At 36.7% G+C, this 72,089-nt stretch overlaps 1 long non-coding RNA gene across 1 annotated transcript; it reads left to right on the top strand.

Moving 5' to 3' along the window:
• The first annotated feature begins 18,003 nt into the window (after window positions 1-18,003).
• Window positions 18,004-31,656, top strand: LOC122219115. Its single transcript, XR_006202267.1, has 5 exons — window positions 18,004-18,066; window positions 28,045-28,096; window positions 30,021-30,152; window positions 30,240-30,369; window positions 31,560-31,656. It is a non-coding gene; the product is annotated as an uncharacterized LOC122219115 (long non-coding RNA).
• Window positions 31,657-72,089: the final 40,433 nt, after the last annotated feature.

Below are 72,089 nucleotides of genomic sequence, written 5' to 3'. Positions count from 1 at the left end.
AATTTAAGGGAAAAAAGAAATAATCAGTCTCGATAAGTTAAAGAAGAAAAGAACAAAAGCATAGAGAAGGAATGACAAGAAAAGCTAAAATTCATGGAAATAGAGATGTAAGGTTAATAATTAGTAACCTGACAGCTTAATGGGGAGACTGGTAGAGACCTGGGTTCTGGTGTCAGCTCTGCCTTTGGCTGGAATCAGAACCTCATTAATTTCACTGGACTCTCAGTGAGCTGATAGAAATTTTCTAGGTCTTTCCAGAGTTCAAACTAATTTAGATGGAGGGAGGGAGGAAGGGAGGAAAGAGAGAGAGGGAGAGATAGTGGGTGAGTGGCTCAGGAAAAATGTGCCTATATTCGTCAGAGCCTTTCCCTCTGACATCATTACTATGGACTCTAAAGTATCTCAGATCCCCAAATGGTGCTATGACTTTCTCCAGTGGAAGAATGCACTTTGAGAAGGAAATTATGGAAAAGCCAAAGAAAACTAGGCTGGTATGAAAACAGAAAGTGACTGTTTAAAACAAAGTTCTCTTAAGGGACTAACGTGGTATGAAGGAAAACTAACTACAGAATCATGAATATGATCTTTTTTTTTTTTTTTAAAGCCAAACTGATAGTTCCGAAGACTTAAGGACTTGGCAGACTATTGAAAATTGGGTTTAATAGAAAGTTTCATCAGTTTGTTCTTCTGTACTGACATCTCATTCAATTACACTTCTAATTTAGCTGTTACTGAGATAGTCTTATGCTAGCAAGTTGACAATTTAGTGAGGGTATTAAGGGAAATTCATTTTGGCCATTAACTATTCCCTAAAGGTTTCCATCTGAATGTGCATCTCACTGAAATGGAAACTAAGGTGGTGTAAAAGTTCCCGTAAGCGTAAATTGCAGGATTCTCTGTTTCTCCTTTTCTGTGACAATTTGGTTAAGGTAACATTGGCAATGATAGGGAAACTATTACAATAAAGTAATTTTTACCTAATTACTATCATTACAAGCTTGAAATGAGAGACTTGAGTGATTAAGATATGTGGAAAGCAAGGTTGTGTAAGGTGCTGTCTGAAGACTTCAGGAGAGAAGACTCCTCTCAGGCCAGGGAGGGAGTTCTCTGCAACCACTGGAGTGTGAAGGTCTTCACAGAATCCATAATGCTAATATAAACTGTGGTTAAATAGGATTGTAAATTGCAGGCATGCTATAAATTAAGAATTTCTGGCTTTCTTCATAACATTTGAATTTTTGAGAAAAATTGAATAAGAGATTGAGTAAGAGAAAGCAAGTGTAGGTCAAGGAAATGGAATAGAGAAGTGGAGGGTGTAAAGGGAAGTAACTGAATTTATTTCAAAGAATTTCCAATTATCCTGATTTTTCCTATTTTGTAATTTCTGAGATATTGCTTTAGTTTGTATTTGAATAATGTCAACTACGGTCAGAAGAATCCATTCCCATGGGGGAAAAAATCTTTTAAATGATCAATCTCATAAAAAATAGGATGATTAAGGGGCACCCGGGAGGCCCAGTCAGTTAAGTGGCTGACTTCAGTTCAGGTCATGATCCTACAGATAGTGGGTTCAGGCCCCAAGTTGGGCTCTGTGCCCAACCCTGGAGTCTGCCCCTACCCTGCTTGCACTCTTTCTTTCATAAATAAATAAATCCACATTAAAAAAAAAAAAAGGATGATCAAATAAATAACAAACTAACAATTCACTACAAAATACCCAATACTTGGGTCAAATCTATACCATAAAAACATTTTTAAAGATTTTAATTTTAGCCTTAGGAGCTTTTTTTTTTTCAATCAAGAAGACACAGTGAAACCAGTTGGAGCATCTGTCTTAACCTTCAGTGATTTAGTCAGCAGCTTCTTGAAGCTGCACAATCTCTTACTCTTCTCTCACACAGCCTTTTTACATAGGTGATTGTAGCCCTTTCCTCAAAGCTTAAGTACTGAAAACGGGATTTAGGAATGTAATAGAGGAATCAGCTTCCCCTGTCCCCATCCCCAGCTTTACTGAAGTAGAACTAACAAATAAAATTGTTAGATATTTAAAAAGTACTATGTGATGATTTGATATGTATATTTATTGTGAAAGGATCCCCTCCATCGAATTAATTAACACACCCATCATCTCACATATTGACCTTTTTTTCTTTTTAAGATCTACTGTCTTAGCAAATTTCCATTACACAATACAGTGTTATCAACTGCAGTCACCATGTTACACAGTAAATCCTCAGATTTCATTTGTCTTACAGTTGAAAGTTTATACTCTTTTACCAACCTCACCTTATTTCCCCTACCTCCCAACCCCTGGCAACCACATTTTACCCCCTGTTTCCAAGAATTTGACTTTTTTTTTTAAGATCCCACACGTAAGTGATACCTTTATGCAGGATTTTTTTAGGATTTTGTTTGCCTGATTTATTTCACTTTAGCATAATGCCCTCTGGGATCATCCATGTTGTTGCAATTGACAGTATTTTTTTCTTTATAAAGGCTGAATAATATTCCATATATACCACATCTTCTTTATCCATTCCTCTGCCAAGACACTTATGCTGTTTCCATACCTTGGTGACTGTGAATAATGCTGCTATGAACACTGAAGTACAGATATCTCTTAGAGATCCTAGTGTCTTCTTCATATATATACCCAGAAGTAGGATTGCTAGATCATATATTGATTCCATTTTTAATTTCTTGAAGAACTTCCGTACTGTTTTCCTCAGTGGCTGTAATAATTTACATTCTCATAAAGTGTATAAAGCTTCCTGTTTCTCCACATCCCCACCAGCATTTGTTATCTCTTCCTTTTTAAAATAGACATAGTGGGGCACCTGGTGGCTCATTCGGTTGGGCGTCTGACTTCAGCTCAGGTCATGGTCTTGTGGCTCGTGAGTTCAAGCCCTAAGTTGGGCTCTGTGCTGACAGCTCAGAGCCTGGATCCTGCTTCCGATTCTGTGTCTCCCTCTCTGTCTGCCCTTCCTCTACTCATGCTCTGTCTCTCTCTCTCTCAAAAATAAATAAACATTAAAAAAATTAAAAATATAAAATAGACATACTAACAGGTGTGAGGTAGTACTCATTGTGGTTTTGATTTTCCTGATGATTTGTGACGCTGAGCACCTTTTCACATACCTGTTAGCCACCTGTATGTCTTCTCCAAAAAAAGTGTCTATTAAGGTCCTCAGCCATTTTTTAATTGGGTTATTTTTTTGTTATTAAATCATGAGTCCCTTATATACTTCAGAAATGTGGTTTGAAAATATTTTCTCCCAATCCAAAGGTTGCTTTTTATTTTGTTAATGTTTTCCTTTGCTGTGCAGAAGTTTTTTAATTTGATGTAATCCCACTTGGATATTTTTTCTTGCGTCACCTTTCCTTTTTGTATCAAACACACAAAAAAATTATTGGCAAGATCAGGGTTAAATTGCTAACCTCTATGCTTTCTTCTAGGACTTTTATAGTTTGAGGTCTTACATTTCAGGCTTTGATATATGTTGAGTTAAATTTTCTGTATGATGTAAGATAGTGGTCCAGTCTTTTTCTTATGCATGTAGCTGCCCAATTTTCCCAACACGATTTATTAAAGAAACTATCCTTTCCCTATTGTATATTCTTGGTTCCTTTGTCAAAAATCAATTGTATATATATGAAAGGGTTTATATCTAGGATTTCTATACTGTTCCACTGATCTATGTACCTGTTTTTATGCCAATACCATACTGTTTTATTATAGCTTTGCATTATGGTTTGAAGTCAGAAAGTGTGATGCCTCTAGTTTTGTTCTTTCTCGATATTGCTTTGGCTATTAAGACACAAAACCACAGGGTGGGCCTGGGTGGCTCAGTCAGCTAAGCGTCCAACTTCAGCTCAGGTCATGATCTCACACTCCATGAGTTCGAACCCTGCATCAGGCTCTGTGTTGATAGCTCAGAGCCTGGAGCCTGCTTCAGATTCTGTGTCTCCCTCTCTCTCTGCCCCTCCCCTGCTCATGCTCTGTCTCTCTCTGTCTCAAAAATAAATAAAAACATTAAAAAAAAAGACACAAAACCACAGAGTCTTTTGTGGTTCCAAACAAAAATTAAGATTTTTTTCTATTTCTGTGAAAAACGCCATTAGAATTTTCTTAATGATTGCATTGAATATTATATATAAGTTTAATATTCCTTAGAGTCCTACATCCAATAATATTAGCATGCAAATCAGCAATGATAAACCCTCAATGTACATATCACTGTAGTATGTATGAAAATTTTTCATGTACAATATACTATCTCATCTTCATGGCAAACTTGTGAGATACTGTAATGCTCACTAACTAGTGGCCCATTAATTAGCCATCTCAATTCCTGACAGCATGATCGAATATCTGGAGTGAAGGAAAACAAACAAAACAAAACATTTTAATCAACTCAAATCAAGATCTAGGACAGCCATATAATTAAACGTATCCACTTTAGGGTAACACTTAAGTTTTACTCTGAGCCGACTTTTTTTTTTTTTTTTAATGTTTATTTATTTTTTAAGAGAGAGAGAGACAGAATATGAGCAGGGGAGGTGCAGAGAGAGAGGGAGACACAATCTGAAGCAGGCTACAGGCTCTGAGCTGTCAGCACAGAGCCTGAGATGGGGCTCAAACTCACGGACCATGAGATTATGACCTGAGCCGGAGTCTGAGGCTTAACCGACTGAGCCACTCAGTTGCCCCAGAGCCTGCTTATTCTTACTTTAGGCACAACTCTAAGAAAATTGGACACATCGGATTATAAAACAACTAGAAGAGGTGTGGGGGAAAAAAGAAATGGACACATTAAAGATCGTACAAGGGGTATCTGATCTTTGAAATACTGACATATTGTTTTTATTTGAAAAGTATTTGGGAACTCAAAATGGGATCATTTACTGGAGGCACAGATCCCTCTGAGTTATTTTACCAAGTATAATGTATTAATTATACTTATTCACACATATTGACTAATACTGCTTAAATTACTTTAAATATATTATCATGCAATGCTCACTAAATACTATGATATGGGAACTGTTAATATCCTTGTTTTATAGATGAGAACCCTGAGACACAGAAAATTTAAGTGACTTATCTGAGGTCTCACAGCTAAGCAAGGATTCCAATCAAGGCTGACTAGCTTCAGAGCACAAGTTTTTAATTGTCTTATTCTAATTCATATGATAACCCTGCATAACAAAGGAAAAAATCTACTATAGACAGTGTACATGTTTTTAGAAACTGGGAAAGTGGGTATGTTTTTAAGATACATGTTCTTCAAAAACTTTGTCACAGTTTTTAGTTTGTTTTTAAGTGTATACATTCGTTATATGGAAAAAAAACACAAAAAAATCCACTCCTCAATAATACTAGTACTTTTTGTTGTTTATTTTTGTTTTGCAGTATTTAAATATTCTGACTATCTATAGCCAATTATCTGTCTGGGAAGTTAAATAGCTAGAAGAATCAAAATGAGAGACTTTGACCAACTTCATTAGAAGAAGAAAGGGGAAAAATAATAGGCAGTTCAGATTAATTTGAATGGTCTTCTATATGCCAGGGTTTTACATGTCAGGTTGCAGAGAGGAGAGTTTCCCCAAGCTCACAGAGAGGCTGGAAGGGTGCACGTTCTGCTAAGGGTGGAAAGCCAATCCCAGGGCTTTATGGCACCTGGAGACATGGAGACTTCAGAATTAAGTGGCTGCATTAACATGAGTATGAAGCCCAGCTCTCCTGGGCAGGCCCATTACAGGCCATTTAGGTCAGTATGGACCTTATTTACTCTCCAAATGCATTGTTTTGGATTATAAATTTTGTGTAGCTAGAAAAGCTGAATGCTAGGCACCAAGTTTCAGGCCAGCCAGGTATCTTCAGCAACAGAAGCAAAATACTAGCCTTAAACTTGGAGCATTTCAGTTGCAATCAGGGCAAAGACCAGGAGCCTTCACTGTTTGAAAGACCTCAGATCTCTAAGCTACGAAGCTTAAAAATGTGTACATGTCCATCAGCCTAGTAGAAAGGGATTTGAAGAGTCTTTTTAATTTAAAAAGTAATAACAACATAATGTGAGATTTTCACACTCTATACTTGTGAGCAGGGCTGGCTTCATAAGCATGCAGCTTGGGCAGCTGGACAAGGACTCATGGTCAGAAAGGGATGATGGGGCGCCTGGGTGGCGCAGTCGGTTAAGCGTCCGACTTCAGCCAGGTCACGATCTCGCGGTCCGTTTGTTCGAGCCCCGCGTCAGGCTCTGGGCTGATGGCTCGGAGCCTGGAGCCTGTTTCCGATTCTGTGTCTCCCTCTCTCTCTGCCCCTCCCCCGTTCATGCTCTGTCTCTCTCTGTCCCAAAAATAAATTAAAAACGTTGAAAAAAAAATTTAAAAAAAAAAAAATAAAAAAAAAATAAAAAAAAAGAAAGGGATGAATGGCCTCCTCCTCATTGTTACCTGTTTCTGTCAGCAGAAAACCATGTGCTGGGTTTAACACTCTGCTGTTGCCATATTGAAATTCTTAGTTTTTGTAAAAGAGATCCCGCATTTGTCATTTTGTACCAGGCCCTGCAAATTATATAAGCAGTCCTGTGTATGAATATGCAGAGTTAAACTCACACCTACTATACAGCATTTTGGATGCCTTTCATATCTCCACACCACCTGACTTGAAACTTAGAGTAAGTCCTTAAGTCTTAGGGCTGAGTTAAAATTGCACACCAAATACAAATATACATAAAATCTCACACCAAAGATAATTTTTATTTGTTTCACAATTTAGTAATCTTGTTATCAAATTAAATTTCAGAACACAAAACCTTCCAGGCAAAGTTGGTTAAAAAAATCCTTGTAGAAATGTATATTTTAAAGCCAAGTAATAATTGAATCCCTGCAGACTAAACAATATCACTTAGCAGCCTGCACAATGTGAAAGACTAAAAGCTTTTAATTAGACTTTTACTCAATAGGGGAGGAAAAAATAATTTAAAAGACTCAGGGCTGAAGCTGAATTGTTAGTTTTAACTTTGAACACAATGAAGGAACAATTTGACTAAATTAGTTTAGCTGTGTATTCATTAGCCTTTAATAGAAATGTGAATGCAAACTGACTCCAGGTTATTGTACTTAGAGCCAGCTTTTTAATTAGTGATTGGCAAAATGTTTATCTAGTTTGTTGTTGGAATGTTGAACCGTTTACACAACAGGACTGTTGTAAACCTTTATGTAATCTTAATTGGATCTTTCAAAAGAACAAGATTTCGTGTACATAAAATCACAAACTATAGCAATAAAGTTAGCTAATTTATATCAAACTTGGCACTTAAAAAGAAAAAGTTGTGCTATGTGGCTTAATGAGGTGTAGAAATGGTTAACATCTATTTAAACTTAGTTAAATGTGATGCTCATTTGAACTTGGCCAAACCTTGGATATCACAGGCTTTGAAGTTGGACAGACCTGATTTCCAGATGGTAAGTGGGTTATTAATTCTGTAATATTGGGCACATTCATTAGCTTCTCTGAGCCTCAGTTTCCTTATCTTCAAAATGGGGATTATATAATGAGTGTTAAATAGTCATTGTAAACATTTAAGATAACACATAAAAGCCCGTATCTGAGGAATTCAGTATATGGTGGCTATCATCATCATCATCATCATCATCAGGGTTCTTTTTTTAATATATTTAAGTTAAATACTCTTTTAATAGATACAATTAATTACATATTGCAAAATTCCAGTGCAATAAAATTCAAAATATACAAAATGTCATACAAAGAAAAGTCATCTCCCATTCACCATGAATAACATGGCATTATTTGCAATGTCCAATAGGTTTCTATTTTGTCAAAATAGTAAATGATTACATTATATAACAGTAACTTCTAGAGATCATTCTGTACACATAAAACTTCTTCATCCTTTTTAATGACTATGTGAATATACCATAATTAAATGAAGTAGTGCCTTATTATTGGAAAATTAGCTTATTTCTACCCTTTTTGCTGAAATAAATACCCTTATGTGTAGATTATTTTGCATCTCTGGGTAGCTCTTTAGGATGAATTTCTAGAAGCAATATTGGTGGTAAAAGTCTATGTGTATTTTTTTATTTTGATAGCTATTATAAACCGCCCTCCACAGAACTGTACCAATTTACATTTCCACCAATAACTATGGTGTTTATTTCTGTGCACCTTCACTAACAGTGTATCAACTTTTAAGTATCTCTGCCAGTCTTACACATGAACATTTTGTCCTTATAGTTTCAATTTTCTTATCTTTCATTGTGTGTGAAGTATAGACTTTTTATATATTTAAGAGTAATTTGTATTTTTCCTTCTATATACTATTTCTTCATGGTCTCATCTCACATTAGTCTTTTTCTGAAATTTATTTTTGGGAAAACTGTAAATAATCAGAGCACCCATCCTTTATCAATTGTATTTATTTTCCCCCATTTTATCTTCTCATAATTCTTTTATTTTTATGTAAGTTTCTACATCTTTTGTTTTATAGCTTAAGTGTTTTATATTATCTCTAGAAAAACTTCTCTCTCCAAAAAAATTGTTTTTAAATCTTTCATGATTTCTTCTAGTATATTTATGCTTTCACTTTTTGTATTTAATTCCTTGAATTTTTTTAGTACCCACTTAGCTGTTCCATTCTTATTTGCTGAATAATTCACCTGTTGACCATTAGAATATAATATGATTTTCATATGCCAAAATCCTTTATTAATAAATTTTATCTCTGGACTCTCTATTTAGTTCCACTGATCTTTTTGCCTATCTAAGCAGTTGCTGTTTTAAATTCTGTAGTATTTATACTGGTCCAAAATCTGTAGCATAACCAATTTATCATTACTCTCTTTTTCCACATAAAACTTAGAATCACATTATTTAGTTCTAAAAAATACTTGTTAGTATTTTTATTGAGATTGAATTATATTTTCAGATTAATTTAGAGAAAATCATGTTTTCATGATATTATGTCTTCCCATTCAAGAACAGAAAATGCTTTTTCTTTTTTTTCAGTTATACCTTTGGGTATCTTATTAGCTAGTGCATTAGAACTTTCTTTGTAAATATTTTTCATATTTCTTAAAATATGAAAAATTCCATAATTCTTAAAAGTCTGTTTCTAAATATTATATTTTTTCTGTTATTTCATCTTTTTCTCTCAGTTATATTTTCAAATTGGTTTTAAATTTTTTTAAATTTTTTTTTAACGTTTATTTATTTTTGAGACAGAGAGAGACAGAGCATGAACAGGGAGGGGCAGAGAGAGAGGGAGACACAGAATCTGAAACGGGCTGCAGGCTCTGAGGTGTCAGCACAGAGCCCGACACGGGGCTCGAACTCACGGACCGCGAGATCATGACGTGAGCCGAAGTCGGACGTTTAACCGACCAAGCCACCCAGGCGCCCCTCAAATTGGTTTTTATGTAACTACATAAGAGGACCATTGGTTTTGGTTATTATTTTTCTACAGAACAACACTTGGCAACATTACTGATATTCTTAGATTTGATTATTTGAATTTTTCAGGTATGAGATTACATCGTTTGTCGAGAAAAATAATTTTACCTTTCGCTTTCCAGTTTTCTATCTCTCATTTTTTTTCTCTCTTCTAATTGTCGAGACTGATACTTCCAGACTATGTTAAGTGCTAGTGGTGATAGCGGACGCCACCCTACTAATAGAGTAATTAATTATTTCACTAGTTTGAGGGTTGAGATAAATATATTTTAATAGGTAAGAAATTATCTATCTAATCCTACTTTATTAGAAATATTTAAATAGATACTGAATTTTATCGACGGTATTTTTAACGTCTTCACAAATAATCTTATGATTTCTCTCACTGGAATTATTCATTTAATGAATTTTATTGAGTCATTCTTCTGTCACAATGTTAATAATGGAAATTTTGGTCAAGACCCTAAGGTGAGAGATAGGAACTACCAAAGTCAAGACAGAACACTCAACAAGAACTTGCAAAAGTGGCCTAAAACCAGCTACCATGGAAAGACACTGGCCTCCTCATCATTGCCTACCTGTTTCTGTCATCATTAAGTCCTTTCTTTAAGGAGAGAGGAATATGAGAAAATCAGAACATTGATTCTACTTAAAAGTGGACATTCTGACTGCTAATTAATTAATGCAATGATTTCCTATTTCAGTGTGACCAAGAAAGTTATGGGACTACTCCTTGGACAGAGATTAAAAAACAAAAGAAAAGAAAGGAAAAGAAAAAGAAAACAAAAACAAAAACAAAAACAGGTCCACTAAGCAAATTTCAGAGGATAAAAGGAAACAAGAGAAAACTTGCTTTGTGATTGAACATTCAATCACAACTCTTACTTCCAGGATGAGGAAGAGTTTGCAGCATTAAAAGTATCTTCACTTAGTGGTGCCTGGGTGGCTCAGTCAGTTAAGGAACTGACTCTGGATTTCGGCCTACATCATGATCTCATGGTTTGTGAGTTCAAGCCCTGCATTGGGCTCTGTGCTAACAGCATAGGGTCTGTTTGGGATTCTCTACTCCCTCTTTTTCTGCCCCTCCCTTGCTCATGTGTGGGCTCTCTAAATAAATAAATTAACTAACTAAAAAAAAAAAAAGTATCTTTACTTAATGACCCAATAGAATTCTCATGTGATATATTTTGTACTGATACATTTTGTCATAATGTTCTCCAATAACTTTCTTTCTACTATGGTAATTGGTTTTTTTAGAATTTCTATCTTTCCAATATCATTTTTAATAATTTATGCTCTTAAATTATATTCATATTTTCTTCCATTTATATTTTTATACAGAGTCTCATATTCATTATAGTCTCTTATGATTCTAATTTCCCCCAAAGGTCTGGTTATTTCTTTATTGTCATTTATTGATTGGGTTAGCTAAAATGTTATCTCTTTTATTATCTTTTTTTGTTATTTTTCAGTATTACAAATGAGACACTTTATTAACCCAGCATTTGTTCTACTGCTTCTTGTTGTCTCGCGATTCTGTCCCTGAGGTATCACTTTGTGGCCCCCATATTGGTCCTTTTCCATGATTTTCAGCCCCACTAGGGCTTGCAGGACCCTGTGGGCCATGTTCTTGGAGCCTCTGCTGAAGTGGCTGGGCATGACCCCACTTCTCCAATGGTCCCCACAGGTCCTGGTCCTGGAGGTGACCCCAGGGGTGCCTGGGAGGTACAGGTGCTGTGATGTGTAGAACCAGTTCTTGTCAATGGTAGCAAGCTCTTTAAGTTTGGCTAGCTTGACAGTGTCCAACCATTAGAAACTTTCAGCTTCCCAGACTTTCTGAGGTAGACTTCCAGAGTGCTGATGAACTCCTGCTGGTTCACGTCATTTTTGTTTTTGTTTTTTTTTAACATTTATTTATTTTTGAGAGACAGAGAGAGGCAGAACATGAGCAGGGGAGGGGGAGAGGGAGATACAGAATCTGAAGCAGGCTCAGAGGAGCTGTTTGTTAGCACAGAGCCCGACGTGGGGCTTGAACTCATGAACTGCAATACCATGACCTGAGCTGAAGTCAGAAGCTCAACCGACTGAGCCACCCAGGCACCCCGGTTCATGTCTTTTATAGTAACTCCAGACATCCTTTGGCCTCTGTGCTATCAGCTAGGGGACTCTTTTATTGTCTTCTTATTAATGTTACTGATGTTGTTTTACTAAACATTAACCAATTTTTAGTCTTCAGTCTTTTTTTTTTTTCTTGTCAATTCCTTTCTTCTACTCTCATTTAACCAATTTTTCTTTGTTTTTATAACTGAGGTGTCTATTTTTATCCTTACTGGTTTATTTATACAGGTTCTTAAGTATATGTATTTTTTTCTGAGTACTATTTTAGCTGGATACAATTGGTTCTGTTAGGTAGAGGTATAATTATTAGTTTCTAGATATTCTGAATTTTTGGTTGGGAGTTCCTTCAATCACAAGATTTTTTTAATGAAACTTTTAAATTAATTTTCAATTAATTTTGTCAATTAATTTTCAGGTGACAGGATTTTTACTTTCTAGTTTTAATTACCTTTGAGCAGAAAATATTGCCTTTGTTCCTTTTACTTTTAAAAATTTGTTTAATTTTTGATGTGCATGATACATAACCAGTTTTTAAAAATTTTTTTAACGTTAATTTATTTTTGAGACAGAGAGAGACAGAGCATGAATGGGGGAGGGTCAGAGAGAGGGAGACACAGAATCTGAAATGGGCTCCAGGCTCTGAGCTGTCAGCACAGAGCCCAACGCGGGGCTCAAACTCACAGACCATGAGATCATGACCTGAGCCGAAGTCGGCCGCTTAACCGACTGAGCCACCCAGGTGCCCCCATAACCATTTTTCTAATGAGCACATTAAAAGAAGGTATATGCTGTTTTCTTTAAAGAGTTTGATATTTATTTATGCCCAACCAAATTGTAACATATTAATATTATAACTTTATAATTAATATTTAGTTCTATGTGTCTCCTTACTTTCAACCTTTATAATTTTTTTGAGAAATAAATTAAAATCTCCTTCTACCATTACAATCCTGTCTGTATCATATTGTATCTTCTATATTTTAAATCTTGTATTCAGTGAAATAAAAATAATAAAAGGGAAAATCATAAAACCAAAAGCTGTTTTTTTAAAAAAAAAGATAACATTAATCAACTCTAGGCATATTAAGACATACTGAGAAACATCTAGAGAGAGACAGAGACAGCACAAAGTTATCTATATCAAGCATAAAAAAGGGACTATGACTATAGGTCCTAGAAGTAATCAAAGAATAATAAACAAATATCAGGAGTATGTTTATGTCAATATATTCAGCAATTCCGATCAAGTAGACAAACTACTTGAAAGACAAAAAATTATCTAAAGTAATTCAAGAGAAAAATAGAAAATCTGAGATGTCCTGAAGGTATTAAAGCATTTCAATTTATAATACAATAAAGAAAACTCCAGGCCCCAATATCTTCAATAGTGAGTTCCATCAATCATTTCAGGAAGAAATAATACAAAAACTACATAAACTCCTTCAGGAAGTAGAAGTATGGACACTTCCCCACTTCTTTTTATAAAACTAGCATTGCCTTGATACCAAAATAAGACACAGACATTACAAGAATCTCTTATGAATATAGACACAAAAACCCTCAACAAAATATTACCAAGTCAAATCCAATAATCTCTAAAAAAGATTTTTACACCATGACCATCTACTTTTTTTTTCTCAGGAATCAACAGTTGGTTCAAGATTTGAAAATCAGCCAAATGTAATTCAACATATTAACAGACAAAGGAAGAAAACCACATGATTATCTTAATAGATGTGAAAGAATGCAGTTAACAAAATTTGGCATTCACTTATAAATTAGTAACAGAAATTTCTTCAATCTAATAAATGGTATGCACAAAATACTTACATTTGACATCTTCAATGATAAAATACTTTTTCCCTAAGATTGGAGGAAAAAACAGAAAATTGGTTCACAGCCATTCTTTTCCACCATGCAAAGGAAGTTGTAGCCAGTGCAAGAAAAAAAGGAAAAGAACAAAAAGGCATGGAGAGAACACAGAAATGTCATAAACTCTGGGTCTGGAATTCTTTCTTGTCCAGCAAGAAAGCGGGACACAGCATTAAAATTCGAGAGAAGCTGATGTCCGGGGGAAGACAAGAACCCCTATTAAGGGTCCTTGCTCCGTTTTTATTAGGATCAGAAGGCTTACAAACATGGTGATGGACGTGCACAAATGCACGTATACATTTGTATATGTTTGGGTACATCCTATAGTTTTCTAATTCTTTATGCCTTGTTAACCCATCAGTGCAGGCTCAGGGAATTCCCAACCTTATTCTCCACACAGGAAGATGTGAAAAACTGTCCTTACTCTAAGACAACATAATCATGATCATGTACACTGAAAATCCTAAGGATAAAAAAAAAAACTATTACCCTCCTGGCTCTTCCCGTGTTTGGAACTAGAGAGTGTTATGCTAAGTGAAATAAGCCATACAGAGAAAGACAGATACCATATGTTTTCACTCTTACGTGGATCCTGAGAAACTTAACAGAAACCCATGGGGGAGGGGAAGGAAAAAAGAAAAAGAAAAAAGAAAAAAAAAAGAGGTTAGAGTGGGAGAAAGCCAAAGCAAAAGAGACTCTTAAAAACTGAGAACAAACTGAAGGTTGATGGGGGGTGGGAGAGAGGGGAGGTGGGTGATGGGTATTGAAGAGGGAATCTTTTGGGATGAGCAGTGGGTGTTGTATGGAAACCAATTTGACAATAAATTTCATATATTTAAAAAAAAACTATTACCATTTGTAAGCAAATTAGCAAGTCCAAAGGATACAAGCTGACTATAAAAAAAAATCAATTGCATTTGTACTCTGACTATGAAAAATTAGAACTTGAAATTGTGATTACTACCACTTTAATTGTACTCTAACATGAAATAATCAGGGATAAATTTAATAACATACGTGCCAGATCTGTACATATAAACTGCAACATATTGCTGAGAGAAATTAATGATCTAAATTGATAGAAAGTTGTGTCATATTCATGGATCAAGACATAATATTGTTAAGATGTAGTTTCTACCCAAATTGGTCTATATATTCAACATAAAATCAAATTAAAATCTCAGAAGTAGAACTTGGCAACCTGATTCTAAAATTTGCATTGAAAAGAAAGGACCTTTAAAAGCCAAACAGTGGAGTGTCCTGTCCAAAGTTAACTTTGGTAATGAAGAAGGGGATGGGCTGGAGGTGGCAGGTCTATGCACAAAGAAATATTAATGGGTTATATAACTTAAGTTCAAAGTTGAAGACTTACCTATAAAAGTAGAATAATTAAGACAATGTGGTAGTGGCATAAGAATAAATATATAGAATAATGTAACAGAATACAGAAATACATTCATTAATATAACACCAATGATTTTGAATAAAGGGGGCCAAGGTAATTTAATGGGGACTGGATACTTTTTAACACACAGTAATGGAAAATCATATAACCAAATAGAAAGATAGGAACCTCAACCTTTACGTAACAATACACATGAAAATTAACTAAAATAGCTGTAAACATACAAACTAAGCTTTTAAAAATTCTAGAAGAAAGAGAGGAGAAAATATCTGTGGCCTTGGGTTAGGCAAATATTTCTTAGCTCACAAAACAAAAATCAGTAATTTGACTTCATCAAAATTAAATCTTGGGCTTTTCAAAAAACATTGTTAAGAAAATAAAAATGTTAGCCACAGACTGGCCAACTTAATGCTTTTTAGGTCATTATTTAAATTCCAGTTAGTTAACATACAGTATAATTTCAAGTGTATATTATAGTGAAGATTGGCCAGTTTAAACTCCCACACATCCATGGACTCATATACACACAAATATATATAAAGGTATATACCCATAATATATATCAATAACAACTTGTCAACTAATAAGAAATATATATATTGGTCTCTGCTCCAAGTTCCTGCTAATATTTGGTTTTTGACCACAGTTCCTGACACAGAGCTCCGAAATTCCTTGGAATTTCCTGGGTTATAGGTGCATCTTTTGTTCTAATAAGGTGACTCTTAAGGGACTAGTGGATCAGGGCTGATCACTAAAGGTCACGTCATGACAAGAAGCTTGGAACTTTCAGCTCTACATTCCATTCCCTGGAGGGAGGAAAGGGGATGACAGCTGAGTTAATAATTGATCATGTCTTTGTGATGAAGGCTTTGTAAATATTCCAAAAGTGCAGAGTTCAAAGAGCTTCTGAGTTGGTGAACATATCTATGTGCCAAATACCCCAACTCCACAGAAGCAGAAGCTCCTGCATTCAGGGCATGTGTAGACCTTGCCCTAAGCATCTCTTTATATGGCTGTTCAGGTGTATCTTTTAAAGCATCCTTTGTAATAAATCAGCAACAGTAAGTAAACTATTTCCCTGGGTCCATAGAGTGGGTGAAACACTCTAGCCAATTATCAAACCTAAGGAGGGAGTCATGGGAACTTTAAATTTGCAGCCAAGTTAGACAATAGCTGTGGGTAACCTGGGAACCCACTTCTTGCAATTGGCATCTGAAGTGGGAGGCAGTCTTATGGGATTGAGCCCTTAATCCATAGAGTCTGCACAAACTGGTTAGTGTCAGAATTGGACTGAATTGTTAGTACACCCATTTGGTGTCAGAGGATTTGTCAATGTGGAAAAATATCCACATATCTGGTATAGAAGCGTTGTGAATAAAGGAACTAAGTGTTTTTCTTTTTCTTTTCTTTTTTCTTTTTTCTTTTTTTATGCAACTTAATAAGAAAACAACCTAATTGAAGATAAGTGAATGCCCAGTAAGCACAGTAACCTCATTAATCATCAGGGAAATGCAAATTAAAGCTACATTGAAATCCAATACATACCCACCAGGATGGCTAAAATTAAAAAGACTGACACTACCAATTTTGGGGGAAGATGTGGATTAACTGAAATTCATATATTGTTACTAAAAATGTAAAATGATACAGCCACTTTAGAAAAGATCTGGGCAGTTTCTCATAAAGTTAAACATACCATAAAATAGAAAATTTCCATCCCTAGATATTTGCCCAAGAGAAATGAAAATATATGCCCAGACAAATGCTTGTTCAAGAATATTTGTACAGCTTTATTAATAATAACCAAAATATTGGAATAACCTAAATGTCCATCAATAGGTGAATGAGTAAGCATAATGTGGTATATAACTACAATAGATGTTCTCAGCAAGAAAAAGAAACTAGCTACTGATTACCATGCAAAACATAACTGAATCCTAAAAAAAAAAAAGTATGTTGAGCAAAAAATCCAGGTATAAGATAATATTATATGATTCCATTTATATGAAAGTCTGACTATAGGAAAAATTCATCTATAGTGACAGAAATTAGGTTTGCTGTTGTCTGGGGTCAGGATGGGAGTGGGGATTTCCAGGAGGGGGGCATAACAAAACCTTTTAAGGTGATGAAAATCTTCTATATTGTGGTAATGTTCATATTTGTTGAAATTCATGGAATACTTATAATGGATGTTTTTCACATAAATTATACTTCAATTTTTTTTTAAGTGAAAGCTGAGCCTTTATATTGGAGATGGTGGTGATTCTATATGTGAGTGATGGATTTTATGTAAGTCACTTGGTTTACAATGGGAGATTTTATCAAGAAGATTCTTTAAGGAGATAGAGCTGGACTTTGGATTTGGATGTTTGAGAAGAGTGCTCAGCTGGTCCTTAATGATGCTCATTGACTTCCTCTCTCCACACATCATTGTGAAGTTGAGCATTAGAGGGACTTTCAGCATAGGACAGAGAAAATTGTTCTGAGGCATCCTCTCTCAGGATTTTTAAATGATGGCACATTTCCATATAGAGATTGTGATGGTTAATATTGTGTGTCAACATACAATGATAGGTACCTGATAGGTACATTGTTGAATGTACTATATATACTATATTCTATACTATATTGATTACTATGGTGCTATGTCCAGATATATAAAATACATTAAATTTGGGGGTTCTAATTTCCCCTCATAATACATGATAAATCACCCAGTTGAAAATAGAATATCTTAGGTTATTTCATCACAAGTAGATATGAAGTTTAAATGAAGTTACTGCTAGGCTTCTACTTCTACAGCAAAAAAAAAAAAAAAAAAAAAGCTGAGGTTTGAACGTCTCTTCTAATTTGTTTTCTACAGCTCTTTCCTTATATTTCATGTATGATTAAAGAGTATATCATTTTAAGTAAACCAGATCTAGGTTCAAATTTTAACTTTGTCACATACCCTGGCCCTTGAGTGACAACTCTCTGATTAACTTCTTGACTTTCTCTTCTATTAGTTGGGAATAATATTACTTTTCATGTAGTGAGAGAGCAGCCATAGAGGCTAAGCACATCAATGCAATGAAGTAAGGCTTCATTGAGTCAGTGACATTTAAAATTCCTTTATTCACAGGTAGATTATCAACAGATGGAATGAAGGATGTAGGATTTGAGGCAGAACACTGCTTTCAACAAAGGAATAGAGGTAAGAAATTACAGGGTGTGTTTGGCAGTTATACCAGTTTGTAAATGGAGTGAGAAATTTTTAGGAGAGCTGTGAGAGTTAAAGCTATAGAGGGCCTTGAATGCCAAGACACAGAATTTGGATTTATATAATTACCAGTGGGGATAAACAAAAGTTCTTGACCAAGACATTGATTGATCAGAATTATACTTTAAGAAATATATCCTGGTAATGATAAGAGGAATAACTGGAGTTTGAGAAGTCAATTACCAAAATCAAAGACTGTGGCAATTGGGAGTTTACATAAAGTGGAACATCAAATCTAAGATACCATGAGTTGTAAGATGCATCATTAGTTTATTTACTAAAATGAAATAACAGAAAGCACTCTAATTAAACTATGACACAATCCTAATACATCACTGATTGTAGAACATATTCCAGTTTCAGAGATGTTAACATTTTAACAAATATGTATGTTAGAATTGATGAAATATGGTATAATGGTTATAATGAAAAGGAAGAAGAGATTAAAAATTTCAAAGAATCTGATAACTGAATTACCAAAAATAGAGTGGGAATAGAAGGAATCAAATGTAGATCTGAGACTTTTAGTTTTACTTTTTTTTATTAAGTTTACTTATTTATCTTGAGAGAGACAGAGACAGCATGAGTAAGGGAAGGGCAGAGAGAGAGAGAGGGAGAGAGAGAGAATCCCAAGCAGCCTCCGCACTGCCAGCGCAGAGCCTGATGCGGGGCTCCAACTCACGAAACTGCGAGACCATGATCTGAGTTGAATCTAAGAGTCGGATGCTTAAGCGACTGAGAATTTCTGGGATGTTGTTGATCAAAGAGTTGGAAATGTTAAAGAACTTGAAGACACAGTTGTTACTTGAGAGTGATATTTGAAAATCACGTACATTGAAGTCATGGGAATATGTGAGGTCACGAAAGAACAGAGAATATAGAAGAAGAGAATAGAATTAAGGACAGAAAGGTACATTTTTGCAGAATAAAAAAGGAACAAAGAAAACAGGAAAAAAAAGGAAAGAATATAAAAACAGACATTGTAGGATAGGAAACCCAGGTTAAGGAAGAAAAACATCTCCAGAAGAATGTGTTGGCCATTAGTATTAATGGCTATAGAATGGTAAAGGATGAAGAAAGACAACTACTGGAGAAAAAAAACACAATTCTGTTTCAACCAAAGTTAATTAAGTGAAGTTAAGATTTTACGTGCTGAAAAATATTCTCAAAGAAACATGCTGAACAGATTTTATGTTCTTTTCTTTTTTGAGAACTTTCCAGCATTTAAGAGGGACACATTTTGTTTTAAAAGCTAGTATATAGGTGTTTAGAATCTGCCCCACATTTTTAAAAGCTAATGCATGCAATTTACCAGTAATCTGAACCAAATCTGAAACATAGCTGTCATAATAACTTCTCTAGTTCCCAGTACTGCAGATGGTCATTAGAATTTTCAAAGAGAAAAAATAAATGTAGCATCCAGAAATATAAAAACAGAGAGCAAAACATTTTTCTAAATGAATAAATAAATATTAATATGACTCATATTACAAATACTTTCTAACAGAGGATAAGGATATATGGCAAATATTCTCACAGAGCCATAGGTTCTACTTCATCACACCTTCTCATAGGGAGTATACTTTCACTGGGAAGAAGCACCTCATTTTGGCCCAACTCCTCACTCATCCCCAGCACAACCTATTATGTCACATGGACCTCTCTAATTCCACACCAGTTGTGTTGTATTCATTCATTCATTCATTCTTGCATTCCAGCTTCTATTGTATTTTGCAATAAAAAGAATACTCAGCATCCCAATTCATCTTTAGCTGGACATTATGGCCTCTGAGGAAATTGTCAAACTAAACCCATTTCTAGGACCATGCCTGGGAAAAGGGAAGAAGGCTAGGAAGAAACAAATCACTGTATTCAATGACTTCCACTCTGAACATTTATATACTGGCAAAATCATAGTAAAATGAGCAACAAGGAAAGCCTTGATATAGAAAATGTAGGCTCAAAAATTAGGTCCATAAAATATTTGATGAACATTTAAATATGGACCAAATCCTCTGCTAGATGTTCTAGAGGTATTGCATTTTATTTTATTCTCAAAACTACACTATGTGATGTATCTCATTGGTTCCATTTTCCAGATTCTAATACTGAAGATACAATAGGGTACTTGCCTACTGTGTAACAAACCAGAATTCAAATTCAAGTCTCACTCCAAAATTCATGACTTTCCCCCAACACAGTGTTGTCTTCTTGAATAATGGGTGGAAGTGAGAACAGAGATACAAAGCTATGTTTGGAGCATATTAATAGTCAGCTTTTATGAGCTGATTGTGTATGGATATCTCAGTCTTCTTCTTTCTTCTTATTGCCATCAACTTAAACATATATCACCTTCCCATCACATGCTTCTGTGTCAGAGCTCACCTGTCTGCAGTAGGGAGGCACCAAAGAAGCCATCCTAGGATTTAAACCAAGTATATTTTTGAATATTTTGAATACTTTTGAATATTATAAATGGCTTCTATAAACTAGATAAAGTGGTTTTTTATTAGCTATTTCTATTTTCATGTAAATAATACCCTAAAATCTTTTCAAATTATATATATATATATATATATATATATATATATAATATATAATATATGTATTGTATATTATATATATAACGCTTATTTATTTTTGAGAGAGACAGAGAGACAGAGAGAGACAGAGCACAAGTGGGGGATGGGCAGAGAGGGAGACACAGAATCGGAAGCAGGCTCCAGGCTCCTATCTGTCAGCACAGAGCCAATGTGGGGCCCAAACTCATGAGAGATCATGACCTTAGCTGAAGTCAGATGCTTAACCAACTGAGTCACCCAGGCATCCCTCAAATTATATTTTTAATGGACAAATGTGCCCCACCACCTATTTTTTCTCGCTAGAAAGGTTCTACTTTTTCTATTCTATACGCTATACCTTAACTTCTGACAAAGAACTGTTAAAATACAGCTATCGTATCTCAAATGCCCACCAAAAATAACTGATATGGCAAAGTGGGCCCCTATTCTGTGACCAAAGTATAACCATATGTACCTTCTAATATTGTTGTGAATATTAGAAATGATTTATTTACTCAAAAAAGATTTGTTGAGTACCTGTTATGTGCCAAGAACAGTCTTAGTTATGTAATTCACCCAGCAATGAGCATGGCACATACCTGGTACTAAATAAATAAGGGCATAGACCTCACCTCACAGGATCATAGGAGAAGAGACATGCAGCTACTAAAGGGACTGCTGATGACTTTGGAGGGGTGTCCCTTTCCTTTTCCCGTGGCAGCACAGTGATCATTGAAGGGTAATTGTTATTGCATCAGCGGGTGTGCTTCCATGTTTCCTTTCCTTACAGGTACACCCGGATAGCACACTGTTATATAAATGGACCAATGATGGCCCCTATATATACTGGCTATTATGTTGTTTACTTCTTCACAGCAGGCTAGGATTTTTATGCCAAAGCCCGCCAAACTTAAATTCTTACACATGCAATGGCTTTAAATATAACCCAAACAAACATATTTTTAGCTGGTTAGAGCCTGCCTGCTTTGCTTACCCTGTGAAACTGTACTCAACATCTGCTAATCATAGATAAGTCAAACTAAGTCTGCACAAACAACAAAAAAAACATTTTTAAGAAACTAGGAAGTTGCTGTTCGAGGGGTATAAAGTTTCAATTAAACAAGATGAAAAGGTTTTAGGGTATTATTTACATGCAAGTAGAAATATCTAATAATAAACAAAGTTTATCTAGTTTATAGAAGCAGTCTTTTATATAGTTTTTAGAAGTGTAAACTAGGCTGAGCACCAGGTTTTTTTTTGCCACTTAATAACTGAGAAACTGGCCAAGTTATTTACCTTCTCTAGGCCTCGTGTTTTGATCTAAAAAATAGAGAGATTAACATTTAGGATAACCCTTATAAAATGGCTTATATTTGACAGTTTTTGACCTAGAAAGAGGGCAATTTCATGTGGTTGAATCTAAAAACTAACTCTAATATGTATGCTGAGGGGATTATAGAAATAATATGTGAAGAGCATCTAGCACACTTTCTGGAATATATTCAAACCACAATAATGTTCTCTCATATTTCCCATCAATTCTCCATGGATGATGCTGACCTTTACATATAATCTGGTCTTAATTTTCTGTGTTAGTGAAGATAGCCAGGGGATGGAAAACCAAATACTACGAATGATAATCATAACCTCTAAGAGCTAAATTGGACCTTAGGTGAGAATTACTCCAGTGTACTAATTTTTCAGGTGAAGAATATGAACTTAGCCACTCATTGAGAATCCCTTCACCATCCTAGGTTAGGATCATGATCTATAAACCCCCAATTTTGCTTACAGAGCCAGTCCATCTGGATGTCATAGAATAGCTCTCAACTCAAATTTTAAATGAAAAAAATATCTAAGATGTCCTTTTTGTGGTCATTTTTTAAAGTTCAAAATATAATTTAACATCATTGGCAATTTAGACAGATATGAATATGCTGAACATTCAAATTGCAACCATTTCACAAAGTTTAAGTCACCAAGAGTATTTATTAAAACACTCAGAGGAAAAAATTCCTAAAATAGAACTAAAACATTAAAATAACTCTAATTAAATAATATAGATCTGAATACGTTTTCCATGCTACTTCCTCTAAAGTTCTTTCCCTTATGCCAACTACTTATATACCTTTAAGGCCTCCTAGGTTTACTTATTTTACTTATTCCATGTAAATTTTAATATAATTATATTATATTATTCACAGAATCTTTAAAAAGTACAGGCCACCCTTTTTGATTTTAGGCATGCTGTTGGTTTACACACTGTTACAGTGTAGATACACGCTATATCCAAAATAAGACTACCAGCTGCAGGAAATAGCAGAGTGTCATGACCACTTCAATTAAGAAGTATAGTCATTTGTTAGCTTAATTAAAACTCTAGGCATTGATTCAGAAAAGTGTTGACCAAAATTCAGCCTCGACTAGACTCCAAATTGGCAAAAAGCAAACATGTTTATATATGGTCAGTAATGGCAGGCAGCCTTGGAAAAATCAGGTTGAAAAACAAGAAATTATTTTCTGGGTATGAAATGTAAGCATAACATAATCTATTTTCCTCTTATACCCATCAGTGGCATTATTATATAGCCTATGGAATTCAAATTGCACAGCAATATTTTTTTTTTTTGCTAATGTTGTATTGTGCCAAGTAGCCCAACAACTCAGAAATATAAAACTACAACTATAGTCCATTTTCAATAAAGAGTAACTCATTGGCTAGGTTTTTACCTAGTAGTAGTAGTGTTGGTGCTCATAAACTAGAGGACAAGTAAAGAGAAATAAGAAAAAAGTAAAAGCTTGCCTCACAGATGACTGAAGTTGACAAGGCCACAAAAGATTCAGGAGCACAGTACCACCTTGTCATTTATTTTCCTAAAGTATAGTCTAATGTTGTTCCTAGCTTTTGAGTAAGACCCTAAGCAATCCTGGCAGTATTAATCTTTGCATTCACTATGCTGGACTTACTCCGTAGCCTAACTGGGTATCAATTCCTTTTTTCTGATTAAATTTACAAGAATCATGCAAAAACAATTGCACTGTGAGTTTTGCCTCTGATACCCCAGTCAACCAAATGTAAAAGTGGCATATGGCACAAAAGCAAGCTGCAGATGGCCCAACAGCAGCCGTGCACATCTGGCACATGGCTGTTTGATTCTGTATTTGCCAACTCGCCAGATGACTCTTTCTGGAGAAAAGCCCAATAAGAAAAATTCACTCATCTTCCTTCCTCTATGAGCTCAATGCTTTAGCCACTCTTCTTAGCCTCATCTGTTTAAGCCCAAACAATCAACAGATTCTCAGCCCTTTCAAAAGAAGGGGGGGGGGGAGAAGAAAAGAAAAAGAAAAAGGAAAGACCAACAACTCTAGTTCAGTTTGATCATAAATAGTACCCAGGTTTTCTGATTTTACAGCCTCTGTGTAACCACTTCAGAGCTTTATCTTTGGGAGCTAGTTAGATAGCCTATAAAACGGAAGAACATTTGGTGCAATGATTATGCAGTGGTAGGAATACATTGATACAAATTCAGGAATATCAATCTCCCTCCAAAAGCTTTGTAGCTAGATATTGGAATCAAGCTGTCAAGACATTTAAAATCTAACCCAATTTGACACCAGGGGTCCAATTGGAATAGAATGTGAAGAAATCTTTTTTTTTTTGTTACAAAAATTATTTTATATGGTAGGTAATTTATATGTTCTAGGGGAAGATAGCATGCTCTCTTTAAGTATGAACTATCTGTATTAGATGTCTGCAGTAGTCATTTCTGCTAATCTCCTCATATTTCCAACTCTCAAATAATTTGCATTTACCTAAACATACCATGATGTATCATGTCTTCCTATGTATGCATATGTTTTTCACTCTATCTTAAATGTTCTTCCACTTTTCTACTTAATGCCATCTTATTCATCAATCAAAATTCAAAATGTTATCATTTCCATAAAGATATCTCTTCTTACTCCTTTTCACCAACTCCCCAAAATACCTCCTCTGTGTTTTCATAATTTTTTGAGTATGACTTTTTTTGTAATTAACTCTCCTAGTTTACCTCCTTGATTAGTGTATTGGTTTGGGATGGCTGCCAAAAAAGGTATCACAGACTGGGTGGCTTAAACAATAAAAAAAACAAAAAAAAATTTCTTACAGTTCTGGAGGCTTGAAGTCAGAGATGAAGATGTCAGCAGGGTTGATTTTAATGAGGTCCCTCTCCCTGACTTTTAGATGGTCAGCTTTCCCCTGTGTTTTCACATGGTTTTCCCCCTGTACATATTTAGGTCCTAATTTCTTTTTACAAGTACACTAATCATATTAGATTAGGGCCTACCCTAATTACCTCATTTAAATTTAATTAACTCTTTAAAGACCCTCTCCCCAAATACAGTCACATTCTAAGCTTAGGAGTTCAACATATGATTTTAGGGGAGACACAATTCAGCACATAACATCTAGTTTATAAATGTACTAGATTACTTTAGTCACTTATCCATTTCCAGTTTCTAGCACAGCCTCCAGGGCATACCTTGAGAGCAAGGTCTCAAATAATGTCTTCTAGAAACAGTGGAAGAAATGGAACTTGAAGGTGGGTCCAAATCCATAGGGAAGAGAGGTCATATTAGTACACAAGATTCAATCAATGACCTATTTACTCATGGTGTTATACAGGCAAAGGGTAATCATAAAAGGTAAATGAAAAGAAGTTATTGTCACCAGGGATACAGTGGCTTTAGTCACAAGTACTAGGAAACCAGGACATAAAGTAGCAAATGCTGTTCCTTATGGAAAAAAGAATAAGTCAGGAATCCTAACACTGAAGTGTAACACTATCACTGATGCTAACTTTTTAGCAGTTGTGGTCTGTCTGCATCAGTTAGCTATTGCCATATGATGCTGTGTAACAAACCACTCAAAATTCATTAGTTTATACAGCAATCATTTATTCTTACTCAGGTATTTGTGGTTCAGTTAGGGGGTTGCTGATATACTCTGGCTAAATTGGCCATCTTTGCTTCCAGTTTTTATTTTGTCTGGACTTATTTTCTCATTGTGGGATGGATCAGTTCAGCTCTATATGTGGGGCTCAGGCTGAATAGGCAGCATTTACCCAGTGGGAGTTCTAACGGTGATAGAAAAAGTGTGCAAGAAGGCAAGCTCAATCATTTCAAGATTTTGTTTGCATTTTTGCCAACATCCATTGACCCAGTTGAGCACAAATTCAAGATGGTAAGTTCTCTCTACATTTAGTGTGAAGGACAACAATGTCACATGGAAAAAATACATAGATATGATACTGGTAAACAATTGGGTCCAATAATAAAATCTACCACAAGCCCTTTGAGATCCTGAGGGTAACTTTACAGAAGAAAATGAAGAAGAGATTCTCTCATTTTGTAGATTGTTTTACTCTTTATCTAAATAACCTTCATCTAAAAAAAAAAATAAGAAAAAACATAATTCCTCAAATAATTTATAAAGATATTTACATAGTCATCAGCACAAAATTATACAATGTCTCCTCAATTTTAGTTCCCTCCCAAAACAATACCCTGCATATGGCTAAATCCTACTCTTCACACAGATCCCAGAATATGCACACTGTCTATGTTGGACATGCTACTCTGTGCTCTCACAGCACTCTGAACTTGCCTGGTCTTTGAAAATCCCCTGCGTGATTCACTGCAGAGAAAACCAGGTCTGTGGCTAATATTGTTAACTGCTATAACCTGAACATCTAATAGTATCTGTCACATAGTATGTATCAAGTACATTTGTGTTGAATGAGAAGGAATGATGTCCTTGGCTTAGAGATAGGCTTCTCAGAGTTAAGGAGTACCTAATCCTTGAGAACCAATGTGAAAAACTTAAAGCTGGATTCAGAAATTTTTATGAGAAAGAGTATTTATTACTATATCTTATGAGGGCCCAAGATTGATTCCTACATCTCAATAGAAAGGACTCCTAAAGGGTGGATTACAAGGCCTTTGGATACAAAGTGAATGCAATGACTTTTAAGTTCACATTTTAAGTTCACATTTGGGCTCTTCTGGTCTGCAGAATAAAGCTTTTTTTCATCATTATACATCTTCACTACAGCATGTAAGTGTTCCTTTAGGATGAATTTTTGGATTTGGATTCTTGGGATCAGAACATATAGGTTAATCTCACTTTGAGGAGGTTAGGAGAATGTCTGAAACTGAATTCAGGTATCTTGCTAATAACAAAAATCCTTTTGGCACGAGGGATTAACTCAGGTCTATGTTGGCAACTTGAATGTAAACCCCAGATGATCTGTGTGCATGATGAACCAACAGAGGCAGCAGCAGGTTTCAGAGGTTCAGAGGCTGAGGCATTGGGCCCCTGGGGAGAGATCAACAGGGATTCTAGAAAACCAGTCATGCTCCTAAATTCACTACCTTCCAATGTAGTAGGTTGCTAAAAGTACTAAAATAAAATAATGAAGGTCATACTTTAAAACAACAATGGTATTACTGTTTTTACCCCCAAAATATTGTTGAAGGCTTACTTAAAGATAATTCCTAGTTTGAATTGCTTTTGAGGTGACCAAGAAGCAGTGTTAACTAGGCAATTGAATATCAGCCATCCAAACCTCTATTCACAGCTTTCAGGGCCTTGGTGATCTGCCCTCTCAACTTTACCAGCCCCTTCTGATCCCAGAGGCCTCTGTGTTCTCTGAGGTCTAGATACACCAGTATTGATTCTGAGCTTATGAAATTCAAATTTACCAAACTCTTTCTTACCTCTCTACAATTTTTATTTCTACAGTTTCCTCTACCTGAAATGTTTTCCCAAAATATCTTCCAGTGATGTCTCTACCTTCTCATTCAGATTTGTGTTCAAGTGCTACCCGCTGAGAAAGGCCTTCCCTGACCACACTATCTGGCACAGTCTCCCCACCCCAGCCACCCTTGTTTCCTTCACTTGATTTTTCTTCACAATGCCCATTATCCCCCAAAGTTATCTTGTTTATTGATATATTTCTTATTTATTGCAACATTCCCTAATAGAATAGAAGTCCCTCAAGGGCAGGGAGTCAGTAAATATCTGTTGCATGAATGAACAAAATAACATAAACAGAACCTGCAGTAATACTGATGCTGCACTTGGGACTATTGGTAAAGGTCCCATATCACACAACTGCCATACTTTGTTATAGGATCGATATCAAAATTTGGTGTGAGACTGAATTAGAATAATTATTAATGAATGTCAATCCACATATATAGAACATTTACACAGACCAGGTACTGTATGAAGCACTTTACATATACTAATGTTTAATCTTCAAATAACCCTATGAGATAAGGTACAGTTTGTACCTCTATTTTACAGGTAAAAAACACTGGTGGTTCCAGCAGTGAAAGTCCTTGTGGAAGAAATTCTGGTAAGTAAAGGACACAAAGATAGGATCCAGAGATCTTACTTAATCTATAATCCTGATGCTAGGCTGCCTCACTACCCACATGTAGTCCCTTTTGGCATTTTGCTTTTCTAGCAGTTATTCCACTAGGGTAAATATATAATTACCTCATAGTCCTTTTTGCTTCCTTCTCACTCCTCCTTTCCCTCATGCCACAGAAGACTTGAAATCTAGACTAAATCTCATGTCCACTTTCCCTTTCTGTCCTGGGTCATTGTGACCTTGATGGCCCATGGAGTTTCTGCAGATTTCTCTTCATGGGTCCCTAAATCCTTGCAATATACATTTCCTTTTCTGTCTGTCTATTTTGGTTACTTCTTGGCAGTCATGCTTTCCTTGCCCATTACTCATCTTATGCTGTCACTGACTATTGCATTTCATAGAACATTTTAACTAAATTTATAATCTCTTTAGTACATAAAACTAGCTTGTCCATGTACAAATTGAAAATTCCAATTTACTAGTGGATTTACTTTCTGTTTTGAGGACTTTGATATTCCCAAAAAAGTTAAAGCAGCTCAAACAGAAAGAAACATCACCCAGGTAATCTCTAATGTCCTAATTTTCTGTTTTGGTTCCTATACTTGGCATATACACAGACAAGCATGTTTGTGATTACATATTTGGAGCCCAAGCAGTTTCTTCTTTTCACTGTATCCAGAAAAAAGATAACGATGAACAAAGAAGTAACTGGTGTACCAATTATCTAAACAGAGATACGGATCAGGCTTAGAGTAAATAGTTGCAGTGTTTAGGGACAACATTATAAAACAGCTGTGTGTGGTCAGAGCTAGGTTATATTCCTAAGAATTATGAGTCATGGCCTTGGAAAAAGGTTTGTTTGTTTGTTTGTTTGTTTGTTTGTTTGTTTTTTCAAGAGTTCACTTTCTAATGCAGTGTTCTTTATACTCTTAGTATATCTTAGTTGATGCAATAAAAATATATTGTGTCAGGCAATATAATTGAGATTCAGTTCCATGTTAGTGAGTTGGTTTAGCATTTGGTCATCCATTTTGATAGAAGTTCAAATAAATACTAGCTCCAATCTATGTATTCTTGAATTCACAACTCTAAATGTGTGCCTATTCATTTATTTTTGGCTTAATTTCACATAGTTCCTTTCACCTATATTTTTTACATGAATGATTAAATATAAAGTGGTATGAAAATCAATGTTAAATAAATAATAATCAAAAGGGCAAAGCAACAACAGTCCATATCAACAGGGCTTTGTAAGGAGGTGACTTGTTGGTCATTGATACATGTATTTGAGAATCGCTTCTGCAACCACTACCTCTGGAGACATATTTATATTCTAATTCAGTCGATCTGAATACAAAATGCTATACACAGAATGCCATGTGTAAGAAGGTCTAAGTTTGTGACTTTAGAATTAATCCCATACTAAATCCACACATCAAACTCCACAAACTTCAACTGAAGTTGGGAAAGACAATTTCAGAACCTGGTTGTAGGTGGATAATTTATAATGTAGTGTTAAATAGAAGACTTTCTATACCTGAGCAACACAAAGGGCAAAGTTTACTGTCATCAGTTACTTTTATACAACAGTGGGGTCAACCTCTGCCTCCAATTACTCATGTGCAGGAACATAACTGGTAGTAAGAAAATCAACAGATCCTCAGATGCTATAAAAGCAAACTGGAAGGGGACTAAGCAAAGATGACACTGGTCTCTCTACCCAGGTACCAGGAAAGCTCCGCAACATTAAGAAGCTCATAGTAGGAATTTCAAAAATTTTGATCCTAAAATAGGGCATTGAATTTGATTTTCTTTATAGTATACAGGAGGGTATAGTCTGGGAGGAACTGGAACCTACTTGGAGTATCTCACACCTCTCTTTTTTTTACTTCACCGATGACTAAAGCAAGCTAGGAGAGCTGTCTGAATGCCAGAGAATCTCCTGAATGAAGAAATGCTATGCAGAGGAAAAGTTTCACCTACCAGCTCAACAGGACTTAACTTCTCCCTACACATGGTCCATATCAACTCTACCAAAGTAAGACAAAAGATAGTCATGACTCTGTCAAAGCACAAGCCCAGTCTTTTCTCCATCTTCATGGCCTGTTTTCTATCTTCATTGTAGGAGCATGGGCCTGGATCAGGAGATACTGGCCACATCTTCTAAACCCTAAGCCAGTTGTTTGTAACAGTGCTTCAATATCTAGGGTGTTTCCTACTCCTTGATTCAACCAGGAAATCTCTGGACTTATCAGGTTTGTATAAATGGGATCCCTGGTATGCTTTTATTAGAATAAAGGGTTATGTGGCTTAAGATTTTGAAAATCATTGCAGAAGTGGGAGCTCAAATTTTTCTTTACTCCTTACTTCCATACTTCCATTCTCCTTGAAGAGACGGCCAAATGTAGTGCTAAGGAGACAATGAAGCCAGATTATAGGAAAGTACAGCTTTTACTAAGTGGAATTACACATTGAACCACTCTTTTGGGGGGACTTATTTCTATTTTCTCTGAAGAGCTCACACTATTCACTTCTTTTTAAAATGGAGCTGAGGGGGGCAAGGAGGAAGATGGGTAAGAGTACCTTCCACTGAAGATGCTTTATGGGACCAGGATGGGGTTAAAAGCAGGAGAGAAGTAGGGCACTCTGACCTACGTGAGATGAAGTTCCCCTTGTCTTCTTTCCCATCTTTTTCTTTCTGATTTTATGGTTTTTGTTTGTTTTTTGTTTTTTCTTTTTCTTTTGTTTTGTTTTTGAGAGAGACAGACAGACAAAGCACGGGTGGAGGAGGGAAATAGAAAGAAGGAGACAGAGAATCCAAAGCAGGCTCCAGCCTCCAAGCTCCAAGCTGTCAGCACAGAGCCTGATGCAGATCTCAAATTCACGAACTGCAAGATCATGACCTGAGCTCAAGTCGGATGCTTAACTGACTGAGCCACCAGGCACCCTTCCTGATTTTAGAATGGAAACTAAGGGCAAAACTATATGCATATTTAGTGGAAAGAAAAAGGCTTTTTCTGCCTTCAGTCTGGGCCATTATGTAATGGAGGTAAAAGTGTTCTTGAGGCTCACTTCTGGTTTAGTTCAGCTTTGTTGTATAAAAGATAAGAGAGGGATTAGAGTTCAGTGCTCTAGCTAGTAAAAATGTGAATACATGCTGCTAGAGTGTTTTCTGAACATATATCTCCTGGGTGACAGAAGCTATAAGTTCAAGATTCAGATTGCAATTTCACAACCCCAGGAGTCTTTTCTTATAAGAAATATGAATAATAAAGTGGTCTAAGTGACAGGGATCAAGATTTTACAGAAGTGAGTTACGCTGTTTCTGAAATGCCCACAATGGGCAGAGAGCTCTCCAAGAGACTAACTTGAGATACTAGTCTCAAGTTACTAGTTAGATATTTTCAGGGAGGATGGATATCTAAATATGTTTTCTTGCCTTTAGCAATTTCTTCTGCACCTGGTAAAAGATTTAAATGCATCTGGCTATAGAGCCAAGAAGTCTGCAAGGATTGAAGACTATGGACAACATCTACCATATCCAAATTTTAGGTTGGGCTTTAGGGATCTTTGTTTAGGAGAAGCAGGACCTGGTAGATATCACCTGCCTTAGTCTACTCAGTCTGCCATAACAAAATACCGTAGACTGGATGCTTAAACAACAGAAACTTATTTTCTCACAGTTCTGGAGGCTGAAAGTCTGAGCTCAGTGTGTCAGCATGGTTGAGTTCTGGTGAGAGCTTTCCTCCTGGCTTGCAGGCAGCCACCTTCTCATTGTGTCCTCACAAGGCAGGGGTGGAGAGGTGGGAGGGAGAGAGAGAGAGACAAGAAGGAGTAGGAGTAGAAGAAGGAGAAGCAGCAGCAGCAGCAGTAGTAGGAGGAGTATAGAAGGGAGAGAGAGAGAGAGAGAGAGAGAGAGAGAACTCTCTCTGGTATCTCTTCTTACAAGGATACCAATTTTATCATGAGGATTCTGCCCTCATGACTTCATCAAAACCTAATTGTCTCCCAAAGGCCCACCTCCAATTACCATCATATTGGAGATTAGGGCTTCAACATAAAATTTCGGGAGATACAATTCAGTCTTTAGCAGATGGTTTCTGAGTATAATATTGCTCTGTGTGGATAAGCTCACAAAATACCAAATTTATTATGATGAAGCATTAAGAAGGTATCCTCTGAAACAGGATTAAACCTCTAAGAGATGCAGTATAATTTAGTGAACTGAACATGGGTACTTGAAGCTAGACAGATTTGTCTTGAAATCCTATTCTGGCAATTGTGATCTCTGTAACAGGAGAGCTCTGGACAAAAGTAATACAAGTTCCTTTTTAAAAGAATTATTATGAAGATTAGTTAAATAAAATACAAGACATCTAACACCATAGCCAGCACTTAGCTACCATTCATAAATATTAATTCACCCTTTTACCTTATATCAATGAGAAATGTTTTGAACACAAATAACAGTAACTTTGTCACTAAACACATTGAATTTTCTCTCAAAATTAACATGAAGTCTGGAAGTAAAAAGATCTAAGCTTAGAACAGTACCTCAGCAATTCCCTCAAGGACTCTTTATATTTTCTCCACCAACCTTAGTGTTGTTTTATCAACCAAGAACATCATCAATTGCCACAACAGAAATGCATACATGCTTGTACCCAGATGGCTTGGTATACATGTTTGTCAACTCTTGGTCACAAGACTGCCAGTGCAGCTCCAAGCATCATGCCTATATTCCATAAAAGAAGGAAAACCCTCAGGAGTACGTGTTTATTTTATCAGGAAAGCAAAAGTTTCTCAGTAGCCTTCCAGTGAACTTCCTCTTAATGCTTCCTTGGCCAATTAGTCGCCCTCCTTGGAGCGGAAGCTGAAAAGCAGGATGCAGCTTTCCATCTTCTATATTGGATATGGTATAGAAGAAAGGAATTAAGAGTGGCTGATAAGCTAGCTATCTCTGTGGTGGGCAGAATTCTAAGATGGCCCCCCAAATTCTCAGCCTCTGGTGTACACAAACCTTCTCTCAGCTATACAATCAAACTCTAATATAAGTACTGCTATGAAGGGACTTTTATAGATGAAATTAAGAACCCAAATCAGTTTGACTTTAACAAAGCAAGATTATCTGTGTGTGTTTTGCCCTAATCGCAGCCCTTTAAATATGAATCTAGTTGTCAGAGACAAAGAAACCAAGGAAAATGCAAGGCACCTTTGCTTGCTGGATGATAGAGGAAGCCAATTCAAGGAATGTGGCAACCTCTAGGAGCTTAGAGGGGTCCACAGCTAACAGCAAACAAGAAAATGGGTACCTCAGTCTATAACCTCATGGAAATTAATTCTGCCAGTAACAAACTTGGAAGAATGAGCTTCAATGAGCTTGGAAGAAGATTGTTTTCCCCCCAGAGCCTCTAGGAAAGAACTCAATTCAGCTGATGTCTTAATCTCATCCTTGAGAGACCCTGAACACAGTCATGCTGTGTTGGACTTCTGACCTACAGAACCATGAGCTAATAAATGGATGCTCACTCCAAAGTCACTAAGTTTGTGGTAATTTGTTACACGGCATTGAGAAACAAATACACCATCTAACACTACCTACCATATCTCCTAATTTTACTATTAAAGCATTCTTATAAAACATATAACAAGTTATACTTATTTAATCAGAGTAATTTAGGAAAATAGTATATGGTGGGGAGGTGAGAAATACTTTGAGGAAAAAGATGATTTATTTAAGTCAGCATAATGAAAAGAGGCAGAAGCAAGGAGCAGTAGTGAGTGTTAACCGAAGTCTCTAAATCAGAACAATTTGAGCCTTAAACTTGAAAGTTACAGGAAAATTAGGTATTTAGCAAGTAAACTAAATTTTCCTAATGATAATAAAGTTTTAAAACTTAATCCAAAGGAAGACATAGATTTCTAAAGCAATGACACCATCATTTGTCCCAAGAGATACTTGGGACAAAGATACAAACTTGGCTATTATGGCTTCACTAAAAAGGCTTTCTCCATGCCTGCATCTTGTAAGGCATTTTTATTAATTAAATTTGCTTAGATTCTGAATGAAAAAGAGCTTCAAAAGTCGTATCTGAGTACCTGACACATCCCTTTCCCAATATTAAATCTATAAAAATTAAAATATTGAGTGACAAAATAGTTGAAAAGCCACCAAGATAAACATGCAGTACCTATATCCATGTCAGATAAGCTGATCACCATGGGAGCCTTTGATACTTGTGCAGGATGGAAAATCACTACTTGATTCCATAGGGTGAACAAGAATACTGACCCCATAACACCTGGGGCAGGTGAGAGTTTACTAAACCTTCCCTTTCACTCCAAAAAAAGAAAATAAGCCAGATGTGCCCACCACCCAAAACCTGGCATCTTACAGAAGACATGGTCATTTGTCAGAATGACATCAGGATACTTTGAGGAGAGTGTGAAGCCTAAATATCATCTAGCACATTAGGATTCTGGAAGAGAAAAGTAAAAATCACCCTGTCACTTGGTGGAACTGAAGGCTAGAAAAATTAGACTTTCTCATGATTAATGTTAGTACCTTCAGCTTCCACTCTGTCACATACTTCTATGGAATCTGGGTTTACATCGTGGGCAGGAAGAAGCAGTGAGAGCATGCATCAAGGCAAACACAGAACCAGCTTTTAAAGAAAGATTGCTTTAACTCTTCAAAGAACCTCCCCTTTCACATACATCATGTCTCTTTCTGTGGCTGGCTCTGATCAGCGAGTATAATTAGACTGAATCTCTGGTGGCAGGGCAGGTGGCAGCTGAATGGCTAGAAAATTACACACTTTGCTTCTACGCTGCCAGAAGCTCCCGTTTTCCTGCTTCTGACTTTGTTCTTTGGAAAAAAAAAATTCTTTTTTCTTTTTTTTTTTTTTTTTAAAAATTCTTTTTTCGAAAAACAAATTTAAGTAGAGCTGCATTCAAAATCACTATAAAATAGCTAATATTGTGGGAAGGCAGTCCACAAATATAAAGTCTTGTTGAATATGATCAGTGAGTTAATAGAATGTAATATTAATACCAACCGCACAGGGTGAGAAAGAAAAGTAGTGATATCAATTAAACATGAATTATTTCAAGTTCATTTAAAAGTATAATCACACTTCTTCCTTATATAAGTTGAAGGTAAGATCTTGATTCTTAAGCATCTTTATTTTCATCTTGGAGAACTTTAAGAATTAGCTAAAATTATGAATCCTCTCCCTAAGAAAAATGTGTACACATTTGAATGCTCTCCCTAACAAAAATGTATGCATGTACACACAGGGCATATAGAATTCTAGAAACATTGGTTTCAAATCTTTCTCAATTTGAATTATATGCATTACAGATTAATGAGAAAATATGAGAAAGATATACATAGAAAAGGATAATCCCTTCCTTCAAGAAGTGTATATCCCATGGTGGACAGATGTTCAAATGTGACAGTTCCTTTCTCAGAAGTGGTATCTAAGGTTGGTGAAGGTGTGTTATGAGATTTTAAGGAAGAACGTCTCTTTAAAGCAAGCTATAAATTTAAAAAACGATTGAGAGACCAGTAAATTATTTAGGAAAAGGGTTAGCTAAGTCCTTACTAAGTGAAGTAAACAAATAGAGAGGATGGTTATTTGGATGGAGTCAGGGGAAAGAACAAAGGATATATAAAGATACAAAGAAGGACACTGAAAGGGTATTCTGAAACCAGGAAAGGAATCTGTTGCAAAGAGCAACAGATGGACATGTGAAAACTATAAAGGGTGAGGATCATTTCAAAGTGTTGTTCAAAGTAAAAAGCAGAGGAGTTAGAAGAAATGAAGTTGATGGGAAAGAAATTTTATTACTTGACTAAACAAAATTAAGAAACACAAGGCATAAAATTCAAAAATAAATGACAAAGCTTAAAAATAGTAAGAAGAAATATATGTCAGAGGCCTGAGGGTATGCTAGATTAATAACTATTGTGACCATTTTTACAAGTTAAGTCATTATACTTCTTGACTCGCGGGTACAAGACTGTGGTCCAGACATGACCTGGGGGATGGGGGATGGGGGTTAGAGAGTTCCTTTACTACTTCTTTCTGCTTAGCTGGAAAGCTTACCTTTCAAATAACACTTTCAGGGATTTCCAGAAAATCTGCTTTGCAATAAATATACCTTAATATCTATGAGATATCCTCAGTCTCACAATTCATTCCCCAACAAGGATCCATGTACCACACCAGGGAAGGATTCTTGTCCTCCCTGAACCTCTTAACTTCTCTTCTTAATCTACTGGCTATCTCTGGTTGGAGAGATATGGTCTCAGTGGTCTATGACCTCTCCCAAACACATGTCTCCAGCTCTGTCTCCCTCTGAAATTCTATGCCTATATTTGCAATTGCTTCTGTTTGCCTATAAGAAGTCAAAGAAGACATACAGATGTCTAACATACACATGAAAAGATGTTAAACATCATTCATCATCAGGGAAATACAAATCAAAACCATGATGAGATACCACCTCACACCTGTCAGAATGGCTAAAATTAACAACGCAGGAAACAACTGATGTTGGCAATGATTCAGAGAAAGGGGAACCCTCTTACACTGTTGGTGGGTATGCAAACTGTTTAAGCCATTCTGGAAAACAGTATGGAGGTTTCTCAAAAAAATTAAAAATAGAACTATATCAGAGCACCTGTGTCAGCAAGTTAAGTGTTGAACTCTTGATTTTGGCTAAGGTTGTGATCTCGTGGTTTGTGAGATGGAATCCCACATGGGACTCTGCACTGATATCATGGAGCCTGCTCAGGATTCTCTCTCTGGCTCTTTCTCTGCCCCTCCCCTGCTCATGCTTTCTCTCCCAAAATAAACAATTAAAAAAAATTTAAATAGAACTATCCCTAATCTAGCAATAGCACTACTGGGTATTTATCCAAAGAATACAAAAATACTAATTCAAAAGGATACATGCACCCCTATGTTTATTGGAACATTATTTATAATAGTCAAGACATGGAAGTAGCCCAAATGTCCATGGTTTGATGAATACATAAAGAAGATGTGGTATATATATGTACAATGGAGTATTATTCAGTCATAAAATAATAATAATGAAAGTCATAAAATAATGAAAGCCAATAATGAAGTCATAAAAATAATGAAATCTTGCCATTTGTGATGATGTGGATGGAGCTAGAGTGTACTATGCTAAGCAAAATAAGTCAATCAGAGAAAGACTAACACCATATGATTTCACTCATATGTTGAATTTAAGAAACAAAACAGAAAACATAGGGGAAGAGAAAAAAGAAAAAGAGAGGGAGGCAACCATAAGAAACTCTTAACTATAGAGAACAAACTGAGGGTTGCTGGAGGGGAGGTGGGCAGAAGATGCGCTAAATGGATGATAGGTATTTAGAAGGGCACTTGTTGCATTTGTGATGAGCACAGGGTGTTATATGTAAGTGATGAATCACTAAACTCTACTCCTGAAACAAACAAACAAACAAAAGTCAAGATTCTTCATCAGCATAGGGAAGATCCTTTAGAACCACCTGTTGATTTCTAAACTCTTGCTCTATATTCCACCTATAGTGAAACTAAACTTCCCCAAACAAATGAACGATGTGATCCTTTGGCCTAACGAGGAAAATCCTACCCACTTTTCACAAAATCTCAAATATTATTTCTCAGAAGCCCTTGCCCTCCCCATAAACAGCTATGTATCTGCCTCTCCCATGATACTTTGGGTGCCTAGAGACAAATAAGATGATATTCTCATATCTGCTTCTTGTACAGTGTCTATGTCTTCTAAAAAAGTATATATCTATGTTTCTAAAAAAGTGTATCTCGTGAATTACTACAAATACTGTAACTTTACATTGTTGTTTCAACCTACAGTTTTCCTTAAGAACACTGAATATTTTCTCCAATGTACAGGGCATTTTTATGTCACTAGATAAAAAAAGAGTTAGAATGTAATAAGAAAGAATATTTTTCCAGGGGTTTAGAAGTCTCTAGGGGAGGAATGAAAAGCACACATATAGTTTTGGCCATTTTCAGGGCCAGATAACCAAATGTAATAGTTTGGATATAGCATACTACAAATACAAATCTGTATGTAATCAAATGGGTAATTATTACAGTCATTAAAGAACATGGAGAAAATAAGAACAGCTGGGATATTCTGATAATTAAACTAAGAAAGCAAACACAATAGATATAAAGACACACTCTTTGGCCAGCAAAAAAATGACCATAACCTAATCAATATTATCAATATGACTGAACTAAGAACATGTCATTCAAAGAAAAGACTGTGTGGCTATAAAACAAAAACAAAACAAAACAACAACAACAACAAAAAAAAACTGTCACAGAGGCAAACATTCACAATGATAATACAGACACCACCTAAAAGAGAAGATAACTTTTCCAGGCAGGCATAGGCATAAACCTGATTTGGCTGAAATATGTCTGTTATATAGCTGGATACAGTGAGCTATCAAAGATGATTGCTATTACACATTGAGCACATTTAACTAACACACTTTGTTCTAATTATAGAATCACTAATCCCAAGTAGTTTATCTATATAGAGAGAGGGGCAGGTCAGGCAAAGAGAAATACCTGATCTTTCTAATAGTTACATTTCTCATTATAAATTAATAAATTGCATTCTTGTTTTATATGCTGGTCTTTTGTGAGGTCTATTTGCATGATTCAACATGCCAGCATCTTACCACTCTGGAATGCAGATGAGATTAGATTTCTGACTTTAGAAAGCTGAATGCCATATACACCAGTCATCCCTATGATATACCCTTTTTAATTACGTGATTTCTCTCAACACATATCCCTCCAATACAAACAGGGAAATATAGAAAAATTGGTATCAGTCTTAAGAAAACCATTTCCGAGAAAATGATGGTAATTGAGATAAGTAAAAGCAAAACAAACAAAGAAAAACCAAAAAGCTTGTCACAAAGGTCAAAAGATCCATCTAAAAGAAATAGAATGGAGGGGAGGAACTATACATCTGGATCCTACAGTGTGATTTCAAGGAGGAAAAAGAAAGAGAAGCAATGATGAACTCTGGAAGGATAAGTAATGAGATCATACACTTAGAATTGGTAATAAGGACGTGATTTTAATGGACCAGAAACTAGATTGTTGAGAGTCAAGGAGAAAGCAAGAGAAAGAAGAGTAAAGACAATAATATAAATCTTTACTGCACAAGGAAGGGTGACACAGTAAGATTTACACCGACACAAATCTGAGAGCTCTGGAGTTTTGCTCTCAGACCTACAGCAAACCATTCTAGTCATAGGACTGCAGAAGTGACGGTAAGAAGGATTTCAGAAAGACAGTCACTGAGAAAAGAAGATGGTGATCAATGCTGATTACATAAAATAAAAATGATAATGGCTCTGCAATCTTTGCTTCTCTTACTAAACCAGCCCCAAGAGGAAAAGATCAAAGTTCAGGTGGCAATACAGAAGATGTCACAACCAATCAGATCCCAACATTAGGCTCCTGCTACTATAGAACAAAATCAAGGCTACTGTTGCCCATTCTGTGCTCAAGTACAGACTTTGCCACCAATTTACAGGAAACTGGAGGGAGACTCTCAAACCCAATTTTATAAAGTCAAGAAGCTTTGATTTTACTGTAAATACAAGTGAATTCCTCTGACATCAAGGGATAAATTTAACTATTTTTGAAATGGAAACTTGAAAAATAGAGGATCAGTCACACACACTTGTCAAATGTAATCTAAACCACTGCCTTTTATCAGAATTTATCTAGCCTTTAGTGCTTAGAGTGCTTTATATTTAAATTTGAACCTAGAACTGGGATAAGCCCAAGCAGTTATTTGTTCTCTGAAACTGTCTCCTAAAGCAAGTAGTTCAAGTCCAGTAATTTAAAATTTCTAAAGTTAAACTGAACATTATATACAAGGGCTATTAAGAAGCTAATCCTTTACTGGCACAAGACCACACCACCAAATGGGTCTTTCCATCTTTTCTTTCTGCGTGGAGAGTAAAAATTCTAAAACCTTTCAACTTTCATGGGATTAGACAAACAGGAACAGGTAGCTTTCTCAACATTGATTAACCCCACCCCCCCCCACCCCCCCTTAAAGTAAGGCTCTATGTTCTTACACATTATAGTAGCCAAGCAGAGCTTAAGCTTTGGAGCAAATTGTGTGATACTGAGCAGGATCAGTGTTTTCCTTTATTTCTGCAGGGAGCTGAGTGATGAGAAAGGAAAAGCATGAAATGTATAACAACTATATTGAATTTATTTGAATCATTGCAAATACTAATAAACTGCTCATCTTATATTAAAAGTGTATGTAGAAAAATTGGAAACAATGTTCCCAAGCATCATTTATACACACAACCATTTCCTCCTACAGATTATGGATCACTTTTAGACTTCCATGGCTCTCTCTACAGTAAAAATCACATACACACACACACACACTTATCCATAGACACACATACACATAAATGAATACACCTCACAATACTCCAAAGGTAAAAACTCTAAGAATTTTGCAAGTTTATGAAAAAAAATTGTTTAGTGAAAACTAATGGTATTCCACAATGAGATACCACTTTACACCTATTAAAATAGATAAAATCGAAAATACAATACAAAATGTTAGCAAGGACGTGGGACAACTGCAACTCTCCTACAATGCTGGTGGGATTGTAAAATGCTACAACTTTAGAAAACTTTTAGGCAGCTTCCTGTAACATTAAACATGCAGTTATACTATGACCCAATAAATTCTTTGCTTGGTATTTACTCAAGAGGAATGAAAATAGGGGCACCTGGGTGGCTCAGTCAGTTGAGCATCTGACTTTGGCTCGGGTCATGATCTCACAGTTTGTGGGCTCAGGCCCTGCATCGGGTTCTGTGCTGACAGCTCAGAGCCTGGAGCCTGCTTCCAATTCTGCATCTCCCTCTCTCTGTTCCTCCTCCACTCACACTCTGTCTCTCTCTCTCTCTCAAAAACAAATAAAGATTTAAAAAAAAATTAAAGAGGAATGAAAATATATGTCCACACAGACTTGTGGACATAATAGCTTTATTTTCAATATCCAAAAAGAAAAAACAACCACAAAATTCATTATTTGAAGAATGGAAAAACTAAGTGTGCTATAGTCACAAAATGGAATATTACTCAGCAATAAAAAGAACAGCATGCATCTCTAAAAAAAACTACACTGGGTGAAAGAAGTCAGATACAAAGAATGCATGTCATGTAATTACCTTTATATGAAGAACAGAATAATCTACGTATAAAAATCAGGACAGTGGATATCTCTGAGGAAACAGAGTGACTAGAAAGTGATCCAAGGGAACATCCTCAAATATTGGAAGCATTTTATATCTTGAGTTGGGTATGGTTTAAGTGGGTGCCATCATCTATCAAAATTCATCAAAGCTTATGTATAAGATGTGCTCATTTCATTGTGTACAAATTACACATCAATTTAAAAACTTAAAAAAAAAGATAGACATGAAGTTTATCTCCAAACTAAGAGAAATAGTAGGAAATATGAAGGGCCTAGTAAAATCAGAAGGAAAGTTCTAGAATAAGGATAGCTAGTGATCTTACTACAGGGACATTCTCCGGATAAATATAGTCATAAATCACAGAATCTGCATGTCAAACTCCACCACACATGCCAATCAACCATTACCTCTTTAGTCATAATACTTCCTAGCACTTGCCTCTCTGGAATTTAATTCCTGACTTGGTTCTGCCTCATGATAGTCACAGATTATAACAAGTCCTTTATCTATGTGATAAACTATTTAATGACAGTAAATGCCTTCAGACTTTAGTCTTCTCTCATCCAACCTAAACAGTGCCAGCTTCTTACTTCAGTTCATCCGCATCAAATCTGAGGCCCTCCTCCACTCTGATTGCTCCCTTCTTTTTGTATTAAGATGAAATTTATTGTCAATATTGTTTCCTTACGACTCCCAGTGCTCATCCCAACGGGTGCCCTCCTCAATGCCTATCACCCACCCTGCCCACCCTCCCACTCCCCATCATCCCTCAGTTTATTCTCAGTTTTTAAGAGTCTCTTATGGTTTGGCTCTCTCCCTCTGTAACTTTTTTTTCCTTCCCCTCCCCCATGGTCTTCTGTTAAGCTTCTCAGAATCCACATAAGAGTGAAAACATATGGTATCTGTCTTTCTCTGTATGACTTATTTCACTTAGCATAACACTCTCCAGTTCCATCCACATTGCTACAAAAGGCCATATTTCATTCTTTCTCATTGCCACGTAGTATTCCATTGTGCATATAAACCACAATTTCTTTACCCACTCATCAGTTGATGGACATTTAGGTTCTTTCCATAATTTGGCTGTTGTTGAAAGTGCTGCTATGAACATTGGGGTACAAGTGACCCTATGCATCAGCACTCCTGTATCCCTTGGGTAAATTCCTAGCAGTGCTATTGTTGGGTCATAAGGTAGATCTATTTTTAATTTTTTGAGGAGCCTCCACACTGTTTTCCAGAGTGGTTGCACCAGTTTACATTCCCACCAACAGTGCAAGAGGGTTCCCGTTTCTCCACATCCTTGCCAGCATCTATAGTCTCCTGATTTGTTTATTTTGGCCACTCTGACTGGCGTGAGGTGGTATCTGAGTGTGGTTTTGATTTGTATTTCCCTGATGAGGAGTGACGTTGAGCATCTTTTCATGTGCCTGTTGGCCATCTGGATGTCTTCTTTAGAGATAGAAGTGTTTTCTGCCCATTTCTTCACCGGATTATTTGTTTTATGGGTGTGGAGTTTGGTGAGTTCTTTATAGATTTTGGAGACTAGTCCTTTGTCTGATATGTCATTTGCAAATATCTTTTCCCATTCTGCCGGTTGCTTTTAGTTTTGTTGATTGTTTCCTTTGCAGTGCAGAAGCTTTTTATCTTCATGAGGTCCCAATAGTTCATTTTTGCTTTTAATTCTCTTGCCTTTGGAGATGTGTCAAGTAAGAAATTGCTGGAGCTGAGGCTAGAGAGGTTTTTTTCTGCTTTCTCCTCTAGGGTTTTGATGGTTTCCTGTCTCATATTCAGGTCCTTTATCCATTTTGAGTTTATTTTTGTGAGTGGTGTGAGAAAGTGGTCTAGTTTCATCCTTCTGCATGTTGCTGTCCAGTTCTCTCAGCACCATTTGTTAAAGAGACTGTCTTTTTTACATTGGATATTATTTCCTGCTTTGTCAAAGATTACTTGGCCATATGTTTGTGGGTCCAGTTCTGGAGTCTCTATTCTATTCTATTGGTCTATGTGTCTGTTTTTGTGACAATACCATGCTGTCTTGATGATGACAGCTTTGTAGTAGAGGCTAAAGTCTGGGATTGTGATGCCTCCCACTTTGGTCTTCTTCAAAATTACCTTGGATATTCGGGGTCTTTTGTGGTTCCATGCAAAATTTAGGATTGCTTGTTCTAACTTTGAGAAGAATGCTGGTGCAATTTTGATTGGGATTGCATTAAATGCGTAGATAGCTTTGGGTAGTATTGACATCTTAACAATATTTATTCTTCCAATCCATGAGCATGGAATGTTTTTCCATTTCTTTGTGTCTTCTTCAATTTCCTTCATAAGCTTTCTATAGTTTTCAGCATACAGGTACTTTACATCTTTGGTGAGGTTTACTCCTAGGTATTTTATGATTCTTAGTTGCAATTGTGAATGGGATAAGTTTCTTTATTTTCTTTCTGTTGCTTCATTATTAGTGTATAAGAATGCAACTGATTTCTGTACATTGACTTTGTATCCTGCAACTTTGCTGAATTCATGTATCAGTTCTAGCAGACTTTTGGTGGAGTCTATCGGGTTTTCCATGTATAATATCATGTCATCTGCAAAAAGTGAAAGCTTGACTTCATCTTTGCCAATTTTGATGCCTTTGATTTCCTTTTGTTGTCTGATTGCTGATGCTAGAACTTCCAACACTACGTTAAACAACAGCGGGGAGAGTGGACATCCCTGTTGTGTTCCTGATCTCAGGGGGAAAGCTCTCAGTTTTTCCCCATTGAGGATGATATTAGCTGTGGGCTTTTCATAAATGGCTTTTATGATGTTTAAGTATGTTCCTTCTATCCCAACTTTCTCGAGGGTTTTTATTAAGAAAGGATGCTGAATTTTGTCAAATGCTTTTTCTGCATCGATTGACAGGATCATATGGTTCTTTTCTTTTATTAATGTGATGTATCACATTGATTGATTTGCAAATGTTGAACCAGCCCTGTATCCCAGGAATGAATCCCACTTGATCATGGTGATCTTGTTGAGAATTTTTTCACTCATATTCATCAGGGATATTGGCCTGTAGTTCTCTTTTTTTGCTGGGTCTCTGTCTGGTTTAGGAATCAAAGTGATGCTGGCTTCATAGAATGAATCTGGAAGTTTTCCTTCCCTTTCTATTTTTTGGAACAACTTGAGAAGGATAGGTATTATCTCTGCTTTAAATGTCTGGTAGAATTCCCCAGGGAAGCCATCTGGTCCTGGACTCTTATTTGTTGGGAGATTTTTGATAACTGACTCAATTTCTTTGCTGGTTATAGGTCTGTTCAAGTTTTCTATTTCTTCCTGTTTGAGTTTTGGAAGTGTGTGTGTGCTTAGGAATTTGTCCATTTCTTCCAGGTTGTCCAGTTTTTTGGCACATAATTTTTCATAGTATTCCCTGATAATTGCTTGTATTTCTGAGGGATTGGTTGGAATAATTCCATTTTCATGCATGATTTTATCTGTTTGGGTCATCTCCCTTTTCTTTTTGAGAAGCCTGGCTAGAGGTTTGTCAATTTTGTTTATGTTTTCAAAAAACCAACTCTTGGTTTTGTTGATCTGCTCTACAGTTTTTTAGGTTCTATATTGTTTATTTCTTCTCTGATCTTTATTATTTCTCTTCTTCAGCTGGGTTTGGGGTGTCTTTGCTATTCTGCTTCTATTTCCTTTAGGTGTGATGTTAGATTTTGTATTTGGGATTTTTCTTATTTCTTGAGATAGGCCTGGATGGCAATGCATTTCCTCTCAGGACTGCCTTTGCTGCATCCCAAAGCATTTGGATTGTTGTATTTTCATTTTTGTTTGTTTCCATATATTTTTCAGTTTCTTCTTTAATTTCCTGGTTGACCGGTAAATTATTTAGTAGGGTGTTCTTTTACCTCCATGCTTTTGGAGGTTTTCCAGACTGTTTCCTGTGGTTGACTTCAAGTTTCATAACACTGTGGTCCGAAAGTGTTCAAGGTCTGATCTCAATTCTTTTATATGTATTAAGGGCTGTTTTGTGACCCAGTATGTGATCTGTCTTGGAGAATGTTCCATGTGCACTCGAGAAGAAAGGATATTCTGTTACTTTGGGATGCAGAGCTCTAAGTATATCTGTCAAGTCCATCTGATCCAATGTATCATTCAGGGCCCTTGTTTCTTTATTGATCCTGTGTCTAGATGATCTATCCATTGTTGTAGGTGGAGTATTAAAGTCCCCTACAATTCCCACATTCTTATAAATAAGGTTGCTTATGTTTGTGATTAATTGTTTTATATACTTGGGGGCTCCCATATTCGGCGCATAGACATTTATAATTGTTAGCTCTTCCTGATGGATAGACCCTGTAATTATTATATAATGCCCTTCTTCATCTCTTCTTACAACCCTTAATTTAAAGTCTAGTTTGTCTGATATAAGTATGGCTACTCCAGCTTTCTTTTGACTTCCAGTAGCATGATAGAAAGTTCTCCATCCCCTCACTTTCAATCTGAAGGTGTCCTCAGGTATAAAATGAGTCTCTTGTAGACAGCAAATAGATGGGTCTTGTTTTTTTTTTTTATCCATTCTGATACCCTATGCCTTTTAGTTGGAGCATTTAGTCCATTTACATTCAGTGTTATTATAGAAAGATATGGGTTTGGAGTCATTGTGATGTCTGTAGGTTTCATGCTCGTAGTGATGTCTCTGGTACTTTGTGATCCTTGCAACATTTCACTCACAGAATCCCCCTTAGGATCTCTTGGAGGGCTGGTTTAGTGGTGATTAATTCCTTCAGTTTTTGTTTGTTTGGGAAGACCTTTATCTCTCCTTCTATTCTGAATGGCAGACTTGCTGGATAAAGGATTCTTGCCTGCATGTTTTTTCTGTTCATCACTTGAAGATTTCCTGCCATTCCTTTTTGGCCTGCCAAGTTTCTGGCAGTCTGCCAAGGTCTGCCACCACTCTTAATGGCTCTCCCTTTGTAAGTTAGTGCCTGTTTATCCCTAAATGCTTTCAGAATTTTCTTTTTATCCTCGTATTTTTCCAGTTTCACTATGATATGTCCTGCAGAAGATCGATTCAAGTTATGTCTGAAGGGAGTTCTCTGTTCCTCTTGGATTTCAATGCCTTTTTCCTTCCCCAGATCAGGTAAGTTCTCAGCTAGGATTAGTTCAAGTACACCTTCAGCCCCTTTCTCTCTCTCTTCCTCTTCTGGAATTCCTATGATACGGATATTGTTCCATTTGATTGCATCACTTAGTTCTCTAATTCTCCCCTCATACTACTGGATTTTTTATCTCTCTTTTTCTCAGCTTCCTCTTTTTCCATAATTTATCTTCTAATTCACCTATCCTCTCCTCTGCCTCTTCAATCCATGCTATGGCTGCCTCCATTTTATTTTGCACCTCATTTATAGCATTTTTTAGCTCCTCATGACTATTTCTTAGTCCCTTGATCTCTGTAGCAATAGATTCTCTGCTGTCCTTGTCCTCTATGCTTTTTGGAAACCGAACAATTAATTTTATGACTATAATTCTAAATTCTTGTTCTGTTATATTGCTTAAATCGTTTTTGATCAATTCGTTAGCTGCTGCTACTTCCTGGAGTTTCTTTTGAGGAGAGTTTTTCTGTTTCATCATTTTGATAGTCCCTGCGGTGACTCCAAACTGCAGAGCACTTCCCCTGTGCTGTCTGGAGTAACTTGTGTTGGTGGGCGGGGCCGCAGTCAGAGCTGATGTCTGCCCCCAGCCCACCGCTGGAGCCACAGTGAGACTGGTGTGTACGTTATCTTCCCCTCTCCCAGGGGCAAGACTCACTGTGCAGTGGTGTGGCCCCTGTCTGGGCTACTCGCACACTGCCAGGTTTGTGGTGCTGCTTTGCTGGGTCTGGCGTATTAGCCAGGGTGGATTCACAAGGTGCACAGGGGCAGGAGGGGCAGGCTTAGCTCTCTTTGCCATCGGTGTTCCCCTGCAGGAGGGGCCCTGCAGCACTGGGAGGGAGGCAGACCCGTCGGAGAGATGGATCCACAGAAGCACAGTGTTGGGTGTTTGCACGGTGCAAGCAAGTTTGGTGATGGGAACTGGTTCCCTTTGGGATTTTGGCTGGGGGGATGGGCGAGGGGGATGGCACTTCCCTGTGCCTTTGTTCCCCACCAAGCTGAGCTCTATCTTCCGGGGCTCAATCTCTCCCTCCCGGTGTCCTCTCGCCCTCCCACTCTCCGAGCAGAACTGTTGACTTTTAACATTCCAGATGTTAAGTCCCGCTGGCTGTCAGATCTCATAGGGTCCTGTCTCTTTGCTTTTGCAAGCCAGACTTTGGGGCTCTGCCTTGCCCAGCGGGTTGCCCCTCCACTGCCCCAGGTCCTTCCTGCCAGTCTGTGTAGCATGCACCACCTCTCCGCCCTTCCTACCCTCTTCTGTGGATCTTTCATCTACACTTGGCTCCAGAGAGTCCATTCTGCTAGTCTTCTGACAGTTTTCTGGGTTATTTAGGCAGATGTAGGTGGAATCTAAGCAATCAGTAGGACGAGGTGAGCCCAGCATCCTCCTATGCCACCATCTTCCCTCCTAGTCCTCTGATTGCTCCCTTAACAGATCTTCATTTGCCAGTAGGCTGCTTTTATTAATCAATTGAACTTTACATTAGCATTTTTGGAAGTCATGTCACTTTTTTAATGAACTGCTGTTCAGCCATGTTTCTCCTATCCTGTACATGTGCAGTGGATCAAAATCACAGAATGTTAAAGGTAGATGGCATCTCAAGAATGTCGAGTCAGGAGGCACCTGGGTGGCTCATTCAGTTAAGCATCTGGCTCTTGGTTTTGGCTCAGGTCATGATCTCATGGTTTACATTTGTGGGTTTGAACCCCACATCGGGCTCCACAGCTCCATGCTGACAGTGCAGAGTCTGCTTGGGATTCTCTCTCTCTCTCTCTCTCTCTCTCTCTCCTTTTCTCTCTGCCCCTCCTCCGCTCATGCCTACTCTCTCTCTCTCTCTCATTCAAAATAAATAAATAAACTTTAAAAAGAGAATTGTCTAGTCAGAACTATTCCTTTGATACCTGAAGGAATTGAGATTCAGAGATTGATCAACCCAAATCTTTCAGCAAGTTTATGAGAGAATTAGATAATATCCTGTTCTTGTTCCCCTATGCTAGAACATTTACTACTACCACTTGTGTAGTCTTAGGTCTCTGAGGTCAAAAGGATCTCACAGATCTAATATTCAAATGACAACAAACTGGAACTTCACGTTAAAATTATTAGCGGGAACCAGACACATAGGAACCAAATTACTTAATAAATAATACCTGTTTTTCATCATTAGCATCAGCATCATCACCATAATAATACACTGGGTGGGAAATGTAGCTCAGTGAGTACCTTAGGGCTGGAGAGTCATTAGAATCAAAGCGTTTATATGATTTCTAGCTATGTGCTAAACACTTGATTCATGATTTTATTTCATTCTCCAAAGTGCTTTAATAGGTAGATGTCATTTTATCCCTATATACTGGGTAAATTGAAGAAAAACAAGGCCCAGAGAAAGTTAATTAAATTTTTTTAAAGAACTTAAATGTTCTCACCCAAAAAGGGGGGTGGTGGTAAATATATGAGATAATGGATGTGTTAATTAACTCGATGTGGGGGAGGGGCAAAAGAAAAACAAATTAAGATCACATAAGTGGCAGAACCAGGACTTGTACCCTTCTGAACACATCTACTTAATTCCAAAGTATAAATCATAATCATACTCTTAACCACAAGAACACTGCATGCTTGTTATATCGTTTGAGGAGGAGCAAAGATTACTGTGTTTCCATTCAATAGTGGGCAGATGAATTTCCAAATAACTTATTTTTATTAGTATTATTATTAGTATTAACATTCAAATTAAGCAACTGCCATAAATCTCTACATGCTTATCATTAATAATATGTATCCAAAATAGGATACAGATATTGGTGATCTTCATAAGTCATAAAGACTTGTCTGTTTCCTTCAAGTATATTATAACTTTCCAAAGGTAGAGAGTATATCTTCAACATTCATCACAGTGCCTGTAACCTGTACACAATGCCTGTAGCCTGTAAAGGGTACACAATTAATGTTATATCATATTACATATGCAATTTTTTTTAATTTTAGAGAAAGAGCACAAGCAGGGGAGAGAGGCAGAGGGAGACAGAGACTTAAGCAGGCTCCACATTCAGCACAGAGCCTAATGCAGGGCTCGATCCCACAACCCTGGGATCATGTACATATGTAATTTGTTAAAATATCTCAGGTTACCATCATAATTAAGCACATCTGTTAACCACCAGAACTACCAAATAATTATTGACTTGCTTTACTCTGAACTGTGGTTTGATTTATTGGGTCATGCAAAAGATTGTATTTTATAAGAAGAATTTCTTTCTGCAGTTTATGGTTTATTTAAAGAGCAAAGTACATGGGAAACAGATATTTTAGTTGCTAATTAATGTAACAGGAGGTTAAATATGTGAGATAGGAAATTCAAGAGAGAGAGAAAGGAGAAATCAAGGTGAAGTCTGAGTCAATGGGGAAGATTTCATGCAAGAGCAGTATAATTTCTAAATGGCAGCTGGATCTGGAAAGAGGAGAAAACAAGATTTATTATGTGGGTGGAATAAACTGACTAAAAGCAAAGAAGTTGGAGTAAGTATAGTGAAGGAAATGATGGAAAGAAATGTGAAAGAAATAAATTCAATGCAGAAAACCTTAAAAGCATGGCATTTGATTCTAGAAACCAATAAACATGTTCCTGAACAAAGATCTGATAGCTTAGAAGGGTTGCCTGTGTGGGATAAATAAACAGACCTGACTCAAAAGATCTGCAATGAGGAAGAAAGTGTGACAGGACCACAAAACTAAGATTAAAACCCAGCTGGCCTGGCATCTTGTTAGTTATCAAAACTCAGGTTGATCTGAGTCCTGAGGGTAGCACTGGGCTCAGGAGACTAGATGTCAGGTGACAGGCAAGAGAGGTTGTCAGGTGTGTGCAGATGACAGTCATAGAAGAGACCAAATCTGAAGTGAGGCAACTGAACATTTTGTACAAAGAAGGAAGCAGGACTGGTCTCAGGATTAAGAAGCTCTTTAATAAGACTTAGCAGTGAAATGGTGCTTCTTCATGTCCCAACTAGCTCTTCCCCAGAATAAAGACCTGGACTTAGACAAATTTAAACAAGGATGCCCTTGGAATTGGAATTCATCAATATAGAAGTTTTCTGACTGCAGTGAGAGTCCTATCTGGATTGATATTTTCTGGAGTTTCCACTGGGATAGACTGGGGGAGAAGGGGAAGGAAACTTGGAGAGCAGGCTCACACCTCTTCATCATCATAATTCTCTTTCTTCTGTCCCTTGTCCATGTCAGCATTGCAAGTATCCAAAAAGTAAGGAAACTAGATCTTGACAGTATGGGAGGAAGGTTAGTCTGGCAATTATTTAGCAGGATAAATCACAGAGACTCAGTTGGTAGTCTCCTACAAAATGCTAGCTCTCAGGTGATAGAGCCATGGACCAGAGTGATTAAAGATAAAAAAATAAATAAATAAATAAATTGCAATAAGAGATCAACACAGAAAAAGGAACTCAAAGAAATTTGTATCTACTTAAGGCTAGGTAATGAATACAAGGGGTGATTTAAAGATTATCCCCTTGGTTTGGAAGCTGAGAATATAAAAGGGGGATGATTACAAAAGGACTTGGGTTAGTGAAAGCGTAGTTTTGTTTGGGACATGCTAATGCAGGAAGGAAGACCCTAGGGTGGCAAGTTAAAGATATGAGACTTAACCTCAGGGTTGCCATCAAAGCCAAAGATCTGGATTTAGGAATAAGTATAATGTGGAGGAACCTTGGGGATACAGGAAATACAGACGCCAAATAGAAAGTGGATATGAAATGGAAATGTCCACAAAAACATCATCAGTTAAAGTGGCAGGTACAACTTCCATCTGCTGACAAGTCACCCATTCAAGTAGTATCTCCTCAAGAGCAAAACTGCTGTATCTTATTCCTCTTTATGTGTCAAGCACCGAACACAGTGCCTGGTCTATAGCAGATCATCAAGAAGGGGTATTGTGCTTAATCAACAGAAAAAAAAAATGGGATTTGGGTTGCACTGTGTTCCATCTCACAAAGCTCCTTTTCAGGACTCAACTCTTATCTTAGCACACCAAGCCCTCTTCTCTGGCTTCACCTTCCACTGCTCCCCAAGGCCCATGTTAACTACTGCTACACATAACTATTTACACTCATACCGATAAATCACTTTGTTTGAAAACTGCATTTTATCTATCTGGTGTTTCTGCTAACAGATATCTATGTCCCTGTCTATCCCTTTCTCTAGCTAACTCATATTTTCCCATCAATTTCATCTCAAATGTGGATTCCTTCAGGAAGCCTTCCTTATTGCACCCCTAGTCTGATTTAAAAGTAGTGTTATTCTGGAGCTGCCTCATATGGGCTGTGCCAGCCACTTGTGAATGTTGCTTTCCAAGCCTATGTTCAGTGGCATCAGGCTGATAGCCTGAAATCATGGCAGAAGTATTTATACCATGGGAATAATCAACTGCTACAAATTGAGGGTGGAGAGTTTGGTTTTTTCCTCCATAGAACTAATTGTTAAACATTTATCAGCACATACTGCTTTAAAATTCCTTTTTTGGGGATGTCTGGGTAGCTCAGCTGTTTAAGCAGCCAACTCTTGATCTCGGCTCAAGTCATGATCTCATGATTCTTGAGTTCAAGGCCCACAGAGGGCTCTATCATCACAGTGTGCAGCCTGCTTTGAATCCTCTGCCTCACTCTTTCTGCCTCTCTCTCTCTCTCTCAAAAATTCCTTTTCTTTATTATCTTAACTTCCCATAAATCATCTTATCATAAATATTACCCTGTTGTCCTACAATGATTTGTTTACCTCTCTCCCTTTCTAAATCCTAAGTTTCTCATAGATTTTGTTTCCTTAGCAACTACCACATATGCTAAGTACTCAATGTCTATTAAATAAATAATAAGAATATGATTGGCTCCCTTTTATTGGTTCCTTTGAATTTTTTAGCCCTGACATATACCCTAACTCTGATTAAGCTCACTATAGACCCTTAGGAAAAAGTGACCAAGTCACTTGGTCTATTTCCCTACAGGTAAGACTTAAAACTGTGAGAATAAATGAGTTATTTTTAGAATGAACATATATTGAAAATAGCAAAAGTCCAAGGATTGAACGTTGGAAAACATCCATATCAGGAGGCATTGGTTGGGTGGAGAAAAATAGATAGGGAAAGCAGAAATGAAGAAACAGAAGAGACAATAAAAAGTATATTCAGAGATACCAGGACAAGGCACCCTGGTGGGAGGGAAAAGATTCATGAAGATGGGGTTAGTCAATTATCAGATACTACCAGATGTAATTGATAATCCTCAAAGAGGAATAACTTACTCAAGTTTTGGCACCGACATTGAAAAAATACAGGCTTTAAGGTCACACACAGTGGTTTTCATTATACTATTAAATGGAAATGAAGGGTTTTGTATGAATATTTCTTGAGAGAAGATTTTATTCTCAATAAGTAGCCCAAATATTGGTGGGATTATAAAATAAGTATACCCATACACACACACACACACACACACACACACACACACACACATTCACACACACACACATTCACACACACACACACACACACACACACACACGGGAAAAATTTACTTCATTGGAAAAATCATTTATCTTCATGATATTTTAGTGGTAGAAAGAAATTTTACATTGATACTTAATTAAAAACATTACAAAAGTCAGAGTAATAAACTAATCATTTCATGGATTCTTCTGAATTTTTTTTTCATTTTTAATTGTGGTAATATACACATAACAAATTTACTGTCTTAATTTTTAAGTGTACAGTTTACTAGCATTAAGCATATTTACATTGTTGAGCAAAATTCTTCAGAACTTTTTGATCTTACAAAACTGAAACTCTACCCATTAAATAACAATCCCCATTACCCCTCCCTGCAGCCCCTGGAAACCACCATTCTACTTTCTGTTTCTGAGTTTGACTACTCTCGGTCCCTCATATAAGTGGAATAAGGAATTGGGCTTTTGTGAATGTCTACTTCACTTAGTGTAATGTGCTCCAGGTTCAGCCATGTTATTGTATGTGTCAGAATTTCCTTCCCTATTAAGACTGAATTATTATTCATTATTATTATTATTACCATATTCCATGGTATGTATATTTACCACACTTTGTTTATCTGTTCATCTGTCGATAGGCACTGGGTTTGCTTCCACTTTTTGGCTATCGTGAATAATGCTGCTATGAACCTGGGTAGGCTCAAATTAAAATTTTAAATTATTTTTCTTAGTAGTTATAAATGATAATTATATTATAAGTTAGCAAAACTAGAAACCAACAAATCAAACATTATGCTCTTGGCAACAGACTAATAAAAGTTTCTATATAAAGTAAAAATAGTTTAACAGTCTTTACCAAGTTCAATATGAAAAACTATGTACTTGCCAAATATATAATTAGAAGAAACTTTTAGAAAATGAAAATAATATGCTTCGTTTTTACATACATTATATTTGTAAAGTCTCTAAATTTTGCTAAATTAGTTGAATAATTAAAAGCTAAAAGCCAAAAGCCATCACTTTAAAATTATTCAAGGTAACACAAGGAGATAGTACCTTATAGTACCACTATACTAAACTCCCTCAAAATAAATGACCTGTATTAATAAATAAATATCTTGAGAAACATTCCATAGGTCCATAAGGTGTTTGGACAATAGCAGCTGAAGACCTTTTTTTAACTCTATACATTGAATAAGAGAAATTATTTAAACATATGGCTAGTTCTGCAGCTATAACTTAGCAGATGGTTAATACTAAGTTTGAAAAACTGATATGACATTTCTCAGCATCGTAAGATATCATATGATCTTATTTACCTGTGCAACAACTGCTATGTCTTTCTATAATGTGAAGTGTTTAAGTCATGGCTAGAAGAAGCAAGATTATGGAAAATACTTATTAAATATAAGAAAAGGAAGTGAAACAACTATAACAATTTACCACAAGAATAATAAATACTGGTTTACTCATAAATTCTTTAAATAAAAGTATAGTAAAGCACCAGCCTAATTATCTTATAACAAATCCTATTAAATCATGTCCTTCATGTCCTGGGCATATAATCTTCCTCTAAGGAAGGAGCCTCTAACACTAGTGTTCATTATTCTGGTTCTCCCAACCCCACATGTATGATAGAGTTCTACACCTTTAAAAACAATGAAATATCTAAGAAGATAAACACCCTTCCCAAAGCCAGGCTCATCTGTTTACCAGAAAATTATCCAGCTGGATTTTGATGTGGCTACAGAGAAAAAGTATTTTATTTTTTAAATTATTATTCTTTTAATGCTTATTGACTTTTGAGAGACAGAGAGATACAGCATGAGCAGGGGAGGGGCAGAGAGAGGGAGACACAGAATCCAAAGCAGGCTCCAGGCTCTGAGGTATCAGCACAGAGCCCAACATGGGGCTCAAACTCAGGAACCCTGAGATCATGACTGGAGCCGAAGTCGGATGCCTAACCAACTGAGCCACGCAGGTGCTCCCAGAGAAAAAGTATTTTAAATCTTAACTCCTTATAGTCTGCATATTTTAATTATTCAAGCATAGAGTCCTAAAGCTTCAATTTCTTTCATACATAGAATAGATAAGAGTTGCATAAAAATGAACTGCATTGTTCAGAGAAGTGAATATCTAATAGATCTAATAGTTATAAAAAGGATTGCTCACTGATATAAAGTAGCAAAGAAATTCAGTTTGGTAGAGAAAAAAAATAAGATGATTAAATATGTACAGTTGATTCCCCCTATTTGTAGCAGTTATGTTCTATAAAACTGTTCTGAACTCTGAACTATTGCTCTTAGGATAAACACAAGGCTTCTATGAGCCTCTGGCCACAAAATTGTCATCCATCAAAATGCCACTTGCATTATATAGGTTCATTTCCCAATGTCCTTGTCAAAAAATCCAGCTTCACCAGTATTGATGACATAACTTTTTTCCTGTATAACACTTAGCAGTATTTTTAAAAATTCTTCTGCAGCATCCTGATCTGCAGAACTTGCTTTATCTTCAAGTTTAACATTTTTCACATCATATCTATCACCTTTTGAAATGTGAGAGCCAGCCAGCATTAGCCAAGAATGGTTAAACATTTTCCTGACCCCGAGTAATGTGACCATAAATTTGTTCGGCTTTCAGCCTCACAACAATACTATCCACTACACTCTTAAGATCAGTTGTCATTTCATGAATCCACAAATATAGCCACTTTTCCATAGCTTTATCACACACCATAGATGTTACATTAGCACTTCCTGGAGCAGCCTCACATAAAGATTGGAGAATTTCTTCTTCCTTTTTCTGACTATAAACTGTTGTTGATTCATTAATATTGAACTCATGCCTAAACAAAGATTATCTAACACTCATATTATCTCCATAAGGCACACCGCCATCTACTTGCACTAAGCAGCACTTCAGCACTACATTTGGGCACCATTTTAAACAACAGAATCATCATCAAAAAGTGCAAAATACAAACCCAAAACAAGAGATGGTGTTAAATGGACTACAAGAAGGACACCTGTTTACAGTGAGAACTGGAACAAGAAGGCAGATGATTCTCATATTCAACCTCAGCTGGATGTGTAAGTCATGTGGGCCACTCAAATTTTATGTAGCTCTGCATATGTCTGGGAATGACCATAAAGCATTAGAGTATTCATTTTTGGGTTGCAAACAAATCTTAACAAGTAGGTGAATTCAAAAATACAGAATTAACAACAAGGATAGATTGCATCTATCTCATAAAGAATGCTTATGAACCTGCCTTTGGGAACAGGGCTGACAGAATTGCATCAATTTGGCAGAAAGTTCCAGAGCAAAATAGAGTTCTGAAAGAGTGAGAATATCTAGACATGGTTCTAACACATTATTCACTTACCATAAGGATCTACCTTCTTTAGCATTTTTTAAATTGTTATCATCTATAAGTTAATTTAACATCAATTGGAAAATCAAAGTCAATCACAATGTTCTGATATACATGGACAGCATAATGGCACAGAATTGGTTCATCCCAATTTCAGTTCTCTTGCTGTAGACTTACCTGAAAATAGCGTGATGTAACACTAGTACAGTTTAGCAAAAGGCCTTGAAAATGAACAACCACAAATAGGAAACATAAGACAAGCAGAAAAAGAAAAATGCATGCATTTGTCATGTGTCAGGGCTGAGAATCTAAGAGAAAGGGGAGAGTGGAGCTCTCTTATCGGTCAGTGAAACCCCCTCTTATCTCTCAGTTATTTCAATATTACCATACTACAGAGGAAGAAAGTTAAGGTCAGGGAACAGCATGCTCAAGAATACAGTCCAAAACCATGATTCAAGCTTGTAGTTCCATGATTCAAACACATGGGGAAGTTCTTTCCAAACAATAGCTTTTAGACTGACATAGTTTAAGGGACAAATTAGCTTCTACTAGAGAGTATGGAGAAGTATCTAGGACTATAAGTACGAGTTGGGAAATGGACTTATTCTCTGGCCTCACCCTCATTCCATCCATTCTCTGTCTTTATCTGTTGTGGGCTCTGACCTGTGGAAACTGCATTACCAGGACTCTTGTCCTCTGCCTGCCAGTTGAGTTTAGCAAATGGTAACTACCAGCAGGAGGGGCCAAGGTGACCTTCATAAGTAATAAGTCAGTTAAAGTGTTCATAGTTTAAAGAGATGGGCACAGTGAGCACTCTCCAGCTGAATGTATAAATGTGAACAATAATACCTTACAACATTGTTTTGAGGATTAAATATTAAAATACTTTACATAAAATGGGCTACTAACTCATCAAAACCAAGTAAGTGGATGGTAATTGCATAGTAATTGTTTTATTTTTATTCAAAATTAGGACAAAAAATAAAAATTTGACAATAGGAAAAGGTAAGTGACACACAGTCAACAGCAAATCATGGAACTGTGAATGAACTTGAAGCTTCTCCTGTCTACGTTTTTTTCACTGTACTAAGTTAGTAGAGTCTCATCAAAAATTACAGTTCAGTCAGTTCTGTGAAGTTTTCCAACCCCAGGTTCCACCAGACCCCAGGCCGAGGTCACTTCAGTCTACTGCATACCCCAGGTTAAGTGTGAGTCTGAGGAACTTGAGCACAGTGGCCTTTAATCTCCCTGACAGGAGAAGAAGTTATTCTTGCTCTTTTCTCTCCCCATGTATCTATAATCCAGAAATTCAAAGAAATAATTTTTAAAGTCTAGAGGAGCTTTTTCTGATTTTTCACATAGCAGTATCATGGTTAAACTGATGTCAAATAAACTGCACATATTTAGGTGTACGATTTGCTAGGTTTTGACATATGTATAAACCCATGAAACCATCAACACAATCAAGCTAATGAATATATACACACAACAGTTTCCTTGCACCCTTTTATCTTTCCCTCCTATCCATCCCAATCCTTCTCCTCGCTGTCTCCATGCAACCACTGATCTGTTGCTTTTTGTCACTATAACTTGCACTTTCTAGAATTTTATATAAATGAAATCATCCAGTATGATTTTTTTTTTGGTCTGCATTTCTCATTCAGCACAATTTTTTGAGATTTATCCATGTGGCTGTATATTTCAATAGTTCATTTCTTTTTATTGCTGAGTGGTATTTAATTGCATGGATTTAACACAATTGTTTGTTCATTATATTTCACATTAGGTTCACATTTGTATTGTCCATTTGGGGGCTCTGAGCATTCATGTACAAGTTTTGTGTGGACATTGTTGGGAAACAATGCTCCATTAATATTTTTTTTCTTTTCTGCCTGGTCAGGGCTTTCAGAGCAAAGAACACTGGCATTTGGGTTTGGAGATAACTAAGTAGCAACCCTAAAGATAGAGACAACTAGGGTGATATGAAGTCTTATCTCTCCCTTAAGCCATCACTCATTTCCACTTCAAAGGGTAATGAACTTAGAGGCTTTCTTTCCCCTTCCCAGACAGAATTTGCTTACATTCTATACACACCAGAGCAAAGCTTGCTCTCTCTCTAGAAGAGAAAAAGGGGTATATTTGCCCACTGCTCTGTGTAAAATCTGAGATTCATAACTTCAAAGTTCCTCTCCTGTGTGCAAATCCCTGTCCATGCACAGAAACATTAGGCCCTCATTGTATCAGCACATGAAATATTTGGGTATGGAGAAATGGCACTGAGATGCTCTGTGAATAAATCATTGTTTTGTTCTCTGACCCAGCAACTTGGTAGTGCTGGATAAATAAATAGATATAAAAACTTAACTGACATAAGCATTTATTTCTCTTAGATAAAAAGCTGGGAGTGGAACGGCTATATCATGTGTTAGGTACATATTAAACTTTTAAAGAAACAGCCCAAGTGTCTTACCAAATGGATATACCATTTTACATTCTCACCAGCAGTGTATCAGGGTTCCCATTTCTTCTCCTCCCCAACACATGCTAGTGTCAATCTCTTTATTTGCCCACTCTAGTAGATGTATAGTATCATCTCATTGTGATTTCAATTTGTATTTCCCTAATGGTTATTGATATGAACTATCTTTCCATGTGTTTATTTGCCATCTGTAAATCTTTTTGGTGATGTGTCTATTCAAACGTTTAGTGCTGTTCAAATTTAATTGGGTGGTTTGCCTTCTTATTATTGTTAAAAGTTTTTTATGTACACTCGAAGATACAAGTCCTTTGTTAGACACGTGCTTTGCAAATATTTTCTCATTAAAGGGCTTGTTCATAACAGTGTCTTTTGGAAAGTTAAACAAAAGCTAATTTTGAGTCCAATTTATTGTCTTTTATTTTATAGTTTGATTTTTGGCCCTGTTTAAAAAAATCTTTGCCAAACCCTAGATTATGATTTTCTACTATATTTTCTTCTAGAAGTTTTAGAGATTTATATTTTAAATTTAGATATATGATTAATGGTGAGTTACTTTTTATGTATATACAACATATCCATGTCTAACATATGGCTCCAAGTTCTTTTTTTACTATTTTGCAAAGAGATATCCAATTATTCCAGCACCATTGTGTCTTTGTTAAACATAAATTGTCCATACATGTGGGATCTATTTCTCAATTCTCTATTCTCTTACATTAATTTAGTTGTCCATCTTTATACCAATGCTACATTATCTTGAAATTAGGTGATGTTAGCCCATTAACGTGTGTGTGTGTGTGTGTGTGTGTGTGTGTGTGTGAAACTTGTTTTGTTTATTCTAGGCCCTTTACATCTATTTTGACTGGGACTGCATTGGGGCTATACACCAATACGTGGAGAATTGATATCTTAAAAATATTAAGTCTTCTGACCCATCAACACGCTTATAACTCTACAGTTTTTAGGTCTTACAGTTTCTCAGTAGTGTTTTCAATTTTCAGTATATAGCCCTGCATAACTTTTATTAGATTTATCTCTAAGTAATTTGTATTTTGGCGCTATTATGTTGTCTTCTGATTTCAATTTTGTTCGTTGCTAGTATATACAAACATAATTGATATTTGTATATCAGTGATATATCTTGTAGTCCCGATAAACACACTCTTTTTTGATTAGTTACATTTTTATCACTTTTTAGTTACGTCTTTGTAGATTCCATAGATCACTGATACCCCTTTCATTGTTTTCCCATTTTTTTCTCATTTTCATTTTGGGTAGTTTCTATGGTGAAGTCTTTGAATCATTCATCTCATCTTCTTCAATGTCTAATCTATATATTTTTATCTCAATATATTAATCACATACAGTGTATTTTTCATCTCAGACACTGCAGTTTTTATCTCTAGATTTTCAATTCGGGTATTTTTTATATCTTCATGTTTCTACTTAAACTTGAAGATACGGTATACGTCAACATCTTTATTCATTCTAACACCTGTGTTATTTCCGAATAAGTTTCTATTGTTTAATTTTCCTCATTATGGGTTGTATTTTCCTGCTTCTTTGCATGCCTGGTCATTTTTAATTGGATACCATAGATGATGAATTTTACCTTGGTGGATGCAGGATATTTTTGTATTCATATAAATATTCTTGAGCTTTTATTCTGGAATCCAGTTAAGTTGCTGGGCAACAGTTTGATTCTTTCAGGTCTTGCTTTTTAAGATTTGTAAGGCAGGGCCAGAGTCATATTTAGTTTAAAATTATTTCTCTCTACTGAGTCAGACTATTCTAGGTACTCTCTCCTCTTCTCTGTGAATTGTGAAATCTAGTCAGGCTTGTAGATCTATTCCTAGTCCTGTGATATGCATTTGTACTATCCCTTCCAGTGGGTGGTTCTTTCCACAGCTGTAAATACTTTTCTTGAATGTATGTACTCATCAGTATACTGCTGAATACTCAAGGGCTACACTGATTATCTCTGGAAATATCTGTACAAGTCTCCAATATTTGGCATTCTCACCAACAAACTCAAATCTGCTTGGTCTCCTTCAATCAGGGGTCTGCTAGCCTCTGCTTTTGTTTCCCTCTCTGTAAGCCCCAGCCTGGAAACTGTTTTAAGACAAGAGCCTAGCACAATTGCAGGACACACCTTGTTTTTTTTTCCCCATATCTCAGGGATCATTGTACTTCATTGCCCGATGTCCAGTATTAGTATCTTGAAAACCATTGTTTCACGTATATCATCTGATTTTTTGTTATCGTTTCTCATAAGAAGGTCAATCTGGTCCTTGTTCCTTGCCATAAAGCAAAAGCCCTCTCAGGTCTGTTATTTTCTGAGAGAACTACATGGTCAGAAAACTCCTTCCTTTGATTTTATAAGAATTGTCAGCAGTTTTAGATTTAAATCTTCATCACTTTAGATCCAGAAGAAAAGATTCAACTCCTTTCTTAGTGACTGAAGTAAAGATCCCCAGTTTGGTCCTGATTTGAACTTCAGTAGCTTGGTATCAGTCAGGTGACTATCCTGAGGCAATTGCTATGGCTTAGGGGCCTCTGTATTCTGCTTGGGATAGCTTACATACCTGTCAACCCAGGGTGCAGGGCTGAGAGGTAGAATGCCTCCCCAGAAGATATTCAGAGTGCCATTGCAAGAGGGGTAGATGGATGGCTAAGTGGAAAAAAGCAAAACACAACCAATAATAGTACCTATTATATGCTTCTTATGCTTATTATGAGAAGGAAGATAGAGGAAACTTACTTCAGTCATTCAATTAAGAAGTTCCAGGTCTTTTTGTTTTGTTTTTTATTTTGTTTTGCTTTTGAGTCATTTTGTTGACAGCTACAGCTTCATAATAATCCAAATGAGCTATTTTAACTCTCTGGTTCTCTGTTCAAGATCATAACTGAAATAAACTTTTGATTAATAAAATATTCTCAGTACAAAAAAAATAATACTGAACAATAAGAGGCCTTGTCTTTTTCTTTAGTCATACTACATGTTTGCATCATTTCAAAAAAATATTTAACTTCTCGAGATGTCTGTTTTTAATTCCATACAATAAAGACTCATGATTTCTTTATATTAAAGACCAAGGACATAAAACATACAGCCATTGTGAGTAAGGATTTTGAAAATGTATCTTGTCCTAAATTAGTTTAGAGAAGGTGAACTATCTTTTGTTGACCAACAGATTCACACTGCTTCTTTGAGTAAAGCAAATAAGGTGAAAATGCATATACCTCAACCCTGATTTCTAAAGGACTTATGGGTAGGTAGATGCACCCTATGGAAGATAACATTGTCATCCAAGTATATATTACCTACATTTCAATGATCTTCTCTACGTTTTCTAGTTTCCTTAAGAGTAGAGTCACCATTAAAATACAGCTTAAAAAGTGTTATTCAATACGTCTTTTTTCCTTTTTTTTTGTTTTACCATGAATGAGTAACAAGTAATCAGGCAGATAATATTAGAATCTTTTCCATTTTCCAACTCCAGCTGTTTAAAGTGGCATGAAATTCATTTTGAAATTTTCAGAAGTATTGGACTAAGAGTTCCTTAATTCAAAATTCTGTGACATAAATAAAGGTATTTCAGCTTGGCCTTCCAAACAATGCAATATCTACTAGGAAGTGCTAGCTGGGAGTCACCTCATTGGATGCATTTAATTTACACCTGGCCTACTTCTCCTCACAAACCACCCCTAATTGCACACAGGTATAATTACATAAAGTTTGAATGACTTTTTTTTTGCATACATCAGTGCATCATTTAACATATGCTAAAACTTTCCATTTGTCCTCTATTATTTTCCTAAAATGTTAGTTCTTTGAAGAAAATGATATAGTAGCTCATCAAGTTAAATTGAATAATCCTTTTCATCATGAAGACTACATCAATGCAATCTATATGATTTTATTATTTATTTCTCACTTTAATTGGATAGTCTTGATTCGCCTGTACTTAAATTTTGAAACTACCTAAAACTTCTTTCAAAGTTATAAGAGTTCTTAATTATAGGACTATTACTGACTAAATTTACAAAAACAATGAGTCAGAATGACAGTTAGTTAGTAAAACAATCAGTAATATTTTCTGGTTTCTCTTAGCTGGCTACATAATATGATTTTATTTTTCAAGATATATTTACAAACTCTCCTTATCTACTTTATCTCACCACAGGGTCAATTGAGCTGAGAAGCTGATACTCAGGGACTAACACATAGCTTTAAAAAAAGTGTATTTACTTGTGACACAAACTTAACACCTAGCATATTTAAAATAACCACCTATTAAAATTTTAGTAGGTTATTTAATAAATTCACTTAAAATTAAAAATTAAGTTCTCAGACTTGATATTGGAGACCCCAAACTTCCTTTACAGTAGGTTAAGTCTAGATTTTGTTAAAAACCAATCATAGATATGACCAGGAATTCCAATTATGGTCATGGTGAAAACACAAAGACCAGATTTACCTTGACACTTGAAACAACGAAAAAACATATCAAAAAACAAACAAACAAACCAAAAAACCAAAAATCTTCTTCTTCAGGCGAAGAAGAACAATGATGCCTAAGGGTTAGGAAACAGATAAGGTAAGCCCTACTATTGTTCCAAACCACTGTCTTGAGAACATTTCTAGTCTGTGACCTAGGAAGGGGAACCCAGGCAGAGTCTAGGGTTTTTATTTAAATTAATTAAATTAATTAAAGAGATGGAACTGTAATTAAAGAGATGGAACTGAGAGTCTACAGAGAACAAGGAAGCTAGAGTTCTCAGGACAGAGAACCAGAAATAAGAGAGCTGCAAAACCAACCAACCAACCAACAAACAAAAACATTTCTAAAGGAGGTTTCCCTCAAGTACTCAAAAGCTAAAAAGGAAAAAAGTCATATGATTATCTTCCCTATATACACACAAAAAATCTTTTGACAAAATTCAACCACCATTTATCATTAAAAACAACCCTCCAACGAACTAGGAATAGAAGGGAACTTTCTCCCCATTGATAAAGGGCATCTATAAATAATCCTACAAGTAGCATCTTACTTACTGGTAAAAGAGTAAATGTTTCCTCTCTAATATAAAAACAAGACAAAGATGTTTGCGCTCTCAAGAAAAAGAAAGAAACAACATCCATATTTTTAATTTTTTTTAAGTTTATTTATTTTTGAGAGAGGGAGAGAAAGTCACAGAATGAATGGGGAAGGGTCAGAGAGAGAGGGAGACACAGAATCTGAAGCAGGCTCCAGGCTCTGAGCTGTCAACCCAAAACCCAATGCAGGACTTGAACCCATTAACCATGAGACCATGACATGAACCAAAGTCAGATGCTTAACTCACTGAGCCACCCAGGTGCCCCAAAACAGCATCCATATTTTAAAAAAATAAGTGAAGCTGTCTTTATTCAGAGATGCCATTACCATCTATGTCAAAATTCCATAAAGTCTACTAAAAACTAAAACAGAAAAACAAAAAGAATTAATAAGTGATTTTAGTTGTAAGATGAAAAATGTCTTGTATTTCTGTATACTAGCAATGACAATCAAAAATTGAATGTGGAAGGGAGACAAGAAACTGTTACTTTTCTCAGATGTATGTGTGAGCTTCAAAATAATAAGTATAGCTGTTTATATAGTTTATAATAAAAAAGATGCATTTTGGAAAAAAAAATCTTGAAATTAGAAATCAATACCACAGCATCCAAAGTATGAAATAATTAGGGATGACTCTAACAAAAGATGTGCAAAGCCTATTTATTGAAAACTGAAACACACAACTATGAGAAATCAAAGAAGACCAAAGTAAATGTAATAATATACCATGTTAATGAATCATTAGACCCACTATAGCTAAGATACAAGTTTTCTACAAATTGACAAGTATATTTGATGTCATACCAATTAAAATTTCCACATGCCTTGTTTTAGACCTTGACAAGCTAATTTTACTATCACATAAAAGTATAAAGGACTTATAATGAGCAAAAAAACAAAAACAAAAACAAAAACACCTTTGATAAAGAAAAACAAACTTGGAGGACCAATAATACTTATTTTAAAGACTTCTTTTAAAGCTATAATAATCAAGACAATCAAATAATCAAGATTTGGTGTTAAGATAGAGATAGATGAATAAAACAGAATAGAGAATGTAGCAATAGACTCACATATGTGTGGACAACTGATTTTGGACAAATATTCAAAGAAAGTCACTGCAGAAAATAAAGTGATTTCAACAAAAGGTGCTAGGACAACCAGATATCCATATGTAAAAAACAAAACACAAACAAAAAACCTAAACTTTGATCTATACCTTGCACCACATGTAGAAGTTAGCTTAGAATAGATAACAGGCTTAAATGTAATGCATTAAACCATAAACTTCTAGAACAAAGCATATGAGAATACTTTTGTGACTTTAGATTGGGCAAAAATTAGATTAGATACAATATCAAAAGCATGACCCATAAAAAAGTCTTGATAAATTAGATTTTCTGAACATTAATATCTTCTGCTCTTTGAAAGGCATTGGAATGAGAATGTAAAAACAAATCCCAGACAAAAGAAAATATTTAAAAATTACATATCTGATTAAAAAACCCTTGTAGCTATAATATACAAAGACTTCTCAAAACTCAATAATAAGAAAACAACCCATTAAAAAATAGGTTAAAATTTTGAACAGAGATTTTTCCAGAGAAGATGCCAAAAGGCACATGAAAACATGATCAACATCATCCATTAGGGAAAGAAAAACTCAAATGACATAAAATATCACTATATACCCACTAGAGTGACTAAAATTAAAAAATACCGTACCAAGTGTGCTAAGTATGCTGATCGCGAAAATGTAAAATGGTGTATGTTGCAACTATTTTGGAAAATAGTTTGACAATTTATTAAGAAGGTAAAAATATACCTATCCCATGATCTAGTTATTCTACTAATAAGTATTTACCTAAGAGAAATGAAAGCATAAAAGGAAACAATCAACAAAACTAAAAGGCAACCAGCAGAATGGGAAAAGATATTTGCAAATTACATATTGGATAAAGGGCTAGTATCCAAAATCTATAAAGAACTCACCAAACCCCACACCTGAAAAACAAATAATCCAGTGAAGAAATGGGCAGAAAACATGAATAGACACTTCTCTAAAGAAGACATCTGGATGGCCAACAGGCACATGAAAAGATGCTCAACGTTGCTCATCAGGGAAATACAAATCAAAACCACACTCAGATACCACCTCATACCAGTCAGAGTGGCTAAAATGAACAAATCAGGAGACTATAGATGCTGGAGAGGATGTGGAGAAATGGGAACTCTCTTGCACTGTTGGTGGGAATGCAAACTGGTGCAGCCACTCTGGAAAACAGTGTGGAGGCTCCTCAAAAAATTAAAAGTAGGTTCCGGAAGATGGCGGCGTAGGAGGACACGGGGCTCACAGCGCGTCCTGCCGATCACTTAGATTCCACCTACACCTGCCTAGAGAACCCAGAAAACCGCCAGAGGATTAGCAGAAGGGAGTCTCCGGAGTCAAGCGCAGACCAGAGGCCCACGGAAGAGGGTAGGAAGGGCGGCGAGGCGGTGCGCGCTCCACGGACTGGCGGGAGGGAGCCGGGGCGGAGGGGCGGCTCGCCGGCCAAGCAGAGCCCCCGAGTCTGGCTGGCAAAAGCGGAGGGGCCGGACAGACTGTGTTCCGACAGCAAGCTCGACTTAGCGTCTGGGAGGTCATAAGTTAACAGCTCTGCTCGGAAAGCGGGAAGGCTGGAGGACAAAGGGAGGGAGAGCTGCTGAGCCCCCGGACGGCAGAGCTCAGCTTGGCGGGGAACAAAGGCGCTCACCAGCGCCATCTCCCCCGCCCATCCCCCAGCCAAAATCCCAAAGGGAACCAGTTCCTGCCAGGGAACTTGCTCGCTCCGCGCAAACACCCAACTCTGTGCTTCTGCGGAGCCAAACCTCCGGCAGCGGATCTGACTCCCTCCCGCTGCCACAGGGCTCCTCCTGAAGTGGATCACCTAAGGAGAAGCGAGCTAAGCCTGCCCCTCCAGCCCCCGTGCACCTTGCCTACCCACCCCAGCTAATACGCCAGATCCCCAGCAACACAAGCCTGGCAGTGTGCAAGTAGCCCAGACGGGACACGCCACCCCACAGTGAATCCCGCCCCTAGGAGAGGGGAAGAGAAGGCACACACCAGTCTGACTGTGGCCCCAGCGGTGGGCTGGGGGCAGACATCTGGTCGGACTGCGGCCCCGCCCACTAACTCCAGTTATACACCACAGCACAGGGGAAGTGCACTGCAGGTCCTCACCACGCCAGGGACTCTCCAAAATGACCAAACGGAAGAATTCCCCTCAGAAGAATCTCCAGGAAATAACAACAGCTAATGAACTGATCAAAAAGGATTTAAATAATATAACAGAAAGTGAATTTAGAATAATAGTCATAAAATTAATCGCTGGGCTTGAAAACAGTATACAGGACAGCAGAGAATCTCTTGCCACAAAGATCGAGGGACTAAGGAACAGTCACGAGAAGTTGAAAAACGCTTTAAACGAATTGCAAAACAAAATGGAATCCACGATGGCTCGGCTTGAAGAGGCAGAGGAGAGAATAGGTGAACTAGAAGATAAAGTTATGGAGAAAGAGGAAGCTGAAAGAAAGAGATAAAAAAATCCAGGAGTATGAGGGGAAAATTAGAGAACTAAGTGATACACTAAAAAAAAATAATATACGCATAATTGGTATCCCAGAGGAGGAAGAGAGAGGGAAGGGTGCTGAAGGGGTACTTGAACAAATTATAGCTGAGAACTTCCCTGAACTGGGGAAGGAAAAAGGCATTGAAATCCAAGAGGCACAGAGAACTCCCTTCAGACGTAACTTGAATCGATCTTCTGCACGACATATCATAGTGAAACTGGCAAAATACAAGGATAAAGAGAAAATTCTGAAAGCAGCAAGGGATAAACGTGCCCTCACATATAAAGGGAGACCTATAAGACTCGTGACTGATCTCTCCTTTGAAACTTGGCAGGCCAGAAAGGCTTGGCACGATATCTACAGTGTGCTAAACAGAAAAAATATGCAGCCGAGAATCCTTTATCCAGCAAGTCTATCATTTAGAATAGAAGGAGAGATAAAGGTCTTCCCAAACAAACAAAAACTGAAGGAATTTGTCACCACGAAACCAGCCCTACAAGAGATCCTAAGGGGGATCCTGTGAGACAAAGTACCAGAGACATCACTACAAGCATAAAACATACAGACATCACAATGACTCTAAACCCATATCTTTCTATAATAACACTGAATGTAAATGGATTAAATGCGCCAACTAAAAGACATAGGGTATCAGAATGGATAAAAAAACAAGACCCATCTATTTGCTGTCTACAAGAGACTCATTTTAGATCTGAGGACACCTTTAGATTGAGAGTGAGGGGATGGAGAACTATTTATCATGCTCCTGGAAGCCAAAAGAAAGCTGGAGTAGCCATACTTATATCAGACAAACTAGACTTTAAATTAAAGGCTGTAACAAGAGATGAAGAAGGGCATTATATAATAATCACAGGGTCTATCCACCAGGAAGAGCTAACTATTATAAATGTCTATGCGTCAAATACCCGAGCCCCCAGATATATAAAACAATTACTCATAAACATAAGCAACCTTATTGATAAGAATGTGGTCATTGCAGGGGACTTTAACACCCCACTTACAGAAATGGATAGATCATCTAGACACACAGTCAATAAAGAAACAAGGGCCCTGAATGATACATTGGATCAGATGGACTTGACAGATATATTTAGAACTCTGCATCCCAAAGCAACAGAATATACTTTCTTCTCGAGTGCACATGGAACATTCTCCAAGATAGATCACATACTGGGTCACAAAACAGCCCTTCATAAGTTTACAAGAATTGAAATTATACCATGCATACTTTCAGACCACAATGCTATGAAGCTTGAAATCAACCACAGGAAAAAGTCTGGAAAACCTCCAAAAGCATGGAGGTTAAAGAACACCCTACTAACGAATGAGTGGGTCAACCAGGCAATTAGAGAAGAAATTAAAAAATATATGGAAACAAATGAAAATGAAAATACAAGAATCCAAACGCTTTGGGACGCAGCGAAGGCAGTTCTGAGAGGAAAATACATTGCAATCCAGGCCTATCTCAAGAAACAAGAAAAATCCCAAATACAAAATCTAACAGCACACCTAAAGGAAATAGAAGCAGAACAGCAAAGGCAGCCTAAACCCAGCAGAAGAAGAGAAATAATAAAGATCAGAGCAGAAATAAACAATATAGAATCTAAAAAAACTGTAGAGCAGATCAACGAAACCAAGAGTTGGTTTTTTGAAAAAATAAACAAAATTGACAAACCTCTAGCCAGGCTTCTCAAAAAGAAAAGGGAGATGGCCCAAATAGATAAAATCATGAATGAAAATGGAATGATTACAACCAATCCCTCAGAGATACAAACAATTATCAGGGAATACTATGAAAAATTATATGCCAGCAAATTGGACAACCTGGAAGAAATGGACAAATTTCTAAACACCCACACTCTTCCAAAACTCAATCAGGAGGAAATAGAAAGCTTGAACAGACCCATAACCAGCGAAGAAATTGAATCGGTTATCAAAAATCTCCCAACAAATAAGAGTCCAGGACCAGATGGCTTCCCAGGGGAGTTCTACCAGACGTTTAAAGCAGAGATAATACCTATCCTTCTCAAGCTATTCCAAGAAATAGAAAGGGAAGGAAAACTTCCAGACTCATTCTATGAAGCCAGTATTACTTTGATTCCTAAACCAGACAGAGACCCAGTAAAAAAAGAGAACTACAGGCCAATATCCCTGATGAATATGGATGCAAAAATTCTTAATAAGATACTAGCAAATCGAATTCAACAGCATATAAAAAGAATATTCACCATGATCAAGTGGGATTCATTCCTGGGATGCAGGGCTGGTTCAACATTCGCAAATCGATCAACGTGATACATCACATTAACAAAAAAAAAGAGAAGAACCATATGATCCTGTCAATCGATGCAGAAAAGGCCTTTGACAAAATCCAGCACCCTTTCTTAATAAAAACCCTTGAGAAAGTCGGGATAGAAGGAACATACTTAAAGATCATAAAGGCCATTTATGAAAAGCCCACAGCTAACATCATCCTCAATGGGGAAAAACTGAGAGCTTTTTCCCTGAGATCAGGAACACGACAGGGATGCCCACTGTCACCGCTGCTGTTTAATATAGTGCTGGAAGTTCTAGCATCAGCAATCAGACAACAAAAGGAAATCAAAGGCATCAAAATTGGCAAAGATGAAGTCAAGCTTTCGCTTTTTGCAGATGACATGATATTATACATGGAAAATCCGATAGACTCCACCAAAAGTCTGCTAGAACTGATACATGAATTCAGCAAAGTTGCAGGATACAAAATCAATGTGCAGAAATCAGTTGCATTCTTATACACTAACAATGAAGCAACAGAAAGACAAATGAAGAAACTGATCCCATTCACAATTGCACCAAGAAGCATAAAATACCTAGGAATAAATCTAACCAAAGATGTAAAAGATCTGTATGCTGAAAACTATAGAAAGCTTATGCAGGTAATTGAAGAAGATATAAAGAAATGGAAAGACATTCCCTGCTCATGGACTGGAAGAATAAATATTGTCAAAATGTCAATACTACCCAAAGCTATCTACACATTCAATGCAATCCCAATCAAAATTGCACCAGCATTCTTCTCGAAACTAGAACAAGCAATCCTAAAATTCATATGGAACCACAAAAGGCCCCGAATAGCCAAAGTAATTTTGAAGAAGAAGACCAAAGCAGGACGCATCACAATCCCAGACTTTAGCCTCTACTACAAAGCTGTCATCATCAAGACAGCATGGTATTGGCATAAAAACAGACACATAGACCAATGGAATAGAATAGAAACCCCAGAACTAGACCCACAAACGTATGGCCAACTCATCTTTGACAAAGCAGGAAAGAACATCCAATGGAAAAAAGACAGTCTCTTTAACAAATGGTGCTGGGAGAACTGGACAGCAACATGCAGAAGATTGAAACTAGACCACTTTCTCACACCATTCACAAAAATAAACTCAAAATGGATAAAGGACCTGAATGTGAGACAGGAAACCATCAAAACCTTAGAGGAGAAAGCAGGAAAAGACCTCTCTGACCTCAGCCGTAGCAATCTCTTACTCGGCACATCCCCAAAGACAAGGGAATTAAAAGCAAAAGTGAATTACTGGGACCTTATGAAGATAAAAAGCTTCTGCACAGCAAAGGAAACAACCAACAAAACTAAAAGGCAACCAACGGAATGGGAAAAGATATTTGCAAATGACACATCGGACAAAGGGCTAGTATCCAAAATCTATAAAGAGCTCATCAAACTCCACACCCGAAAAACAAATAACCCAGTGAAGAAATGGGCAGAAAACATGAATAGACACTTCTCTAAAGAAGACATCTGGATGGCCAACAGGCACATGAAAAGATGTTCAAGGTCGCTCCTTATCAGGGAAATACAAATCAAAACCACACTCAGATACCACCTCACGCCAGTCAGATTGGCCAAAATGAAGAAATCAGGAGACTATAGATGCTGGAGAGGATGTGGAGAAACAGGAACCCTCTTGCACTGTTGGTGGGAATGCAAATTGGTGCAGCCACTCTGGAAAGCAGTGTGGAGGTTCCTCAGAAAATTAAAAATAGACCTACCCTATGACCCAGCAATAGCACTGCTAGGAATTTATCCAAGGGATACAGGAGTACTGATGCATAGGGGCACTTGTACCCCAATGTTTATAGCAGCACTCTCAACAATAGCCAAATTATGGAAAGAGCCTTAATGTCCATCAACTGATGAATGGATAAAGAAATTGTGGTTTATATACACAATGGAATACTACGTGGCAATGAGAAAAAATGAAATATGGCCTTTTGTAGCAACATGGATGGAACTGGAGAGTGTGATGCTAAGTGAAATAAGCCATACAGAGAAAGACAGATACCATATGGTTTCACTCTTATGTGGATCCTGAGAAACATAACAGAAACCCATGGGGGAGGGGAAGGAAAAAAAAAAAAAAAAGAGGTTAGAGTGGGAGAG

This window comes from Panthera leo, chromosome B2 (genome assembly GCF_018350215.1).
Source record: "Panthera leo isolate Ple1 chromosome B2, P.leo_Ple1_pat1.1, whole genome shotgun sequence".
NCBI lineage: Eukaryota > Metazoa > Chordata > Mammalia > Carnivora > Felidae > Panthera > Panthera leo.
The sequence above is the reverse complement of the archived record's forward strand: the minus strand, read 5'-3'. Positions and strand labels throughout refer to the sequence as shown.